A 72089-nucleotide genomic window follows, 5' to 3' on the forward strand; every position below is an offset into this window, starting at 1 on the left:
GTGCTTAACAGTGAGCTAGAATCTGAACAATGCAAACCCACATTTCCTCTATGTAAGTGAAATAATGGAGCAATTGGCTGCATGTGTTCCATAATGTGGAGCTTAAAAGGAGAAAAAGTGAGAGAAAAATCAAGATATTTGATCATTTAATTGCATTTTGAAGAAATTTTAGTGAAGTGCTGGTAGTATTTCAAGTTACGTGCTCACCTGTGGGCAGCTTTTCTAAAACCAAGTTGCACTGTTTATAATTCATTCCCAGTTTGTAAGTGGCAATAGAGCTCTTACTTATCACATCATTCCCAAAATATTACGCACTTCAATGAAGAAGTCAGCTTTAATGAATGTGGAATTGTTTACACTGTACAAATGTATCCTGAAAGTGTCAGAAAATCAGAATAACTATCATATTCCACAGGAGACTTCTGGTAGTGTTTGTAATTGGTTTCTTGAGAAGATTTTGAGAAGACTTCTTGAGAAGTTACAGAGCAATCTGCAACTATATCAGAGCTCTCTCTCTCCCTCTCTCTTTCTCCCTTTTTTATTCATAAAATTGAGAACAGAGTCTGACTTGACTCTGACAACTGGACAACAGTTTCATAATAATTATTCTAGATTAAGGATGTTTCAAGTTTTTTTTAAACATTTCCTCCACTGAAGCTTGATTAATTCTAACTCTCATTCACTCAAACAAATGCTTGCTGACTCTAAAAACTTCAGGTTTTTATTGCATTTTGCAGCCATAAAGCTCTCAGATGGTAAACCCTTTAGAGCACTGCACTATGAGGCAAATTATTCTCACTTAAAATTGCACTGTTACTGATTTGCTCATCTGAAATATACTTCTCAGTAAGTTTTAGGAAGCTAAAGCTTTGTTAGAGGCCTGGGAAGTGGTCTGGTAAGTAACTGTTGGATGCACTTTGCTTGAGTTTTGCTGATGGATGGGTGACTGTTTCCAGGAGCTGGTTCTGCAGCACTTGCCAGTGCTGTCTACAGGCGGTGACTGTGCAGAGAAGCACTGGCTGGCAATGCTTGCTTGAGTATTACTTCGGTAAGATGAGTTCATCTTCAGTTAAACGAACACCTGGCAAACAAGTCTTTGTGGCGTAAGTCCTGCTCTCCTTATTGTTTGTTTTACACTGAGTGTTAGAGTGATTCTGAGTGACTCAGCCACTTGATAGCCTGCGTGTCCTTTACTGTCTCCTTACCAGCAGTGAGATGACAAAATGACACCTCTGAAACAGTTTTTCACTCATTTGGCATAACAGCTCTACTACCTGCTGTCTAAGTTTTGTTGAGAACGGAGCTATTAATAAATATATATTCTCCACTCTTGCCTTGCTTGTATGATCTCCTCATCCAGACATCATGCTATAGAATTGACAAGGAAAGCGGGATATGACGTGAAGAGATTTTTCAGGGAAAATTTTCCTTTGTCAACTATCACTTTCCCAATTGGAAAGTGTCTTCTTCTGGGGAAAAGTGAAAACATAAATAAGGGAAATTTGAGTCCATTTCATATGTGGCACTATATTCTTAGTCCTGGAAAATAACATTTTAATGAGACATGGAGACCTGGACCTGCTGGAGTGTATTCAGAGAAGAGTCATAAAAATGATCCAAGGGATGGAACATCTCCATATGAGGACAGGTTGAGATAACTGGGGATGTTCAGCTTGGTTAGAGAAGACTCTGGGGAGTCCTGAGAGTGGCCTTTCAGTATCTAAAGGGGAGCTACAGGAAAGAAGGGGACAGTCCCTTGAGCAGTCAAGGTGCTATGGTGATAGGACAAGGGGAAATGGTTTCATACGAAAAGAGGGGAGATTAAGATTGGGTAGAAGAGAAGCTTTTTATAATAATGATGTTGAGGCATGAACAGGTTGCCTGCAGAGGCGGTGGATGCCCCATCCCTGAAGACATTCAAGGCCAGGCTAGGCCAGGCTCTGAGCAACCCGGTGTAGCTGTGTGCCCCTGTTCGTTGCAGGGCAGTTGGACTGGATGACCTTTGAAGGTCCCTTCCAATTCAAACGGTTCAATGATCCTGTGATTCTAATGGTAATTCCAAAACTTAGAAGTTAGCATGAGGAAAAATGGGTTTCCTGACAAGCTGTGTGTCCCTCAGCTCTTGCCAGTTGAGAACTCAAGTGGTGTAACTGCACAAGCTGGAGCATGCGACAAAAGCCGACAAAGTACCGCTCAGAACTTACTTTGAACAAAATGCAGAAGAAAAGTGTGCTGGTAACTGCTCTTCTCTCCTGCTATTTCTTGGGATCCGATTAAACACTGCTCCAACAGGATTCCAAGGCCCAAGCTGCCAGCAGCCCTGAGAAGCAGCCCTGCGCGCTGCCCTTCACGCACCGAGCCCCCCGTCCCGCCGGCACCGCGAGAACGGGACAGGTGCGGGCCTCGCGTCGCCCCCGCCCGGCGTCGGGGTCCTGCATCGCCTGCCTGCCCCGGGCACGGAACGGATCCGGCCCGCCTCGCTACCCGCGGCCGCGGGGGTTCCGCCACGCCGCGCCGCGCTCCTTTGCCGCCGCCGCCGCTCCTTGGCGCCGCCGCGCAGCCCGGGCGCGCCGCATCCCGCCGGCGGGCAGCGCCGGGCCGGGCCGGGCCGGGCCAGCAGTGGATTCCCGCCTCGCCGGCCGCGCCCGCGGACACTTAAAGAGCGCCGGCGGCCGGCGGAGAGTGCGAGGAGGCCGGGTGGCATCGCTGCCCCGGGGCCGTCTGCCTACAAGGGCCGTGTCTGGAGCCGGCCTTTCTCACACCTGCCCGCCGTCTGGGCTGTGCCACTGCGGGAGCCCTGCGGTCAGGTCGCTCAAACGGAGGGCTCAGCAGGTCCGCAGGGATGGACTGGGAAGGAGGAAAATCTGCCGGGGGGTGGGTGAGGGCAGAGGAGTACCGGCTATGGATAACGGCGCCTGGGGTCCCAGCGCCCTGTGAGGATGCGGGGCTGCCGCTGCCCGAGGACTGCACCTGTCTGCATCCAGGAGGGATGGGATGGAGGGGGAGGAGCTGCTGCCCCTTTGGGAACCGCGCATCCACTGAGTGCCGTGCCTCTTTTCTTTCAAGGAAGAGTTATGAGTGTGCTTGGAAAAGCCCTTGAGTGGAGCAGGGAGCAACACCTACAGAAAACGGCTGAGGTAAGGGCAGAACAGATGTTTGCTCTTGGCTGCTTGTGCTGAAGTGCTCCCTTTCTGTATTTCTGGGGGAGAGAAAGGAGGAGGCTCTAGCATGTGATTTTGAGAAACAGCTTTTTACTTTCTTGTTAATACTTACACCTTCTTAACTGCAGGATCTGAAATGCTAAATAACACAAACTATGGTAAAGCTGTTGAGGGGAGGATTCAGAACCATCACCAAAGTGCAGGATGCAAGGCACAGGCACCTTGTGTGTGAAGGCACCAATAACAAAACCTGGTGAGACTACGTGATGGAGTGGGTGGCACTGTAACAAACAATGACCACACTGAAAGTGCTGAAGTGGGAGATGAGCAGTGTGCCCATAGATATGGGCATGGTACAGAAGTGTTGCCATCAGCATGCTGAGGATATCACTCCAAAATTGATACTGTATTTAGGTGACACCAGGGGAAAAGCTGTGTTGTGGAAGCAAGCAGAGATGGGGCTCCAAGAGAAGGGGCTGGAGGCAGCTGGTGGCTGAGATGGAGCGGAACGCTGCAGCCTGGCAGTGCGTGTTAGCTGGCTGTTGTCCCAAGGTGCCAACAGCTGCTCACGGCGCTCCAGACTGCCTCGCTCAAGAGCATCATGGAACGGCAGAGATGGCTCATCCTGTGGAACCAGCACAAGTCTGTTAAACCAGTGCTGTTCTGCAGCTGCTGACAGCAGCACTCAGGCAAGTGAATGTTCTGGTGTATTGTACTGAGAATTCAGGGCCGGTGCAATTTAATTTGAGTGATCTAGGAGCTGTTTTTAAAGAAGCAAGGGAAAAGCTTCACATTTGTTATTCACTCAACTTGATATAAAACATCTATCTAACTCAGCAGCTGTCTTCAGCATTGTTTCAAAGGGCTTTCCATCAACACGAGTGCTGGGGGTAAAGTGTTACCTCCACCCATCCTGTATCTCTGAACTTGACTCTTGGGGTCTTCAGGCTTTTCTCATAGCTGTAAATGGAGGCACAGTGTGCCTCAACACCTGAAGTTAATTTGTAGTATGAAGTAATTAGTGATAATTGTTATTTCAGGATAAGAAAATATACTATAGTGAATTAGACTCCAGGCTCATTTAGTGTCAAGCCTGGGATCCTGCAATTACTGATGTAGTTGCCCATGGACAAAAAGGACAGAAACAAGTGTGTGTAATACGAAGTGGAGATAACATACTGGTGCATGTGAGAATCTGTTAACAACAATTTTCTGTTCCTTTTTTTTACAGTCTGGGATCTGATTGTTGTCACACTCCACATGGGCTTTGTGTTACTACTGTAATTCAAGTCTTACCGAATCAGAAACTTATCTGTGCCATGAATGCATTTACTGCTTGAATATATATATATATATATATATATATATATATATATATATATATATATACATATATATATATATATATGTATGCATGTTAACTTTAGAGCATGAATCTCAAAAGAGGAAACAGTGCTGAATTTAGGTAAGCAATAAGATATGTCTTTTAGGCACATGCATTTCATGACAAACCTCACTCTGCATGGACCCTGTGGTGGGAAGGCAGTGTGCAGTTAGCGGCTGCTGTGCTGAATGGGGCAGCCACTAGCGCACTGCCACCTGCTGCAGGGACAGACTGCTGCTGTGTGGAGGAGGACACTTTGGTCGGAATTAGAGATCAGATTTCCAGCAGTGTGCGGTGGGGTGGCAGTGTATGTTAGCTGGTTGAAACTCTTAACATCAGCTAACATGCAGTCGCTATCCTGCTCCACATACCTTTAGCATCAAACTGGAGAGCTGCTATTTTTATGTGTAGAATCTTTTGCATCATCTTGATTGATTCTGTTTTGTTTTGTTTTGTTTTTAATTTTATATGTATTTTTGGCTCACTTTTGGAATAATATTCCCGTTATCCAAAGAACTGAGAGAACTTTTGACTGATTCAGTCTCTGATTTTCATCTGCACATAGATACCAAGGCAGCAGGAGTTTAGAAATACTTGAAAGAGATAGGCAGTTTGTTCAGTACCTATTAGTTCAGTTAGTTATTAGTTCAGTAGTAATTTCAAACAACTTTAAACTCTCTGGAAGTTTTCTTAAAGCTGAATAATCACAACTAAAAACTACATGATTTAAATTTTTTTTTCTTAAATTCTGTTTAGTGATATTTGGCAAATGCAATCAATGTTATTTTAGTTTTATTTTTAATGAATAATTAGAAATTTTCATTAACTACCTGAAGGCTATATCTGAAAAAGTAGTTATCTTTCCATTCTATAGAAAAAAAGAGAAGTCCATTTTAGAGTTTTTCTTCTCCACTTGCTTCACAAAATAACTTAATTTGTGACCATAGATGTCCTAAAAATCTGCATGTAGTCTCATCAGGAAGCACTATTTGAATAGGACATAGTATTATTTCTCAGGAGGATGTGGGCTGGGAGCAAATTGATTCATTGAATCAATTGAATCCTTTTGATTCATGTTACACTGCAAACTTCTATCACACACACTGCCACAGGCAACAAAATACTAAGTTTATCCTCATCTTGGCATTTTGCAAGAGGCAAAAAAAATCTGTTTATTATTGGAGCACACAAATGAAGCAAGTAATATGCCTTGCAAATCTTCTAAATGAAGATCTGTGAAAAGAAATAGGAGCAGTGTTTGTGAAGCTCTGCAGTTAGTGTCCACCTAGCGCTGTGTGTGGTGATTAGGCAGTGTATTGTTAGTTAGCTGCACTTCATACACCAGCAACTAACTACACTGCCACATTAGCACATCACTGGGTCACTATTGAGACAGGAATGTAAAGACTGTTATTACAAATACCTCATCAGTTCCTTAGCTGGTGTGGAGCCCTATGCCAGCTGAAAGTAGGTGTGGTAGGTTATGCAAACTGACGGAATTGATAAAAATATGTTTAACTGTGTTTTACACAATTATGTGGCTAATTAAACTAGCTATGCTGCTTACTTAAGTCAATAACTTAAGTAAAAACTTCAGGTTTGGGTCCCACGTGAATGTTTTCTTATGTCTGTTAGTCTTCGGAACATTCATCAAAACAAGGACAGTAGAACCACAGATGCGGTTTTGGCACTCTGCTTTTTCTTTACTGCTGTAGGTCCTACTTCAGGTGAAGAGGTGTGTGATTCCAGCTGAGGCGAAGCTCACTTAAATGGGAACTGCCAGAAACACAGTGGTTATGATTCACTGAAATTTACTTCCTTCGATGAAAAAAATGATTGAAAATGAGCAAAAGTGAGTAGGGAAAGAAATATCTGATGAACTGTAGTTAGTGTTGATGTTAGTGAATTCCACACTGAGTTGGTGACACTTAGGTGTAAATAAAATAATCTTAAAATCATCTAGTGCACTGAAGTAGGTGACATACAGTAGTATGGCCTCACTTCCTGGAATCTGTGGCTCTGAAAGCAATCCTGCTTGCTCTGAGGGAACATTGTTTGGCCTGAGGACTAGGACAAAAAGAGACAAAGAATAAGCAAAGAAGAATCATAAAATCATAGAGTGGTTTGGGTTGGAAGGGACCTTTAAGATCATCTCGTTCCAACCCCCTGCTATAGGCAGGGACACCTTGCTCTAGACCAGGTTGCTCACAGCCCCATCCAGCCCGGCCTAGTATGCTTCTGGGAGTCCCCTATTTCTCCTTCTTCACTATGTAAAGAATCAGGCTCACACTCAAAGGATATTCATTGCAGAGGTACATTTAAAAGTTTTCAACTACAGATGGCAGTTTATTCTATATGTGTATTTTGTCAATAAATGAATGGGAGGAGCTTAATTTCTAAGGTTTTTTTTTCTTTATTTCTTTCCCCATCAATCCAAGCATCACAAAAACAGCACTAACACATTTAGGAGTAAAATGTCCATGCCATCTGTTAATCTTGATCCAGAGGCAAAACGTAGGAACCGGGTAAAAAACAGGAGCAAAAATCACATAACTAGAGAGTTGAGATGATAAAAGGCCAAAACCAGGACGGAAATCCAGATGGCAGTAGGAACAAGAGACAGATCCAAAGCAGGGAAATAAAATAGTTCTGGTTTGATGAGGAACCTGACTGCATAAGAAAAACTGTATATTGCTTTGTAAATTGGAAGGTCATGTTGATAGGAATACTGATCATGCATAGAGGCTATTCAGACTGGCAGGAACAATATCCAGCTAAACATGCTGCCCAGGGCCAGAGTTCAAAATTTGTCTGCGCAATTCTTTGCACACTTGTCATTTTTTTGGCTTTACCATGACAGAGACAGGTAAGGTGATATCATGGGCTATAGTCTGTTCCCTATAGGAAGTGCAATGCCTTTGTCTTTGATTGGAGGAGCAAGCATGAGAAAAGGAGCTGGTCTTACTGACTAAAAAAAATTTTGTTTGGGAAGTCATGCTACAATTTCCAATATTACGTGAATTAATAGGGAATTGTCCAAACAGTGACAGAGCTGGATTTAAAATATATCCACCCCAGTGTAAATTTTATTGGAAATATGAGCTGTCAGCTAAATGATAAACAGTGGAAGTAAAGAGTATATGTCAGATCTAAGGAGTGAGGGAGGCATAGAATAGGATATTGTAGATGGAATTTAATAAACCTTAACATTTATGGACTGGGCTCTGTTAATCTTCTAAGGGCAGTTTTAGCTGAAGTTGGTGGGATTATTTGAGAATCCAACAGACAGTTTTTTATCTGTTAATAGTACTTGTAATATAGTATATAGTTTTATAAGCAATATCTTATATAAACCATAAGTGGATATTTACACAAATATGCTTTCAGTTAATTGTGCTGAATTTTGAACATTATCTATAAATTTGTGCTTGCATAACAGTGTTCTTACTTGCTTCCTATTTATTTGCCTTTTCAAATCTGTGTAAATCTTACAGATAAGGATGCTTTATTTTTACCAAGAATGGTTTTAAGAATGTATTATAGTACTGTTTGAACTGGAAGGGACCTTTAAAGGTCATTTATTCCCACTCCCCTGCAATGAATAGGGACTTCTGCAGCTTAGTCAGGCTGATCAGAGCCTGGTCCAGTCTGACCTTGAATGTCTCCAAGGATGGGATTTCCATCACCTCTCTGGGCATCCTATTCTAGTATCTCACCAACCTTGTAAAAAAAATTCTTCTTCTTCTTAGTTCTGAGATGCTGGTTTCTCTCATTTCTGTTCTCTCAGCTCTCCTTTAAGACTTAGACAGCTGGAACAGGGTCTTTATTCCTCTTTACAGTCTCCATCAATTAATTTACTTCAATTCATTCTTTCAATCAAAACATTTGGCAATTTGAACTAGAACATTGGAACAGAACTGGAAATGGTTTTGTAGTTACATGCTGGAGTGGGGAAACTGCAAGAAGAGAAGGCATGAATCTTTGTCTCCCTTTTCAGCTTCTGTTTGGAGGCTTATTCTGGTAGGTGGCTGGGGAGCATTGTATTGGACAGCCTCAGAAAGCTGTGCTAGCTGCTGTCTTTTAGAATACTGTGCTGTTGATTTGTGGTGCTCTTTGAATCCTACTGTAAGCACTCATATGTATATATGCACAAAGGCCCTACCTGCATCCAAGTCAGAAAACTGGAAATCTAGCAAATGAGCTAGTAGCCAAGACCTTATACTGCAGTGCAAATGTATGGAGAAGGCTAAAGAAGACAAAAGTATTGCTGAAAAGGTGAAATGAATCAAAATACACACAAAGCAGGCAAAGAAATATTTTTGCATCTTTTTCTTCTAATAATATTATTTTCTATGTACAGTTTTTTACAATTAAATTGACAGCTTCACAATTCAGACATTTTCATCTGTCAATATTATAAAGCTGGTATGGTCAGCTGCATTTGTCTCTATAAACCCTAATATGATGGCTCTCAGTCCCACATCTTTCAGTCAAACGGTTATGTATAAATGGAATATCAAAACTTATTTTCACTGGCACATGGAAAATGATTTTTTTGGTACAAATACTGACTAATTCTTCTTTTTAGCTAACCTCTTCTTTTTAGCTATTTGCCTACTGATAACAATTATAATTAGCTCTTATTAGCAATTTAAAGAACTGTATGAAAACTGAAGGGCCATTCCTGCAGTGTTCTGATTGCCTTGCCATTTTCAGTAATCTCAGTGGTTCGTAAGGCTGTTGCAGAAGTCATCCCAACATTAATTGACATAGTGTAGCTGAAAATACTAATATCAAAAAGAAAAAAATATCCCCTGATTGTTTTTCTTCTAGCAGCATTTCCCAGGAATGTAGTAAGGCTGTTCATCTGTGCCACTGAATGGATTCACAGAGTGAACGGTTTTTCAGAGGTCTTCTCTTTTTTTCATTATGATCTGTCTAATTAACGATGCTATTGCTGGCTTGATACTTTCTACCGACTCTTCAGGTCTCCAGAATTTTACAACTTTACCCTCAGGGCTGACAAGATATTTCCAGAAATTCCAGCGAGGTTCTTTCTTTGAAGAATCTGTAAGAATGGCATAAGATAATTTTAGTGATGCCCTTTCTCTTGTAATTGTTTCATTATCCTGCAGTGATTCTACATATATTCATTTTGAACTATATTAGTAATGTTATGACTGTAAGAGGACTCAGTGATAATCAGTGGGTATGATGGTGTAAGAGATTATTCTTTTATGCGATTCTTGCTTCTTTCCTATCTTTTCTATTGCCTTTCTTTCCTTCCCCGTCTCCCTGATTAGGATTTATAATAAACTGGTTGGACCAACATTTGAACCATTGTTTCTCATGCCAGGTATACAGATACTAAAAGAACCTCATCTCCCTCCTATAAATTGGAGCGAGACAGATGCAAATTCTGACCCAGCTAGTAGCCATATCTTTGAAGACTTGTTTTATCAAGAATCAGTCTTTAGGTGACATAATCCCAACTCTAAATACTCTTTCAGTGATTATTAATGTACAAGAATATCTTGAGTACAAATGCACAGGGGATGGAATGATGATGCTACAAATGTTTCACTGGTCCAGCAAAATGTCTTGCTGATGCTATGAAAGTAACAAGAAGTAGTTGTGTGAAGGCTCTGACACCATGTTCTACTGCCAGTGAATTCTTTTTTGCATTGAGCTGTTAGTGCTGGAAAAATGCTAGCTGGAAGTCACAGTCAGAAGATGTAGCATGAAGATGTTCAGCCTTCTGAATGTCAAGACAAGCAAATGAAGGACAGTTTCCTCTTTAACTGAAGATGCACAGTAATTTAATATGAACAAGTGTGATTCACAAAGGAAAAAGTTGTTATTTCAAAATGTGTGAGCATCAAAGTATCTTTCTCCCTGTATGTTAGAGTACTGAATGTGTGAATATAGCAGACCTGGTTCTGTATTATTATCTGACACTGGGAGTTATTATCTGGGTCCAGTGCCATCCAGCTCTAGCACCTACTTGCCCTTGTCTTCTCTGTAATCAGAAGAGAGGCATCTCCAGAGTGCATTCAGTAATTCCACTAAATCAAGGGGCAATTCATAACAGTAAGGGTTTGCCTGATATATTTAGTGACTTGCCTAAGAGGAGATAGGAAGAAATGCAATTCAGATGACAACAGCAACTTCTTAAGAGTCTCCTAAAAGAGGAGGAGCATGACAGTAGTTTTCAGGAATGTATACAGAGAGTACGAGAAAAAGAAATGGGCTTAAGTGGTTTAAGACATTTCATTTAAATGTTGATACAGTTTTCTGACAAGAGGAACTGTGAAGAACTGGAATAGAGAGAGAGTTACCTGCATCTCTCATAGGACTACTGTGATTATCTGGAGAAGCACCTGTATCTTGGTAGCTACAGATATTGGCTTGGTATTAGCTTATGTAGCTGTGATCCCGTTTGTGGGCAGGAAGATGCAGTACATATTTGGGCCTCCTCCTTCCTCATTTTCTAGATAAAGAGATGTTAGAGAGAACAGCTATGTTCTAAATATCCTTCTTTTCATAATATCCGTTTTTAGTATTGGTCAAAGATGTGGCCAAAATTCAGGAGAAACAGAGGCTTTGTGAGGTTTTTGGACAACTGAGCAAAATTTCATGTTGCTTGTGAGAGTGTGAGAACCTAAGTCAGCAAGTGCTTTCTGCAACAGTACTGCATAGTGTTTGTGAAAGTGGGATTTACAGGTTGGGTCCTGAAGCTCACAAGACAAATTAATGCATTAGTGGTTATATATCCTACAGTGTGTAGGTTACAGTACTTACAAGCAAGACATATGAGTCTATGCTAAAGGAGGATTTTCTCATCTGCATGTTTTTATGTTAAATTTTCCAGTAATATTAAGGCATCCTTAGTTATATTTTTCTCTGTAAAAAAATAAAATGCTTTCTAACAAAAGTCATGTAATCTGACATAGGATTTTGTAGATGGTTCAGACCTTTGAACCATCTACACCCATCACTGTATGTTTCTATCGAGGTTGGTCACAGTAAGATATTTTATTATCAATGAGGAGAAATGGATGCATTCAGGCTACAGCTCTTTTCACTCTTCTTTATTTATTTATTTTTTAAATATCCTCATTAAAATGAGATAAGTTGTGCGCGCAAAGAATGCCTTTTTTTCTCCATAGACTATGAAGACAAGTAATGTATGCTCAGACTGGGCCTGTTAAACTCCGACTGGAGTTGAAGAAGAATACCAGTAGAAGGTAGCTCAGTGCAGGAAATAAAATAGTTACCTATTAAAAATTTAAAGGCAGGCTCTGCTTCTGATCCCAGGATCTTGATTTTGTGGAAAACAGGGAAGGTTACTCCGTAGTTCCCTTTGGCAAAAGCCTCTATTTCCTGGCTTGAGCCAGGCTCTGATTCTCCGAACTGATTGCAGGGGAAGGCCAGCACAGTGAAGTGGGAGGGACCAAACTCCCTGTGTAGATCTTGCAGAGCGATGTAATTTTTGTCTGTGTGTTGGCAGTAACTCGCCACGTTTACAACCAAAGTTGCCTTTGGAGAAATAAAGTGAGAACACTGAGAAAGAAACTGGAGATGGCATAGAGATTTCATTAAGTCTTAACATGAGATATCCCCCTACTGTTGCAGTGTTGTTCCTGCCTGGGAGCTAGACATAATTTATCTGATCATTATTTCTTTAAGATGATAAAATAATAGCAGCTGAAGCGTTTACTTTGAGATATCCTGCTTTAAACATTCAGTAAATGCATAAACTTAAAGCTTACAGTTTTAAGTAAAAAAACCTGTGTATTTAGAACAGACATTAAAGCCATATTCTCAGATATACATTTAATATTCGACAGAACATGCTGCCATTCTTAACTAAAATCAAATGCACAAATTCAATTGCAAGACTATATTAATTTATAATGAATAAAACATTTTTTTTTTCTTTTATTAGTTCTAATAGTTAATTCTGGAAGCAAGCCTAAAAAAAATAAATTTCTCTCTAGCTTATTGCTTATGTAACAGGAATTTAGCACAAAACTCTGCTGTAAGTTCCCACAACAGACTGTCTTGTTCACCTAGAAATGGATGTCTGCTTTCCAATGAAGAATCAAAGAAAATACATAAAGAAGTTGTAACTTACTTTCCCTCTGTACTTCTCCAAGGAAACGATTCTTCCCCGCGAATCCTTGATTTCAAAAGAATAAAAATCTTTAGTTTTAGGTTTAAAAAATTTGAGTTGCAGTAGGCAGAGGACTGCCGTGCAAAAAACCATTGACAAAAAAACAACAAAGACTCTAGCTTTAGGCACTGAATATTTCAGAGGATAGGCGGTTGTGAGAGGCTCCATTTTCGAAAAGATCGGAGCCAACGCAGGCCTGGAATGTGAAGGAGGAGCTGAAACATGAAACTCGCAACTCAGACTAGAAAGGACAAGCTGCTCATTTTGACACAGTTTCAGAAGCAGCCGTTTCACTTCAGGATGCTGCTGCTCGCCTTTAGAGTGCTTGGTAAAGTATGAAAATGCCCCCTGCTAGGAAAAAATAAATAAATAAAAAGCATGTTGCCATCACCTAAGGATGCTGATTGCTCTGTTTGGCCAGCTTTTTGTGGAACACTGTATCAGCTTGCACACTGCCTTGAGGAATTGCCCCGGATCCTTGTTTTGTGTCTGTAATGCAGCTCTGGCACCCCTTAAGCCCCTCAGGTGTCCCTGGCACAGCTGCTCAGTGAGACAGGCCTGAGTTTGAGCAGTGTGCCAGCTGTGTACGCAAGGCAGGTAGAACTGCAGATAAAACTTTGGGTTTGAGTGTGTCTGTTGCTTTTCAGTGGCTTTGATACCACCTCAACTTCACTTGATTTGTACAATATCATAATGGTATGTTGAATAATTTCTATCATGTTCCCTAAATAGATAAGCTGCATGTTTCTTGAACAGGAGTCTACAGAGAGTTTCATACTGTTGTGTTGGGAGATAATGTTACTATAATTCAGTACCTATATGGATGTTTCTTGTGTCCTGGGGATATGTGAGCCTTGGAGTCAGCCTGGCCATGAGCCTTCAGTGCATGGTGTTTTAACATAAGTGACAATGCCAGCTTTAAAAGCAAATTTGAATGTGCTTGATTTCAGAAATGGAAAATGCAACAGGCAGGATGCTGGTGCTTATGTCTTGAAAGCTTGTAATTTTCACTGAACATTATATCAAAAATATATGCTGAAATATCTAACAATGATTAAGAATCCTATTATAGTTGCTGTTCTTCCTTACTGTTCTTGATACTTTCACTCTTTGCTCTAAAATGTTGCTTTAAAACTGTCTGAAAAGCAGAATCTTGTGTTCAGTGTTATCTATGCTCTCACAATTTAAATTTTGGTACATTTTTTAAAATTTGAGTTTCTCTGATGCACTTGTTTAGGAGTTGTCTTTTTGAATGGATTTAAAAGTAAGAAATGTTAATCTGTTATTTGATCTTGTTTTAGTATTCGTAAATATGTTAAGTGCGGTGTTGAAAATAATAACTTGAGCAAGGCATCCTGGTGGTGAGAAAATTCTGAAGTCATAAATGAAATAAGTCTTTCTTTGGGCAAAGATAGAAAGCCAGCCTGGTTCCAAACAGCCAACATGTAGTTTTGTCTGAGTGTTTTTATCACAGGAGTGACCAGCCAAGGACCTCAAACTAAATGTCTGAAAGGTCTGGTCTTTCATAGGCCACTATTGTATCCTAGAATGTGAGTGACACAAATTTGGCTTTCTTCTCTTATGCGTGATCATGGCAAAAAGTGCATGTTCATTTTTTATCTGTACACCAATAAGAACTAGTGACACCATATCCTCATCATGCCCTTGTCTTACTGCTCTTCAGGCTTCCCAGTTTTACCTGAAATTTTGCCTTCCTTAGTTTAGGTATTTGTCACTTGCCTTGACCTGATATTGTTAATTCATTCAGGAGTGTTTACCTGACTAGCAGAATTTTTCATTTCATATCTATATACGTATTTTCTTTTTTCTTCCCTTCCCCCCCCCCCCCCTCCCCTCACTTTCTATGTGCTGCTTCCCTTCTCTCTGACACTTAAATCCCTAAAGTTGTTAACTTCTCTTCTTATTTGAATATTTCTTTATGGAACGGTAAATATCCTGTTGATCAAACTACATGGTAGTAGTAGCCCTCCTAGCTTTGAGCAACTCCTGTGCAGTGAGGGTAGCTGCTTCTTCTGTGTGAGCTGGGAATGGTAAACCCCATTGATCACTGTGTCAGGAGTCATCTTCCTTAATTCTTCACGAGCTGACCCTGTTTACATGCAAGTAATTGAGTTTATGGGCTGTCCAGGCAGCTGGTGGAGTCACCGTCCCTAGAGATGTTCAAGAATCGCATAGATGTGGGAGACATGGTCTGTGGACATGATGGGGATGGGTTGATGATTGGAATTGATGATCTTAGAGGTCTTTTTCAGCCTTAATGATTCCATGATTCTATGACTCTTGTGAAAAGTTTGTCTCCTGAACTCTGATTACTTTATACTTGATATTTCTCTTAACCTAGGGATCAGTAGGACATTTTAATTTAGTGACCGTGAATCTCTATCTAGCTCCAGTTTTGGTGGGGCTCCTGCGGCTAGCTGTGGGCAGTGAACGCCCTGTTCGTCACAGTGCATTCCAGCCCTGCAGCCACAGGAGCTGTGTGGAGCAGGATACCAGCTGCCCCAGTCCATGTGCAGAGCTCTGGAGGCTGTCCTCACCCTGCAGTTTTAGCCAGGCAGGAGTCTACACTCAAGTGTTGTTGTGGGTGTCCTCAGGCCAAGGTCCATTTCCATGGCTTGCTTGTTCTGAGAGAACTCATGAAGACTTGAGATAGTGTGAAAGGACAGAACAACATTCTGTGATGACGGGTTTTGGTGCTTTGCCTCCCTTTGCTCGTGCAGGCCCTGGATTCAGACGGGACCACGTACTCCGGGTTTGAGAGCTCCATCAAGAGGAAGCTGACGGCCAGGGTTCCGGTGGCGAGCAGCCCTGTTGTCACAAGGTGGCAGCAGCGACATGCGGGAGGCCTCACAGCAGAGCCGCGCCGGGCCCGCAGCGCAGGCCTTTGTGCCCTCCGCGGCGCCCGGCTCGTCAGCACGCGCGGGAGGACTGCAGGTGGGGCAGGAGACAGGGCGGCATCGTGAAGGGACTGCTGAAATCAGCAGGAGCAGGCAGTTAGCGCAAGGTGTGCCACTGTGCTCCCCATGTCCTAGTGGACAAGGGCTCCGGCTGCTGCAGTGGCAGTCTGTGCAGGCAATGAGATCAGAGGCAGCTTTCCTCTAGCGGAATTACACTGCTGACATGACAAGAGAGCCAGGCCCAAGTTTCCGGCTACTACTGCACAGGCAGATAGGACAGCAGGCCATACATCTGGTTGACATCAAATGTGCCAGTTAAAAGACAAGCCTAAACCTCTTTTTTAAGCAAGTAATTTCTGTTGCAGGCGAACTTTTTTTGCATCTGCAATAGAATCTCTTTTGTTGTTGCGCTTTTGCTTATGGAGTAGCTAACAATAACTGACAGGACAGAAAGAATTCTTGCAGAAGACCTCTCCCTTCTGCATCTCCTTTCCACTGCACATGGATACCACTGACCTGGCCATAACTGCAGAACTTTGACCAGTCTGCGTGCCTGGACATGTTGTAGTGCACACTTACAGACAGCACACTGATCGAGAAACTTGCCCTATGTTATTCTCCCCTCTGATGCCTCAGGCTTTAGGTATTGATAAAAGTCCTGTCTGCCAAGGAGCACTCGCCCGCAGTTCAACTTAGGGAGAGGCTTGTCTGAATGCCGTTCAGAACACTGCTTAAACTGTCAGGACTTTGACATGGTCTGAAGAACTGACTCTGGAGGAGGTTATTTTTCTCCATCCACAACAGAGGGAGGCTGAGGAAACAGTAAGAGTTTAACCTTTAGACAAGCTCACTCCTACTTCAGTAGTGGTAAGGAAAGGTGGAGAATGGTTTACACACTGCATATACAAGAAGAGCTTCCTGGAATAATGAGGGAAATAAACAAGGCACATTCCTTGATTAACAATGGAAATATTTAGACAGCAAATAAAAGGTATTCTTTAGCATTCCTGATGTGTTCCCATGAGGCTATGACTATGACTGTTGGAGACAAACTGAAATTCTGTCTTCTGCAGAGCAGAATACTCTTCAGCAGTGTGGACAGAAGGCATGCCCAGCTGTTGGAAAATTAGGCTCTTAAGCAAACTCAGTTATACATTATCTCAGTTTCTAGAACAGAAAGTCCTGGATGTTGTTGCCACCAGCACTGGTGAAAACCAGTATGACTTGGATTTTATGTGAGGTAGGATCCTCTGTAGCCAGTGAATTGATATGAGCTACAGAAATAAATATAGACTGTTTATAAAGTGAGTGGGCAGTATGACATTTTTCAGACATCTACTTTAAGATGAGATGAATAGCATAAGTGTCTGTTTCATTTCTCTAACAACAAAGGGAAAACAGAGAGACCAGTTCAAATGTCAGTGTTTGTATTGTCCCATTTAGTATGTCAGATAAGCTTTTAATAAGTAATGTGCTGAAAAGTACTTGACTTGAAATAATTCTCTGTAAATTAAAAAAAATACCTTTAGTTTTTATTATATATATAATGTATATATATATAAATTATATATTTATACTTTTAAAATTGTTTGTTTGTTTTCAGTGATGGATAAGATGCTTAAGAAACCCTCCATCATGAAAAGTGCTGTGACTTTGTCTAGCAGGCACACTGCAGCAGGCTTGGAAAGGAGAAAAGACAGGAAAACTGAACTACAAAAAAAGCAGGTGAGTAAATGCTTATAGAATATTTGCTGATGTGTTTTATTACCTCATCTTTTGTGCAGATGCTACCGTATTTACATTGAGAACAATAACAAGAAGAGATCAGTTTAGGAAATGTCCACTAGAAAAATGTCAGGAACAATTGCTATATCATTAACTTTATTTAGTGTATTTCTCTTTCTGAGTAAAACTAAATTGAAGGGCGATGAATGACTCAGTTTTTCATGTGATTCAAAACCACAGTGAAGATCATTTTTTCAGTTGCACAGGATGTAGTACATTTTGTCACGTAGACAGAATGGGCTACTGTAAAAATTTTGCCAAAAAGTAGCTGTGAATAAAGTTTTTCGTCATGACTAGAAGCTAAAAGGTAAGTAGTTATGTTTAACAGTTATTGGTAGAGGACAAAAGAATGCATGGAATTTACTATGTGAAATAAAGGCTTCAGATCTCCTCCCACTCTGGTGCTGTTTTTTATTGCTGAACACTTTACCCTTCATTTTTACTAGTGGCCACTGACACAAAATTTCGTTTCTCTTTAGGCTTTGTTTATTGCCTTTTAGTCATCTTAAATAAACCCACTGTTTTTTGTTAACTTACTGAAAACTGACTTCTCATATGAATCATGGTGATACTAATATGTGTTAATAAAAGTTATTACCATTACCATTACATATACTGAAAGCAAGGTCAATATTTTCATGCTACCTGACTGTGACTATTGTATATATTAAGTTATAAACTTGTAGTCACTGACCTGCATTCCCTTTCCTGGATTACACCAATTACAAGGTCATAGATACCTGTTTTCAAGTGGTGACTTTTTTGAGAGTAACTCCTGAGTGAGGAAACTTGATAGCTGCACACCTAATGTTGTTGCTTGTACTGGTTTACAATTCTTAATATTGTTGAGAAATTCCCATGAGAGTGTCAAAATAAACTTCAAAGAAAAAGAGGTAATTTCAAGATAGCTGGACTAGAAGTCTGGTTGGTTGTTTCTTTTAATACTTGTACTTTTGAAGACCGCTGAATGTTGCAAAACAAGCTATGCGTTTGCAACATCTTGAGAAAACCAGTTTTCATGACAATCACTTTCCTTTCTAAGTAAGCAAATTATTCTGGAAAAATCACATGTCAAGAAAAGTCCTTTCCAGCCTTTTCACCCACCGTGATCTTACTGGAGAGTGTGCATTTTAAGATTGTTGAAAAGGGGTCTAGTAATCTTAGTTGTATATACCCCACAGAGAAATTAAAGAAAACCTTTTTGTGAGATAAGTATGAAGTAGCATTGGTAAAATGTACTTTTTTTGTTTCAGTTTTTATGTGATATTAAAGGTGATTGCAGTGACTTTACTAATGTCAGTGTTAGTCCTTCATATCTCATTCTCTTATTCAGAGTTCTACACCAAGGACCATAACAACTTCCTGTAAGTTTGTTGTGCGGGTCTTTGAAATAACATTGTGGGATAAAATCTTCTCACATTCCAGTGAATGTATGTGGTCTTCTTGTGAGACAAAAGATTGCTTCCTTGTACATACAGTAGGTTTTCCATAGAAATATCTGCACTTATTTTAGAGGCACAGATGCAAGCAATCAGATTAGCTTTCTGCCAAATTGACTGTATAGATCATTCAGAAAGTTCCTCTCAAAGCTGACGGCTTGCTATACAACAGCTCTGATACTTGAAAAAGAAGAACTTTTTTCTGGTTGTTTTTGCAAGACATTTCTTATCATGATTACAACGGGGTTTTGAGGAAGAACAAAAGTGAATGTGTTTCACAGAATCACAGAATTGTAGGGGTTGGAAGGGACCTCCAGAGATCATCGAGTCCAACCCCCCTGCCAAAGCAGGTTCCCTACAGCAGGTCGCACAGGTAGGCATCCAGGCAGGTCTTGAACATCTCCAGAGAAGGAGACTCCACCACCTCCCTGGGCAGCCTGTTCCAGTGCTCCGTCATCTCACTGTAAAGAAGTTCTTGCGCACATTTGTGCAGAACTTCCTATGCTGCAGTTTCTGTCCATTTCCCCTTGTCCTGTCTCCACTCACCACTGAAGAGTCCAGCCTCGCCATTCTGCCCCCCACACCTTAGATATTTATAGACCTGGATCAGGTCCCCTCTCAGTCTTCTCTTCTCAAGGCTAAACAGACCCAGTTCACTCAGCCTTTCCTCATAGGAGAGATGCTCCAGGCCCTTCACCATCTTTGTGGCCCTCCGCTGGATTCTTTCCAAGAGATCCCTGTCTTTTTTGTACTGAGGAGCCCAGAACTGGACGCAGTACTCCAGATGAGGCCTTACCAGGGCAGAGTAGAGGGGGAGGATCACCTCCCTCGACCTGCTGGCCACGCTCTTTTTAATGCACCCCAGGATGCCATTGGCCTTCTTGGCCACAAGGGCACACTGCTGGCTCATGGCCAACCTGTCGTCCGCAAATGACGAAAAGTTTGGAAAGATAGATTTCAGAAAAAATTTAAAAAAGAACATACTAAATGGCTGGTGAAAACATCAGTGACATTTCCACCTGACTGTAAATAAGGAGTTAAGGACCAAACAGACAACAAGCTTGAGAGCATTCATCTCAATGAAAAAAACCAACAACATTATGAAGAAGTGCGCATTATTAAGGATTAGTGTAGGGATACATATAGTCTTACCTGATGATCTCAGCCTTACCTGGATTTGTCTGAAGACTTAACATAATTTTTTTGAAGAAGGAAAAAATTCCAATAACAATTTAGGTTTCCCTGTACTTTTCTATTGCATCATCTGTTTCTTTGACCCCTATATTAGGTTTATATAACAAAAAATTCTTAGTTCTCTGAGACACTTTGCTTACATTTTTAGCACCTGTGGATTCAAAATGTGGTACTGGTTTAACAAATAGGATCATGTAGTCCAGACATTTGGACTCTAGCCAGGGTGAGGACTACAGTAGGTTTCATGCTGAATCAATTACTCTGCAGTATATGCACCACAGAACCGATCAGACCTAAGGCATTAGATATATTGTCTGCATGCAAAGAAACTTGGTGTTGCGTGCTAACAAAATTAGCCTGAATGCCAATTCAAAGGAGGGCAAGAAGACACTAAAACTCAGTGAGTGACACATAGAGGCCTAAAATATCTTCCAATAGTAAGATGACCTTGTTCAAACAGCTTTGTTAAAATGTTTATGATCATTAGCAGTGAATTGGTATTTTATGGAAGGGAAGATCATTACTGTAGATGGAACATACGATTTGGACATTGATATTCTGTATATTTTGCTGAATTCCTACCCAGGAGTCCAGGTGTTTTAAAACTTCTGTGTGAAGAAAGTTCAATACTTCAAAGGTAGTTACGCTAACCATGGTACTTAAATATGTCGATATTAGTATTATATGTAGATATTACTTAATATGTCGATATAATATGTCGATGTAGATATGGTCGTAAGGAGGATCCGGGGAACTACAGGCCTGTCAGCCTGACCTCGGTGCCAGGGAAGGTTATGGAGCAGATCGTCTTGAGGGAGATCATGCGGCATGTGCAGGGTGACCGGGGGATCAGGCCTAGCCAGCATGGGTTCATGAAGGGCAGGTCCTGTTTGACCAACCTGATCTCCTTCTATGATCTAGTGACCCATCTGGTGGATGAAGGAAAGGCTGTTGATGTGGTCTACCTAGACTTCAGCAAAGCCTTTGACACTGTCTCCCACAGCATTCTCCTGCAGAAGCTGGCAGTCAGAGGCTTGGATGGGTACACTCTTGGCTGGGTAAGGAGCTGGCTGGAGGGCCGGGCGCAGAGAGTGGTGGTGAATGGAGTCAAATCCAGCTGGCGACCGGTCGTGAGTGGTGTTCCGCAGGGGTCGGTGCTGGGGCCTGTCCTCTTCAATATCTTTATAGATGACCTCGATGAGGGCATCGAGTGCACCCTCAGTAAATTCGCAGATGTCGTGGTTCTATGTTTCTTGTTTGTTTGTTTGTTTGTTTTTACTTTGGGTTTCAGTATTCTACATCAAAACATCATGTAGTGTACGGGGTATTAAAGTGTTAATGCCCAATCCCAGGTACCTATCCCTGTACATTACAGAAGTCACGGGATCTGGCCCTTCCGGGTGGGGGGGGGCACTCTCTTGCTGCCTTGCAGTGGGTGCTGGAGGGTGCTTTCCTAGCCGTTCCAAGCTTTTCAGGTTTGACTCGGTTCCGGGAACTCTCTCTCTCTCTCTCTCTCTCTCATCTTGTCTGATTTATTAATCTCAATTTCAATTAAATTGTATATATTGTGTTATCTTGTATTCCAATATTATAGTAAAATAAGTTTTCCTCCATAGATTGTTGCCGCTGCTCTTTTCCTCCCTTCCTTCCTTCCCATTTTTGTGGGACTGGGGTGGGGGGGGGGAGGGCAGAGGCCTGTCGCCCCTGTCACGGACATAGATTGATCTGGTCAACTCCGTGACAGATTTTTGGCGCCCAACGTGGGGCACGAGCTGCTTTTTAGCTGTTAGAACGGATCTTTTTTTCTCTCTGCTCTTAGAGAGCTTCGTTAGGGAGCATTATCAGTAGTTCAAGTTTCTGTGCTGGAAAACCTGACCTTGAAAGATTAGGCGTACTGCCAGTGTTCTGGGATATTTGTAAACTTTGAGCACTACTTAGTCTGGGTAGTGCCTTTTTTTTTTCCTGCTCTTGTTAGCTTCAATTCATTAACCCCTTTTTTAGCAGGCACCTCTGATGAACCCACTCGTTATCGTGGGGGCGCTGTGTAAAGGATTTAAAGCAATGGTGTTACTCACAACCTACTGGCCAATAATCCATCTTGCACTTACGTGTGTTGGAATTGCATCCGTATATAGGTACCTAATGGCACTGATGGAGACACCTATGTTTTACCTACTTGCAATGTGGTATGATTTGAATTTTGACATTTACATCCCGGAAGGAATGGCTAATTTCACAAACAACTACATCCCAGAAGGAATGGCTAATTTCACAAACAGCTACATCCCAAATGGAATAGCTAATTTTACAAACAACACGATGTTCAGACCAGTCTCCGGGTTTTCTTTTTGGTTTGTCAAACGTTTTTTGAATCCTGAATTAATAGTCATGGTGGTGTGCGTGTCATCAATTCTCCTGAATGTATTCCAATTCATTTGTAATAAGTCTTCTCCAAAACTAGAGAATGATGACTGGCAGGGGATATGGAGAGGTTTAGGAAAGGTCTTAGAAGCATGGGGACCCGCAGTGTCATGGGATTTTACTCTTGAACACCTGTGGGATCCTGAGAAACTAAGCCAGTATTTGAATCAGGGACTATGCGGCTTACATAAATCTAAGGAGGTACAACTTATTTGGGGTTTGGCTTGTGCTTACCGTGCCCTATATAATACCATTTTGGAGAGAGAGAGTTTCCGAGCTGAGGTTCAAGCCAAAGGGGAAAATCCCCAAGTCAAATCTAATCAATCACAGGAGACACCAGTAACAATACCGGTTGCTCCTGTGGAGGGCAAGAAATGGAAACGAGTGTCTTCGCGTCTTGAACGAAAAAGAGAAGAAGAGGAGGAGGAGGAGGAAGATCCAGGTGAGGGGCCCTCCTCAGAACCACCACCATCGCGAAAGGCAAAAGGGAAAACTAAGAGACGTGCAGAAGAGAGTGATGAAGAGGAAGTCTCTATTACTACTCGCCGGCCTCTAAAGATGACTGAAATCCAAGGTTCAAGAAAGGAGTTTACACGGCGCCCGAATGAAACTCTTGTTTCCTGGTTGGTTCGCTGTTGGGACAGTGGGGCCCATAGCTTGTCTCTGGATGGTAACGAAGCTCGCCAACTAGGTGCCATTGCCAGAGATCCAGCTATTGATAGAGGAATTAGTCGATGTTCGGATGAGGCTACCTCCCTCTGGGAACGAGTGTTAACAGCCGTGAAGGAAAAGTATCCCTTCAAAAATGGCTTGAAGATTGCGATGAAAAAATGGGATACAGTTGAAAAGGGTATCCAGTATTTGAGGGAAATAGGCGTGGTGGAAATGTTGTATGACCCTGACTTCGTTCCTAACCACCCACACCAAAACCGCGACCCTGAAAAAGTGAGGACAACGCCTGAGATATGGCAGAAAATCGTGACAACAGCACCGGACAAATATGCCTCTACACTAATGTCAGCGTGTGACAGATTCAACGAACAACAGAGAACGCCCTTAGTTTATGAATTAATTGTTACGCTCCAAAATTACGAACAATTGCTGTCCCCAATTCATACTGCCGTTGCTGCTATATCAAGAATGATGACGGAGCAAGTGTCTCAACTGATTAACCGTGACAAACCTGTAGCAGTATCAGAGACGCTTGATGAAGATCAGGATAATCAAAAGAGTCTAGCAAAGGATATGAAGGAGATGAAGGAGATGATGAAATTTATGCGAGCCCACCTAATTAAAGACGATGAACCTTCCTTCTCACGTGCACCATCAAAGATCTCAGCTGTTAGAAGCAAACGCTCTCCGGCTCAAGTAAGGGGTAACACACCGCGAATTGCCTTATGGTATTACCTACGTGACCATGGAGAAGACATGGGGAAGTGGCACGGCCAACCTACTCCTGTACTACGAGCCCGGGTGAAAGAATTACAAAGCAGATCAACCACCAGTGCAGTTGCTCCAGTTACCACAGGTAATGAATAGAGGGGCCCTGCCCTCAGTCAGGGGGGGGAAAGGGATAATAGAGTATATTGGACTGTGTGGATTCGATGGCCTGGCACATCAGAACCACTGAAATATAAGGCACTGGTGGACACTGGTGCACAGTGCACTCTGATGCCCTCGAGTCACCAAGGGACAGAATCAATCCATATTTCTGGAGTGACCGGTGGCTCTCAAGAATTGACTGTGTTGGAGGCTGAGATAAGCCTCACTGGTAAGGACTGGCAAAAACATCCTATTGTGACGGGCCCAGGGGCTCCATGTATACTAGGTATTGATTATCTCAGAAGGGGGCATTTCAAGGATCCTAAGGGGTATCGATGGGCCTTTGGAATAGCTGCTGTGGACACAGACAACATTAAGCAGCTGTCTGTTTTGCCTGGCCTGTCAGAAGATCCATCTGTTGTGGGGCTGCTGCAAGTAAAAGAGCAACACGTACCGATTGCTACAAAGGTGGTGCACAGGCGTCAGTACCGCACCAACAGGGATTCTTTGCTCCCCATTCATAAGTTAATTCGTCAGCTAGAGAGCCAGGGAGTGATCAGCAAAACTCACTCGCCTTTTAACAGCCCCATATGGCCAGTGCGTAAAGCCAGTGGAGAATGGAGGCTGACGGTGGACTACCGTGGCCTGAATGAAGTCACACCCCCACTGAGTGCTGCTGTGCCGGACATGTTAGAACTCCAGTATGAACTGGAGTCAAAAGCGGCCAAATGGTATGCCACCATTGACATTGCTAATGCCTTCTTTTCCATTCCTTTGGCCAAAGAATGTAAGGCACAATTTGCTTTCACATGGAGGGGCATTCAGTATACCTGGAACCGTTTGCCCCAGGGGTGGAAACACAGCCCAACCATTTGCCATGGGTTGATCCAAACTGTACTGGAACAGGGCAGTGCTCCTGAGCACCTGCAGTACATTGATGACATCATTGTGTGGGGCGATACAGCAGAAGAAGTCTTCACAAAAGGAGAGCGAATGATCCAAATTCTTCTGAGTGCCGGTTTTGCTATTAAGCGAAGCAAAGTGAAAGGACCTGCCCAGGAGATTCAGTTCCTAGGTATAAAGTGGCAAGATGGCCGTCATCACATCCCGACAGATGTGATCGACAAAATCACTGCTATGTCTCCACCCACTAGCAAAAGAGAGACACAATCTTTTCTGGGTGCAGTGGGCTTTTGGAGAATGCACGTTCCAAACTACAGCCTCATTGTAAGCCCCCTTTATCATGTGACGCGAATGAGAAATGAGTTTACATGGGGCCCTGAGCAGCAGCAGGCTTTTGAACAGATTAAACAGGAGATAGCCCGTGCCGTGGCCCTAGGGCCAGTACGGACAGGACAGGGTATAAAGAACATCCTCTATACCGCTGCTGGAGAGAACGGTCCCACTTGGAGTTTGTGGCAAAGAGCCTCAGGAGAGACCCGAGGCCGACCCCTGGGATTCTGGAGTCGGGCATACAGAGGGTCTGAAGAGCATTACACTCCAACTGAAAAGGAGATCTTAGCTGCATATGAGGGGGTTCGGGCTGCTTCCGAAGTAGTCGGTACTGAAACACAGCTTCTTCTGGCACCTCGACTGCCAGTGCTGAACTGGATGTTTAAAGGAAAGGTTCCCTCCACCCATCATGCTACTGATGCCACTTGGAGTAAGTGGATTGCGTTGATTACACAGCGAGCGCGGATGGGGAACCTCAGCCGTCCAGGAATCCTAGAGGTCATCATGGACTGGCCTGAAGGTAAAAAGTTTGGAACACCACCAGGAGAAGAAGTATCACGTGCTAAAGAAGCCCCACCATACAATGAACTACCAGAGAATGAAAAGAAATATGCCCTGTTCACAGACGGATCGTGTCGTATTGTGGGAAAGCATCGCAGATGGAAATCTGCTGTGTGGAGCCCCACACGACAAGTTGCAGAGGCCACTGAAGGAAAAGGAGAATCAAGCCAATTTGCAGAGGTAAAGGCCGTCCAACTGGCCTTAGATGTCGCTGAACGGGAGAGGTGGCCAATGCTCTATCTTTACACTGACTCATGGATGGTAGCAAATGCCTTATGGGGGTGGTTACAGCAGTGGGAGCAAAATAACTGGCAAAGAAGGGGTAAACCTATTTGGGCTGCTGAACTGTGGAAAGACATTGCTGCCCGAACAAAGACTATAGTCATAAAGGTGCGTCATGTAGATGCTCATGTGCCCAAGAGTCGGGCTACTGAAGAACAGCAAAATAACCATCAGGTAGACCGAGCTGCCAGAATTGAGGTGGCTCAAATAGACCTGGACTGGCAGAACAAAGGTGAATTATTTCTAGCTCGGTGGGCCCATGAGACCTCAGGTCATCAAGGGAGAGATGCAACATACAAATGGGCTAGAGACCGAGGGGTGGACTTAACTATGGATGCCATTGCACAGGTTATTCATAACTGTGAAACATGTGCCATTATCAAACAAGCCAAGAGGATGAAACCTCTCTGGGAGGAAGGGCGATGGCAAAAGTACAAATATGGGGAGGCATGGCAGGTTGATTATATCACCTTGCCACGATCTCGCAATGGCAAGCATTATGTGCTTACTATGGTGGAGGCAACCACTGGGTGGCTTGAAACATATGCAGTACCCCATGCTACTGCCCGAAACACCATACTGGGTCTCGAGAAACAAGTCCTGTGGCGACATGGCACCCCAGAAAGGATTGAGTCAGATAATGGGACTCATTTCAAAAATTCTCTTGTAAATACTTGGGCCAAAGATCATGGCATTGAGTGGATTTACCATATTCCCTATCATGCACCAGCCTCTGGTAAAATAGAACGATACAATGGATTGTTAAAAACGATGCTAAAAGCACTGGGTGGCGGAACATTTAAGCACTGGGAGAAGCATTTGGCAGAAGCCACCTGGTTGGTCAATACCAGAGGATCTATTAATCGTGATGGTCCTAACCAATCCAGTTCCCTACATACCGTAGAGGGAGATAAAGTCCCCGTTGTACATGTAAAGAACATGTTAGGAAAGGCAGTTTGGATTCTTCCAGCTTCTGGAAAGGGCAAACCTCTCCGTGGTACAGTTTTTGCCCAGGGACCAGGATGCACTTGGTGGGTAATGCAAAAGAATGGGGATGTCCAGTGTGTACCACAGGGAAACTTGATGCCGGGGGAGTGCAGTTACTAACTCTATGTATATATATATGTATATATATATATAGCCATGTGTGTGTAATGCATTGTAATCATTTTTGTTGTTGTTGTTGTTTGTTTGTATATATGTATATATATATATTAAGCATGATGTAACGATGTAGAATAAGGGGTGGAATGTCGTGGTTCTATGTTTCTTGTTTGTTTGTTTGTTTGTTTTTACTTTGGGTTTCAGTATTCTACATCAAAACATCATGTAGTGTACGGGGTATTAAAGTGTTAATGCCCAATCCCAGGTACCTATCCCTGTACATTACAGAAGTCACGGGATCTGGCCCTTCCGGGTGGGGGGGGGCACTCTCTTGCTGCCTTGCAGTGGGTGCTGGAGGGTGCTTTCCTAGCCGTTCCAAGCTTTTCAGGTTTGACTCGGTTCCGGGAACTCTCTCTCTCTCTCTCTCTCTCTCATCTTGTCTGATTTATTAATCTCAATTTCAATTAAATTGTATATATTGTGTTATCTTGTATTCCAATATTATAGTAAAATAAGTTTTCCTCCATAGATTGTTGCCGCTGCTCTTTTCCTCCCTTCCTTCCTTCCCATTTTTGTGGGACTGGGGTGGGGGGGGGGGAGGGCAGAGGCCTGTCGCCCCTGTCACGGACATAGATTGATCTGGTCAACTCCGTGACAGCAGATGACACCAAATTGGCTGGAAGCGTGGATCTGCCTGGGGGTAGCGACGCCCTACAGAGGGATCTGGACAGGCTGGAGAGCTGGGCTGGAGCCAATGGGATGAGTTTCAACAAGGCCAAATGCCGGGTCCTGCACTTCGGCCACAACAACCCCAGGCGACACTACAGGCTTGGGGCGGTGTGGCTGGAGGACTGCGTAGAGGAAATGGACCTGGGGGTATTGATTGATGCTCGGCTGAACATGAGCCGACAGTGTGCCCAGGTGGCCAAGAAGGCCAATGGCATCCTGGCTTGCATCAGAAACAGTGTTGCAAGCAGGAGCAGAGAGGTGATTGTTCCCCTATATTCAGCACTCGTCAGGCCGCACCTCGAGTGCTGTGTCCAGTTTTGGGCCCCTCACTGCAAGAAAGATATTGAGGCCCTAGAACGTGTTCAAAGAAGGGCAACGAAGCTGGTGAGGGGTCTGGAACACAGGCCATATGAGGAGAGGCTGAAGGAGCTGGGAATGTTCAGCCTGGAGAAGAGGAGGCTCAGGGGAGACCTTATTGCTCTCTATAACTTCCTGAAGGGAGGTTGTAGTGAGCTGGGGGTCGGCCTCTTCTCTCGTGTCATTAGTGATAGGACCAGGGGGAATGGTTTCAAGCTACGCCAGGGGAAATTCGGGCTGGACATGAGGAAGTATTACTTTTCAGAAAGGGTGGTCAGGCACTGGAATGGACTGCCCAGGGAGGTGGTGGAATCACCGACCCTGGGGGTGTTCAAGGAAAGACTGGATGTTGCGTTGAGGGACATGGTTTAGTAGGAGCTATTGGGAATAGGTGAACGGTTGGACTGGGTGATCTTTTAGGTCTTTTCCAACCTTAGTGATTCTATGATTCTATGATTCTATGATTCTATTCTATGTTCTTGACAGATTTCTTCATTCATATTCTCACTTCTATGCATAGACAGAAATGTACTACTCAGCTTCTAATGGTCCAAGAAACTGGATATAGCATGGCAGAAGGTGACATGAAGGTCTGTGAAAAAGCCAGTTGCATCTGGAAAGGTATGTTCCACTGTAGCAAATACCCCATGTACAATGAATGATAAGATAGAACAGGCTGTGTCTACACTGAGAAAATCACCAGTTCCCACAAATGTTACAGAATAGTGCAAGGTGGCTGAGATGTGTATACTGCTTGGATCCACTTGCCCTGCAGTTCCCATAGCCTCTGATGATATGTATCTCCACCTCTTCCATTGTGGTTAAATGCTTTATCTATCACCTGGCTTGCCTTTTGGCCCCATCAGACACATCGGTGGCCCTAAAAACAATTTCCCTTTGGCTTTCCAGTTTCAGATGTGTGAAATAATATAGGTTTTTGCTGCAGACTGGGCCCAGGGTATCTATTAAATGGTGTGTTGGGTACATGAGAGAGCAAGACATGCAAACCTGATGGGATCTTGCCACACCTGCCTGTAAGGAAAGGTAGCTGGTACAAACTATCCCTTGCTCTAGTCACGATTTCATCTAACTGTGAGCTGATTGATCTCCTCCAAAAATATGAGAATGAGTGAGCATATAGAGACTGTGAACGAGTGAACTATAAGCCAACTGGGATGCGAGGAGCTGATCTGTAAAATAACACAGATATTACAGTTTTTTTTTAATATGAGGTTGTTCATTAGGCATCAGGCCAATATTTTGTTATGTTCTGTCTTAGGTCATTTTTTTCTGTGGTCTGGCTGTTTCTGTATGTGCTGAATTCTTAACCAGTCAGGACCTGATTCATGCTCATGTAAGGACAGTGAGAAACAACCTCTATATGAGCCTGAAGTTCAGCTCCTGTGGAAGAAGTTGTGGAGTATGTGATAGACTGGTATATATTTGTTACTGTACAAATAAAGCTTAATTCAGAGCCTTCAGAAGCATCAGTATAGGGATTAGTCATAGTATTTTTTTCCTGATGGCAAATGAATACATGTACCAGGTATACCGGGTTTTATTCCACCCACCTACTTGTTGACTGAGTGGTCTTGTGTTACAATACTACTTACCACTTCTTGAGTCTTATTTTGAGAACTGACACAGGCACGTGAAAACCAAAATTCTTTCAAAAGCCAGTGATAATCTTCCAGTACCCAGGTAAAATAACACCAAATGAGATAATGAAGCTTAATTTCCACTGATAAAAAAATTCTATAAAGCACATTCATGTGTCCACAAAGTATGTGAATAGAGCTGCAAGTGTGATTTCTATGAATTTGAAGTGAATTATGCATGAGAAGAGAAAAATTAAGTAAGTTATACAGATAATTTCATCCTTTCTGAGTGCTTAACCCCAGCTATCAGTATTAGAGATTATTTTCACAGTATCTCAAAAGTGTTGTCGTTCTCCGGCTGTTGTAACTAAGTGCTTCAGTTTTCTTAAACCGTCGTACTTGGCTGGGTTTGGAAGTGGTTGACAATATCAAAAACAAGACAAAACAAAACAAAAATGTAGATGTTTAAAATACATATTTTTCTGTACACCCTAATCACAGTTCAGTGATATTAAACCTTTTTTAGGGTTAGAATGGATTGTTACATGTTGTATTGGGCAGGTAAGGTCTTACAACCAACCATTCCTGCAAGTCTTGATTTTTTAAATTCCACAAACTTTTAGAAGAAAATCGCTGTGGCCCTTCTCTTGCTCATCTTCTGCTTTTATTTCTGTAGAGGATTTGACTGATTTGCTCTGTATTATATGCACACCACTGATATTTCTGGTGCACTTGACCCCAAAGCACCTGGGGCAACACTGGGACAGTAGAGAGGCACCTCTCATAAGAAGACACTACCACTGTGGTAAAGCCCTCGGGCAGCACTTCTGGCTCATTCATGGAAGCTCCTTCCTATACGCAGGGGCACTACATCCCTGATGGATGTGCTGTAGATCTGAGCTGCATCCCAGTGAGATGCACCACATCACTGCTGGTCCCAGGTGCTCAGTGGGCAAGAGGCAGCATCTCAGAAGCTAAGCAGGGTCATACTTAGTACATTGATGGAAGACTGAAGGCCTTGGCCTTGCTTTTATTGGTTGGTCTTGATGGTCTTAGAGACCTTTTCCAATCTTGATGATTTTATTATTCTATGATTCTATGACAGGTACCACAGCTGAAAGGAGAAACAATTGTTTTTTGACAGAAATTCATTTTTGGCTGGGGGATAAGACTGAGATTGAAATAAGTATGAGATAAAGTTCTCCACAATTTGTAATTGATAAGACTTCTGTATAAGATTATAATGTGTGTGTTTATATTACAGAGTGCAAAAATTTTGTCAGTGTTGATTTTTACTAACAGAAAGTGGTTGTTGAATTGGATAATGTCTTCTGCCTGTGAAGTTTTGGCGTTCATTCTAGAACGTGCTCTTCTCTAGGGAATATTTCAAAAATGAAGTCAAAACATGAAGAGAAATATAGAAATATTAGTTTCCAGATCTCCACGCTGCATGTTACAGCTAGATAAAAATGTAGCTTTAAATGATTAATGGTGATAATGATCTTTTTTTTACTATGATGCTTAGCAGTTGTTGCAGAATCACGTAGACAATGACCACAAAGGCTGACTGTTCTGCTTGCTCATACTTGACACTTACTGCTTTGGTTTCTGAAGTTCATGTGGTCACAAGCTTAGAATGCTGTCATCAAAGTGGGTTTAAAAACCTTTTCCTGTGCTAGGTGTTGATAGAGGAGACTATTGAAGAGAAATTAACACCAGAAAGCAAAAAGGTTAATTGCTGCATGAGGGTTTTGAGGTGGGAGAGCCCATATGAACTGCTACTGGCAACTTCTCGCAAAAGCTAACCACACAAAGACGTGAAATGTATTTTGTAATGAACTGTGATGCAATTTAAACAAAATACAGCAAACTCTATTCTCCACTGTAGCTGAGTGCATCCATGGAGATTTGATAGAGCTATTAAAAGGACGATTTCACTTACTTTTCTGTGGGGTATTTTGGCCTAACCAGGAGGAGTTAGACCCATCTAGACATCTGTGGTTCACAGACAAAGACTAACATAGTGACTGTGAAAGGCTTTGGTGTTTTGCATGACTGAACTGTGTGTGATGAATCTTCAAATGCAGGATGCCAAGAAGAGATGCAGAATGAGTTCAGAGCTGTTACCATCATGAAGCCATCAGTGACATTGGAGCCAGAACTGAGGCTTCATATTACTGGTTTGCATGATGATTACTGTAAGTTATTTTCTTATGACTGAGGCTTCTGCAGAGATTGAGAACACTTGTATATACTTCAAGAAAGATGGCAAGGGTGTTTTCCCTTCAGATCAAATGGGAATTCTCCAATACTTATGCATGATGTCATTTTTTCTTAGACATTTGCAGCTTGAAAATGAAAACTGCCTGTCGCAGAATGCAGAGATCACTGATCAAACCCTAGAATCATTATCACCTAGGTCTCTTTTTTCAGCAATAGGTCTCAATTCACATTTAAAATCAGACCAGTGAACATACCTCCTTGCTAAGGACATTTCAGCTCTTAGCAGTCTGTCGACACAGCAACTTTATGTAACAGACTTTGAAATCTCTAGTTATGGGAGTAACCAGTGATTTGTTTATGGTTTAGATGATAGATATCTTCTGAACTAAATTCTCACCTACATTTTTCGTGGTAAAATTAAACATGCACAGAAAAATGCATGGTTTTCTGTTCTACATTGGCAAATATATTAAAGCACTTCTGAAACCATAACAATTCTATAGTTGAAAGTGTTAGAAATTGTTCCTGTGTTTCGATTGTTGTTTGTGTTTTGTTTCCTTTTACCTTTTTTTTTTTTCCCTAAGGTATTCTTGCAAGCATTCTTCAGATGTAAATCTATGAGCAAGCCAAAAGTTTGTTTGCATCCAGATTGAGTCTGGATTTCTATATGAGTGATTTTTCATGATTATGCACAAGGTGTATCCACAAAACAATAGCAATAGTAGAATTCTTTGGAAGTTATTTTTAGTGCATATTTCTGACTGTAGGAATCAGGACTCTAATCAAACAGCTGACTGAAAGATTAAGCTGTTTTTCAGAGTGATTTTAGTTACTGAAGCACAGCATCAGACCTTGGCCTATGCTAACTATTTTCTTCAGGGATCATTTAAAATGACTTTTCAGCTGTCATAAATGCAGCAGCTGATGATTCGCATTGACATCAGAGTGTGTACTGTTATTCTGTGTCAGAATTAGATGTTGCATAACAACTCTTTCTGGCCTGCACTTTCTACCTGACACAGCAGGCTGTTCTGAGGCTAACTGGTGTAATGATTTCCTTTGCCAGGGTCTGTAGTGCACCTAACATAAGTGGAAACAGTATTTCTTGCATTTGCTTACTGAGCAAACTTTGTGGGAGAGGTGCAGAATTTCCCTGATTCCTTTCTGCATTTTTCTTCTGTTACATGGAGAGTAAATGTTAGTACTAGCTCAAGGAAGAACTGTAGTATATAGACTTTCTCCTATGTCTTTATCAATAACATGAATTATTTTGGAACAAGAATGTTTTTGCAATTCTAGCTGGTACTGGAGAACACTTATTTCTGGTGGCAGAAATTTGAGTGATGCAGCCATCCAAAATGATGGATGATAGGTGTAAAAACATTTAGTGAGGAATCTGTAAGTCATATTCTTCTGTATAAATATACAGATTTGTGGTAGTTAACCTAATGAAGATCTTTTCTTGTTAGAAATACTCACCTTCATTTAGTTCTCATTTATGTCCTAGTTGAATATGAGCTGGTAATGGCTTCATTGAAGCAATGCCATGAGTTTTTCCTGTAGCTATTAAAAGAAAGCCTCTGCCCCAGCCATAACCCCTCCAACCCCAGCTTATTACCTCTAACCTTCTTGCAGTAATTTTTAGAAGCTTTTTTCTAGATCTAAACATACTGGACTGGAACCTTGAAAATCTCATTGCTGTTGCTCTGGGATCTGCTGCATATGTTTGGAATGGAAGAACTCTTCAAGGCATTGAAAGCATTGGTTTAAATTCCAGTTCCAAATACATTTCATCTCTAGCTTGGATAAAAGAGGGAACTTGCCTTGCTGTTGGCACTAGTGATGGAGAAGTGCAAGTACTTAATATTTTATTTTTTGTCTTTCTCAGTTTTTTAGCTGAAGTGTCCATTAGACAATCTTCTTTGCTTAATGAAACAAAACAAGAAAGTTGGCTAAAATACAGAAAAACTCTTCTGTAGATGGTGTATAACAATTACATCATCCCTCATGCTACAGCATAACTGCACAGAGGGACTCAGATTTTCTTTTCATCAGTAATTGGAACTCTGTAATTATTTTTCTCAGCAAAGGCCAGTCTTGTATCTCTCTTGCTAAGATCACTCTAGTAGAGACAGATGCTTTTAGAACTTCAGCAAAAATTGTACTCATAGATTCACATCCCTGAATTTCACTTCAGATTATACACATAAGACTCTGTCTGCTGTTGTAGAACAGTCCTGTTTTGAAAGGTCTTTGTTGGATGTTGGCTGTGATACTGAATAATGTGGGGATCTGTTCTGATTCAGCACGCCAGTGCTTTCATACACAGGCTTCCAAATACTGGCGTATAAATAGCTTTAAATTTAGAAATGCACATTCTCTTAAAATAAAATAAAGTGAAATATTGTGTGAAAAAAATAGTGTGAAATGAATGAGCTTGAAATTGTCTGTATGTCATATCAGAACTGAATAGTGTTTACCTGCAAACAAATGAAGAAAACAAAGACATTTCTCTCTTTCCCTCTCTGTCTCTTTTTCTGTTAAATTTGCATTTGTTCTGTGTGTTTGTTTTGTATTGGCAGCTGTGGGACATTGAAAGGAAAAGGAGGTTGAGAAATATGTTTGGCCACCTGTCTGTAGTTGGAGCTCTGAGCTGGAATCATTATATTCTGAGCAGGTGAGTGCTATAGTCTATTCACAGAAAGAATCCTGATGTTTTCATCTAGATAGGCATCCCAATTATTTGATTCGTTTTTGTTGATTTTGGTTGAAAATGCTTTATTCTTCACCAGCCACCACAGAAACAATATGTAAGTATTCTTTATGTCAGGAAAGCAACCAAATGGAATTTAACCTGCCTCTTTAGTCTCTGTTTTTACTGTTCTTAAGAAATCTGCCACCGCTTCTAGAATTTCTGTAAGATGTGGAGCACATGGTTGTGTTTTTTTTCGGAATATTTGAGCATTAATTGATATTATCTGCAGTGGGTCCAGATTTCAAAAAAGATACCTTACTCAGTGCAAGGAAGAGGACATGTAGCTTAGGCTGCCCTTCCACTGACTTTTCAGATGCATGGCAAAGCACGGTTGTTAGAGTTACACTCTTCTCTAGCTGTGTATCTGTGAGGAAAGGCCAGTTCAGTGCTAGCCAGAACCTGAACCCTATTTTGAGGAAGGATCAAAATTGTTGCCTTTTGCCCTGCCAAGTTGAATATTTTATATTTGGGCATCATTTCAATATGCAGACTCATGAGAAGGATAAAGCATCCAATTTTGTGTTTTATTCATTTTTTCTCTCAGTTTCCAGTTCAGATCTTTGTCTTAGGCTTGAAGAATGTGAGGGAAAACTTGATTATAAAGGATGTTTCTCCTATTTTAAAATAATGTGATAGTCTTCTGTTTTACTTAAACAGAAATTATACCCAGCATTCACTGATTATATTGTTAATCTCAAAATGAAAGTTGTTACCTCCTGATGAGATCACCAGAGGTAGTTTTGTTTCACAAGATGTTGTGGCTTTTGATTCTGTTGGATCTGCTAGGCAGAGTAAGATGCAACATTACCAACTGATCAACAGTTAATAAAATGCTTTGGCTTTTGCAGAATGTCTGTGAATTACATTACAAATACACATCTTCAGCGTCTGCTTGGCATAACCTTATCACAGTCAGTATTCGTTTCAGTTTGCATTTCAGCTTAGCCAAAGAAGTGAAAGCAATAAAAACTTACATTACAAATCTTTCTGAATAGAAATCGATTCTAAAATTCAACATGAAACTGTGAACTACACTTCTTGTTGATAGATTAAGTTCAGATGACATTTATTTCTCTTTCTAGGTTTGATATTAGCCAATTAATTACTACACAGTTAAACTACCTGTATAATCAGAAAAAAATAGAGTTAATATCCATTGCTACTAAAATAAAATCAGCATTTTTACAGGAAACTTCACTATAAGTTGGTACTTTGATACTTTGGAATAGCATACTAATTCCTGTAGTTAAAAATAGACTGATGACAAAACCTCAAGGATATCCAAATACATTTCAGTACAGCAGATTAATTTGTCCTAATTAATTGGTTCTATTTGTATTTAGCAAAATAGATGCAATATTTTGTGTCAAAAGAAAATAATATTGACTTCACAGAATCACAGAATTGTAGGGGTTGGAAGGGACCTCCAGAGATCATCGAGTCCAACCCCCCTGCCAAAGCAGGTTCCCTACAGCAGGTCGCACAGGTAGGCATCCAGGCAGGTCTTGAACATCTCCAGAGAAGGAGACTCCACCACCTCCCTGGGCAGCCTGTTCCAGTGCTCCGTCACCTCACTGTAAAGAAGTTCTTGCGCACATTTGTGCAGAACTTCCTATGCTGCAGTTTCTGTCCGTTTCCCCTTGTCCTGTCTCCAGAACAGAAAACAGTCCGACCTCGCCATTCTGCCCCCCACACCTCAGATATTTATAGACCTGGATCAGTCCCCTCTCAGTCTTCTCTTCTCAAGGCTGAACAGACCCAGTTCACTCAGCCTTTCCTCATAGGAGAGATGCTCCAGGCCCTTCACCATCTTTGTGGCCCTCCGCTGGACTCTTTCCAAGAGATCCCTGTCTTTTTTGTACTGGGGAGCCCAGAACTGGACGCAGTACTCCAGATGAGGCCTTACCAGGGCAGAGTAGAGGGGGAGGATCACCTCCCTCAACCTGCTGGCCATACTCTTCTTAATTTAGCAAAAAAACCCATTGCTTTTCAAAGAATATTCTCTGGAGCCAAGGTCTTTCGCACTTATTCGGTCATTGAAAATCTCTTCATGTGTAACACTGGCAATTCAGTCCATTTCTGTTGGTTAGATTTTCTGCTTATTATTTTGGAGGAGGTCTGCATCGTTTTTCAGAAAGCAAAGCCTCTGCATATAATGACATAATGACGTGTATCTTCCTAGTTATTTTCCATAAAGACATGCTTAATATTCACTGGTGAAGTGCTTGGTTGGAATTTTACTAATTTTTTGTGGCCTTCAAGAGTTTGAGAAGTCCATAATTCAAGCACATTGAATGACATTTCTTGCAATCAGTCACTTAATGTATGTGTTTATAGATTTTCCAAATTAGTCAACTTGTATCTGAAGATTCTTTAAGAGTCTGTGTGTCTCCAATCAACATAGCCTTAAATAAATCTGTTGCAGAATGTGAGATACTTGTTTCTCAGTTATTCAGATACCATAATACAAGCTGGGGGATGTGAAGATGAAGCACAGCCCTGCCAAAAAGGGCTTAGGAGTACTAGTGGATGGCAAGCTGGAGATGAGCCAGCAATGTGCCCTTGCAGCTCAGAAAGCCAACCTTATTCTGGGCTGCATTGATAGAAGGGTGGCCAGCAGGGCAAGGGGGGTGAACTTTGCCATCTGCTCTGCAGGAGAGAGACCACATGTGGAGTACTGCATCCAGATGCAGATGATGACACATCTCCCCTGTGAGTACAGGCTGAGATATCTGGGGTTGTTTAACCTGGAGAAGAGAAACCCTGAGGAGACCTGATTGATAGTGCCTTTCAGTATCTAAACGAAGTTGTAAGAAAGACACTTCAAAATTATCTGTTTTTAATGGACAAGAGAAAATGGTATCAAACTGAAAAAGGGAAGATTTAGATTGGATATAAGAGAGATTATTAAATTTTTTACAATAAAGATGGTGAGGCACTGGAACAGTGTTCAAAGAGATGGTGGATGCCTCATCCTTGGAGACATTCAAGGTCAGTCTGGACCAGTCTCTGAGCAACCTCATCTAGTTGTAGGTATCCCTGTTCACTGCAGGGGAGATGGACTAGATGACCTTTAAAGATCCCTTCCAACTCTAAGGATTCTATGATTTTATGATTCTGTGAAAATATGTATAGAGGTTGACTATCTCAGTGCCATAAGAATAGATGGAACAGTCGATTTCCAGTGCGTGTCATGGTGTCCAGGAGATCAGGCACAGCTAGCACAGGTTTATGAAAGGCATGCCATGCTTGACCAACCTCATCTCCTTCTACGACTGGGTGACCAGACTGGTAGACGAGGGGCAGACTGTTGTCTACCTAGACTTCAGCACAGCCTTTGACATGGTCTCTCACAGGATTCTCCTGGGGAAACTGGCTGCCCGTGGCCTGCACAGGTATAGCCTTCTTTGGGTGAGAAAGTGGCCAGAGGGCCATGCCCAGAGGGTAGTTAGTGGTGAATGGAGTGTAGTCCAGCTGGCGACCTGTTACAAGTGGTGTCCCCCAAGGGTCGGTACTGGGGCCCATCTTGTTTAATATCTTTATTGATGACCTAGAAGAGGAGATTGAGTGTACCCTCAGTAAGTTTGCAGATGACACCAAGCTGGGAGGTGGTGTGGATCTGCGTGAGAGTAGGGAGGCCCTTCAGAGGGATCTGGATAAGCTGGATCGCTGGGCTGAGGTGAATGGGATGAGGTTCAACAAGGCACTTTGGGCCACAACAACCCCATGCAGCAGTATAGGCTTGGGGATGAGTGGCTGGATGAGTGTGAAGAGGAAAGGGACCTGGGGGTGTTGGTTGATGCTCGGCTGAACATGAGCCGACAGTGTGCCCAGGTGGCCAAGAAGGTCAGCGGCATCCTGGCCTGCATTAGAAATGATGTGGCCAGCAGGAGCAGGGAGGTGATCATCCCCTGTATTCAGCACTGGTGAGGCCGCACTTCGAGTACTGTGTTCAGTTTTGGGCCCCTCACTGCATGAAACACATTGAGTCCCTGGAGCATGTGCAGAGAAGGGCAACAAAAGTGGTGAGGGGTCTGGAGCGCAAGTCTTATGAGGAGGCTCAGAGGTGACCTTATTGCTCTCTACTTCCTGAAGGGAGGTTGTGATGAGGAGGGTTTTGGCCTCTTCTCCCAGACAACAAGCAGGACCCAAGGAAATGGCCGCAAGTTGTACCAGAGGAGGTTTAGATTAGACATAAGGAAGAACTTTTTCTCTCAGAGGGTGGTCAGGCACTGGAATGGCTGCCCAGGGAGGTGTTGGAGTCGCCATCCCTGGCCGTGTTCAAGAGGCGTCTGGATGAGGAGCTGTGAGATATGATTTAGTGGCTTGTGATAGCAATGGTGATGGGAGGATGGTTGGACTAAGTGATCGTTCAGGTTGTTTCCATCCTTGTAATTCTATGATTCTGTGGTTCTAAGATTCTATGAAAACCAGGGAAAAGAAAATATGCTGTAATCTATTTTCAGTATATTCAACTCAGTTATACTATTGCTGAGTAACGCCTATGTCAGAACAGTAATAGAGGCCATGCTTCCAAAATGGGCCCTTCTTAGTAAACTGACGTAACTGGCCAAGGTAACTAAGGGAGAGCAGAGTCTGAGGGAGTGGTCCCTCAGGACAGGTAAAACTATGCATGCATTTCCTAACAGTGGTACAACAGTGTCAAAATGAAAGGGTAAATAAGCTGTGAGAAGTAGAGTTGATTAGTGCAGATTTTCTTTCAATGTGGAAGTGGGAGGGAGAAAGAGAAGGTGAGGGAGAGAATTTAAGAGCAGAGTGCTAATGACTACTACTGGTAAACCCTTAACGAGGCCAATAAAGTTTTACCCTTTCTCTTTGTTGGAGTAATATCTGGCCTTGGTAAAATTCATTTTGCAAAACTTTTCTTGAAGTACAGGTTAGAGTCTACATTAACTGGTTAACTGCTAAACAAGGTACAGATTGGTGGTGTACTGTATGTCTTACTGTAGTATGTCTTCAGGAAAATGAAAACTGTGATGGAGAGCAGGTAATTTGCCTGGCTTGTACTGAGCAGCTGCTTTGCTACTTTCTATTTTCAGTCACCCCTCTATTGTTGCTCTGCAGGCGTGCTTCACTCCGATGTGGTTTGCTGCTGAAACTACTGAAGCAACTTCAGGATGACAGTGTAGCATCTTGTCTTTAATATTGAACACATGCTGTCTTTTCTCAATTACAGTGGTTCAAGACTGGGATCTATTCATCACCATGATGTTCGAGTGGCTCAGCATCACGTTGGTACTCTTTGCCAAAACAAACAAAGCATTTGCAGCCTCAAATGGTCATTAACCAATCAGTTGCTCGCAAGTGGGTCTAGTGATGGTACACTGAATATCTGGCACAGTGATCCTGGTGTGAAAGTGCAGACACAGCCACTGAAAACCATTCCTCATTCTTCAGCAGTTAAGGTATATGGAGGAGGAAGAAAAATTCTGTATTTATTCTCATGAAGTTATGTTGTTGATGCAAACTGTTGTGGAATTTTTCAGATTGTCTCAGTTTATTTAGATTTCTATTAGCTTCTTCTCTCCTGATTGTTATGCAGATAATTTTAATACCAGTTCTCTTGATGCAGATAAATACAGTAATGCTTTGATTGATCATGAAATTCTACTGGATTAGTAGGCCTTTGCAAATATTATATCAATCAAAAAATCTACAACCTCCTCCTCCTCTCTTTCTCAATCCGGCAAAGTAAAATTCTGTGACACAATGCTTAAAAATTGTCAGACAGGATCTTTCTGATGTCGGAATTCTGGAAAGTTGTCTCTGGAATTCCCTCTGCTGAAATGATTTTAAATGTGAAGTTTCTTCTGCTCTCCTGCCCGTTTCAGGTTATGATTGCTGATAGCAAAGGATCTGAAGAGAGAAACTGGAAATGAAACAACTTTGATTCTTTATTAAGTCCTAGTCTGGGAAGGAGAGGTCAGATATCAGCAAGAATGAGGAATCCAGCATTTATAAGCTGCTTATCCTCCCAGAAAGGTTTGAGACTAGCCTGAAGCATTGATGATAAAGGATCAGAGAAGATTATTGAAACGGGTGCAAATGAGTTCTCTGTAACTTTTCTTCAGATAGAGTCAGGGCCCTGGGCATATTGAAGAAATAACTCAAAGAACCTATCTTTATTTAAAGTCCCATAGATGGCATTGCTTAAGCTTCTACAACGGCTTGAGTTAGACAGAAGTCAAACTGCATTGTGTTGGATTCTTCTAGTACTGAGGTGTGAATCTGAACTGTGAAGAGCGAGCAGAGAAGCTGGAATGTTATGAGCTTAAGTAAGGCAGTGTAGGTAGGCTAATGTAAAGAAGTGACAAAGAGAGCAGTAATTGGAGTTTTGAGATCCTATGCATCTGTATAGCAGGAAGAGCATGATGTAGTAAGGAATAAAAAGCAAAAGATATATTCTGGGTGCTTGTTGCAGATCATTTTTCCAACTGGGCTTTTAAATAAAATCTATTCTGTTTTCCAGCTAACCTCCCAGTCTGTTCTGGTGTCTGATTTCTTTTTTTTTTTTTCTTTTTTTTTTTTTTTTAAGGCTATGAACTGGTGTCCTTGGCAGTCCAATGTCCTTGCTACAGGGGGTGGAATGAAAGATGGAATTTTGCGTGTCTGGGACATAAACAGTGAGAAACTCCTCCAGAGTGCAGCTACAGATTCTCAGGTGAAGGTGAAATATCTGCATACTCTGGCTCTGCTCTGTATAGCTGTATATCACAGCTGTATAGCTGTGCTTCTTTGGCAAACTCCCACTGACTTTGAGGGTGGTTCTGCGGGCAAGAGAGCAGCAGGATTTTCTGTGTGTCTGCAGTTTGCTACATTTGGCCCTGAAGTGTGGGGCTGGAATCAGAAGTAGTTTGTTTTTCATTTACAATTTCTCTTCACACAGAAAGGCTTGAAAAGAAGGTAGTCTCACAGCCAGACACTTTTCATCATCTTTTTATTTGTGGTGATAGTGGGTTTGGCCAGAATTCTCATGAAGAGAGAGCGCTAATGGGGAAGATGGCTACCCAGATTGCTGGGTTGGGGAGAGGTCTAAGAGTCAGAGGGCAAGCATCAGTCTCTTGGGTTAGAATACTAGGAGACGGAGAAACAAATTCTCAGCTGGAATAAAGCAGTATAGCTGATGATTTTCCTGGAGCTGTGACAACTTGGAGATATGCTTAGAGGACCTTGGTTTCATACTGATAGGCTATTAATGCATTTAGTCTATAGAGCAGCTGTACCTTGAAGTGTTGCAAGAAATGAAATCATCCTTCTAAATAAGTAAATATTCTGCTGAGGCTATTTCTCAGTAACTTCTTCAAATGCTTTAGGTAACATTTCACATCTCCTGAATGATCTATGTTGACTCATTCTGAAAACTAAAAGAATTTTAAATTGCAATAGATTTGTTCATTGCTCTGGTTACCCAAAACCAGTGAACTGATGACTGGACAAGGCCTTCCTGGAAATCAGATGAAAATATGGAAGCATCCAGCACTTATCAATTCATCAGAACTCTATGGCAAGTATTTCAGTTCACTGTTTTAGATATTTCAATTACCCATTTTTCTCTCTGAGAAAAGTTTTTTTTTTTTTTTTTTTTTTTGTAAATATGTACATTATACATTTAAGTAAAATAAAGCTTAAAGAGCACTCACCTACACTTCTTTATCTACGTGCAGGTATTCATTCATTAAGTCTTGATGCATGAGATCGTAAAGATTGACTTAGTAAGATAATGATGTAAATTTTTTCTGTAAAATTCTGTACAGTTTTAGTGATGATCTCCTATCATTTCTAAAGCTGTCCTACTCGCAGACTGTGGATTTAGACTTCTCCCTAAGGATTACTAAACCTGGACTGAGTGTGCTGGTGTCAGCTTGCTTCAAATACATTGTAGGCTGGTGGCCTTTTAAATGACACAAACTAGATATGATTCTTCAGTTTTGCAACTCATTGAGCCAAGATATTGTACTAGCTTCCAAATTAAGTTTGAATGTGATAAATCTCCGTGTGTTATCAAGAGCTGTCTGAGTGTTAATGAATGCTTTTGACTGTGAAGCAGTGCAGTGCCTTGTGTTGTCCTTGTACCATGCTGATAGCTAGGGGAAGTGTAGTCTCCTTACAGTTCTGTTTCACTCCATAAAGCTGTAGTGTTCCGGCTGTTGTTTGCTATTAAGCCTTCTTGTTGCTTGTGTTTGCTGTCATTTTGATGCATTGATTTTCACTTGTTTCAGTGTTAAATTAACCAGTAAACAAATAAATGTAACTGAATTTTGTTGTTGAATCCTTTATGTAATGCTGAATATCTTGAAAACACTCAGTAAGAATGAAGTTCATCAGGCATTGTTAAGTACTTCAGTAATTGAGATTGCCTATTACTGAGCATAATTACAACAGAATTCTGACTGATACTAATCCTTTTACACCAGAGTCCATTTTTGGTTCACGTCTAATAGAACTATAGAACAGTTTACTAGAAGATTCATTTTGGGTGTAAATGTAATCCCCTTAGAACTTAAAAAAGTTTTTATCAAAGAAAATACATAATAAAACAAAATATGCAATTTCTTTGAAAAAATACCCTGGTGTGATCTTCAAACAATGATGTAAAACTCCACCCTTCTCCACTCGGAAAGTATGGAAATTTATAATTTTGACTTTTCTGATTTCTTCTGATCCCCCAACTCTTCAAATGAAACTAGTAATAAGTTTTTCAATCAGTGTTGTGGTCCAAAGACCACATCTACAATTCCTTCTTCAGAGCTGTTAGAGACACTGAATGGAACAAGAGTGTAAGAAATTTGCTGTCTTTGTAAATTCATGGTTTTTGATACTGACAAAGATCATGTAGTCTTTAATAGGTTGAGAAGGATCAAAGCCTCAAAATAATACCTGCTGAAATAATTAAATAATGGTATCAAAATTCTAGTCACAAAGTTTAGGTGGGGGATATTTTTTAGCATCAGGACACCAGAATCTTGCTTTTGGTCTGCAGTTTTATGCATCTTCATGGAGTACTACTGTATAAATCCTACAGTTTCAGAAGGCCTTACAGTTCTCCACATGCTTATCTTCTTAATGCTGTTTTGAGCTAGAAAGAGAAATGCCACCTCCGTTGTGTTGATGGATAATTCAGGTGCAGAGGCTGAGAACACAGATCACCTATATTCATTCAAAATGATCACCCAAGATTTTCTTCATAACTTTTCACTTCTTTTCAGGATGAGACTAGTCTGTTTTTAGACGAGGAGCGCTACATCTCAAAATCCTCGTTTTTTTTCTCTTAGGTGTCTGTGTCAGCTTTATGATTGTCAGTGACTCACCCCCAAATAAGCTAATGACCAGCAAATTGCAGTAAAAACGCGTCTAGTTACCTGTGCCCCCATGTGCCTAAAATCCCCATGGATTTTCTTAAGAGTAACATTGTGCAGGACCACATGGTAGATCTGTGTAAAAGTTGTGGAGCAAATCTCGTCTCAGTTTAGTATCAAACAATTTCTTTAGTTCCGTCAGTTGATTCTACTGTGAGAGACACTTATATAACTGAGTTAATGAGTTGTGTACATTATTTATGCTGTTAGACTAGGGTAGCTTCTGGCCTTCAGTTACAGCTGCCAAAATTTTCTCAAACTGCAGACAAAACCAAATGTAAAATGCCAATAAATTGTTCATTGGGATCACTGTTAAAAGATCTTCCCAACAGTAATAATGCAGCAGCTGGAACCACTGTCTTGTAATTGTTGGATCAGCTACTAAGTGTCGCGAGGCATAAGCAGCCAGATGGGAAAGCTCAGCAGTCAGACTCATTACCAAACACAGACTTAATTATAAATGCAGAGAAGAAACAAAAGTGCAGGTTTCATGTTCTCCTTTGACAGAAATATCTTTTCAGTGTGGCTCAGTCCTGGAAGTTAAAGCCTGGTCCCTAAAGGAAGATACTGCCTTCAGCTCTTAATGTGAAAATACTCTATACAAAAGGCTATCTTTGCACATCTTGCAGGGTATCAACCCGGTGCAGTAAAGGCAGAACACCTAAAGGTAGAAAAAGCGATCGACAATCTCTGTGTAAAATCGTGATGTATCTTGGCATTTTTTTTGACATATTTTATTTTCCAGGTCATAAAAGGAGAGTCCTGCATATAGCCTTAAGCCCAGATCAGAGGAGGCTCCTTTCGGTCGCTGCTGATGGGATAGCTTGTCTGTGGAAATGCCATGAGTATGAAGAGAACAATGAAAAAAAAGAAAGTTTTTTTTTCTAATGATTATTAGAGCTCATTCTTTTGACTTATTTTCCTTGAAAGCAAATGATTTTATGTATTTCACTCATTCAGTAATTCAAAATATGTGTATTCCTTCCAACTGAAACATGGCAAAAGATAGTGTCATTCTTTCAAGAGTAAAGCAATTTTCTCCATTTAGTCCATTATATGAAATGTTAGTAGCTTGTCTTACTTAGCCTAGAGGGAAAAAATTCTAACTCTTTCAAACAAATCATTTTTGTTTTCATTAAACTAGCAAGCATGGATGGAATCCAGCCCATGCCAACATAAGGTCTTAGGTCCTGTTTTTAGCTATGATTCTTGTAATTTTACATGGTCTGCGTCTGTATTGGAATCCAAATGCCAGGCTGTTTAAATTGCATTGAATCTGTCAAGGGCTGGGGTCAGTAGGTACCAGTCAAGGGACTGGATTGTTCCGTATATCACAAAGCTCATAGTACAGAATCCGACAAAACATTTCTGGAGATCATAGCAAACATATGATGCTAAATAAAAATAAATGATTTCTTGACAATTCTTCAGCATTTCTGTCATAGCAATGATAATTAACTTTATTAGCTAAATAAGCTGTATCAAGTTCAGAATTTTTTCCTTATATGCACTCACTGTGTTTGTCAAATGTTTGGAAATACAAATAACTGCATAATAATTCTATTAATATCCAGAGTTTTGTAATCAACTTGTCAATAAACCAGACAGGCATAGTCAGAGAAGCGCAGCAGTTAGTTTTTTATCCCTTAAGGGTAGCAATTCAGTTCTGGGTGTCCACAGATCTGGCAGCTGTCACCGTTGTATGAATTTTACCTAATGCCACACCTCTTGCACTTTAATTGGAGTTTTCTGTAAAATACCTATGTACTGTCAACAGCTAAGAAAGAATGTCAGATTTGATCTTCAGATGCTACTCAAATACAATTCCAAACCACATTTTAGCCATAAGTGTCTCTGGAACTTTGATTTCATTATTGGGAATGAAGAAAGGCAAGGATTCACTCTTGCATTTGTCTTAAAAGCCTTGTGAGTTCAGAAGCTCATTAGGGTTTTTTCCCAGTTGAAATGTATTTAGTGTCTTTCCTGTAGCTGAACAGTGAGAAAATGGGATATAAGGGGGGTAGATCAATGTCAGTGGAAAAATAAGCTGTTGGTCAAATGTTTGAAAAGAGAAGCAACATTAACTGGCGCACAGGCATCTCAGGAAATGAATGTGAAACTCTCTTGTCTTTAGTTCTCATCATTTTAAAAGCCTTATCTGATATTTGTAAGTCACATGATCACTAATTTTAGGTCTGGCAGGTTGAGACCACTCATCTTTTTTACCTGGCAAGTTACTAATTTACAATAAATCTGCCACCAAGTTAACCCTTCTGTGGTCACCTTGTGTCATCTTCGGAAAAGGTTAGAAAATGAGAACAGCAATCATCAATTTTGAAATTACTATGAAGAAGCTGATGCCTAAGAATGGGAGATAACTTACACTGAGCCTGTCTCCTAACATATCTTGTAATATTCAACCAATTATTTAACTTAAATTAATTAAAATAGACCAACTTAAATATTCAAAATAGTGTTTTATACAATTTTAAAGGTTGATTTTGTTTTGTTTTTTTTTTTTTTTAGTGATAAAAAAGCATTTTCTCTCTTTTCACTGGGAGAAAAGCTGTGGAATTCTGTAGAGTTCTTTACTCATGTATTTCAGGAATTGCCCCAGAAATTCTTTTTGTTCTTGGATGGTACATAAATGTTGGTTTGCCAAATAAAAGAAAAGAGGGTGGAGGACTGTGGTGGAGAAGGAACTAATCAACACTGCAGTTAGGTGTATTTTGTTGGATGTTTATCTGTTGAAATAAAAAACAAAAAACAAAAACCACTTATTTTTAAACTGAGAATTGTTTAGTACTTAATTATCCAAGTTCATTATTGAGTTGTGAAGCTGTGTTGGCCCCAGAAGTATTTCAACACAATATCTGACAGAGAGAGAAGTTGCTTATTTCTGCAGGACTAGCCAATAGCCCATGAAATTCTGTGTGCACTGTAGCCCTGTTTTATGACCACATCTGAGAAAACATTTAAACATATATTTAAATTCCAGTCTGTGTTCAATCTGTAGTCAAATTAAACATATACTTACACGCCTTTTCTAGTCAGTTTCTTCTGTATGACCAGCATCTATCTTTCCTATCAGGAATTTGAGGACTTGAGAGGCATGCTTCTGCTTCACTGAGCTTTATAGGTACTGTTACTGAATATTTGCAGACATAGAGAGTACAACTGCTGAAAATCAATTAATGTTCATGTGTAGTTGCCTCATTCTGCCTGTGCTAAGGTCTTAATATATGAGGGACTGGGCAAAATGTGAGGTCTTGACATCCTCCTTGTATAACATGGTGTATTTTTCTCTCATTCTGTGCAACATGCCTAGTCTATGGTTCACAGAATCACAGAATTTCTGAGGTAGGCAAAGGCCTCTGGGTGTATGTGCTCCAATTCTACATAAGCAAGGCTGCCAGAGCAGGGTCCATAGAACAGTGTCCAAGCAGCTTTTGAAGATGTCCAAGGAGGAGACCTCACAATCTCTCTGGGTAGCCTGTACCAGTTCTCCATGACCTGCATTATTTATCTGCATTAAGCAGATAAATAATGATATTCAGAAGGAACTTCTGGTGTTTCAGTTTGTGCCCATTGCCTCTTGTCCAGGCACTGGCATGCTGAAAGGAGCCCAATTTCATCCTCTTTGTACCCTCTTTTCAGGTATTTATAGACATTGGTGACATCCCCTGAGCCTTCTATTCTCTGGAAAGAGCAGTCCCAGTTCTCTCACTTCATAGGAAAATTGCTGCACACCCTTCTCGTCTTGATGGCCCTCCATTGGACTACCGTAGTGTAGGACAGCACTGGACACAGCATTCCAGAGGTGATCTCACCAATGTTGAGTTAATGGGAAGGATCCCCTCTCTTTTCCTGTTGGTGATGCTTTGCCTGATGCTGACTCCGTTTCAGACCCAGACTAGTTTCGGACAATGATCAGAATCAGAACAAAAATCATTTTTAGAAGAGGAAAAAAATTCACTGACAATATAATGAAGTGGTTATCTGAATATGATGCAGTGAAATAGACTATAGAAACTTCTATTTGGAAATGCCTTTGTTCTGCACATAAATGGACTCCTAAGGCTACTTGATGCTACTCAGATAAATATTACATTACTTTACTTAATATGCTGTATTTGCTTTACTTATATGCTGTATAAACATAAACCTGTTCACTTCCTGGTTCACAGTGAGTAGACATTGCATCCTAGATGTCAAAATGTAATTGACTGATGTTCACACTTAATCTAGCTGATACATGTGATCTTAATTGCTACTGAGATTCTCTGTTACCTAAACTTACATGGACTCCCTCCAGTAGTGCTGGAGTTGTATTCAGCTTCGCTGGTTGTGACTTCCAGAATTGGACAGAGGGAGCAATGAGATGAAAATGTGATAGCAGAATGGAAGTTGGACAAGGAGTAAAGTAATAAAGTAAGCCTAATCAGTGGGGAGAGTGAAGTAGCCCTGGATGATTGATTGTTTTGAAGATCAGCTGCAGATTTTTCACAAGACTTATAAAGACTTAGTATTTTCTGGAGGATTTTAGAATCAATTCTTCCCAAACTAAGGATTTGGTAGTTTGCATGACAAGGGAATAGAATAGAATACTCATTTTCTAGGCGTTTAAAACAGAAATAAAATCACCACTTTGGGTGTTAGTAGGTCAGTGAGCCAGCTGTCCTGTTAGTTTCGCTGATGCAGTCTTTACTGGCCAAGAATCCTCCTCTCTGCTTTGCTTTGCTTCTGTGCTTGTGCTCTTTTGCTTGTGCTTGTGCACTTGTTTGTGTGTTCAGTCCGTAACTTAAACATATGCAATTACTCTTTAGAAATAACAATCAGGAATGTTAAAAGTTCTGACTGTGTAACATCTGTAATGGACAGAAAATATTAAAAATGTTGTTCAGCATCAGAACTTTCAATAAGGATCCAGTAGACTGGGCCCTCCTCAGTAACTGGATACCAGATGAAAACAGTTGTATTTTGATCCATATTTTCCCATAATATGTTTATAAATTATGTTCAATTGTTCATTATGGAAAAATACTTTTTAATTAAAATTATGTTAGATTTATGCACCTTGTGAATGTTGACCATTTTCTCTTACTTGATACCTATTTCCAGTTTAGAAACCCCAAAGAAACAAAATAAAACTGCCCCCTCCTTGAGGCATTCACTGCATTGAAAATACCCATATGTCAACATAGAGGTGGGGAGAGACATTTTTCACAATGGATCTGTTTGCTGTTTGACAAGTAGTTGTTGAAGCACTTAAAAATTCCACTGCTCAGTGGCAGAGTTGGAACCATGGAGGTGTCTCAGCTGGAGTATCGATATGAAAAAGTGCTATTTGTAATGCAAAAACAAACAAAAAAACTATGGAATCATAGGACTGACCTTAATGATTCTATGAGTCTCGAATAATGTATTTCTTTCTCCTTTTTTTTCTTTTTCCTTGTAATACAGACAGCACTCAATTCATGTTGGTACTTCAGCTGAGACACTTTCTGTCACTTCTCAGCTTTTCAGCTGTTTTCAGCTGTTTTCCCCTCCCCTCCCCTCCCCTCCCGTTTAAATCTTGCATATCCCAAACATTATTGGCATGGAATATTTATACTGCAACAGACACAGTGTACCACATAAACTGACAACTTTGAGAAATAGATTTTATTGCCATTTCTCTTATTTAATGCAGATTACATGCAGAGTTGACATGCAGAAGCTTCAAATAAATGAAAGGTAGAAATTACACTTTGATTTGACAGTTGGTCAGAAGTACTCATCTATGTAAAGCTCAGTTTGAATGCACAACGCAAGGAAGCGGAAAGCTTGAGTCACAAATGGACTCCATAGCTTTGTAAACTACAAAAGCTGTTCTAGCAGAGTGCATATTTCAAAGCTAGATTTTGTTGCACAATCACAAAGTGGGAAACAGTTTGGTCAAAACTCGGTCTGTAAGTCTCCGCCTATGGTTTTCCTTATCCACTTAAGGTACTGGTTTGTGATGAGAGTGTAGACACCAGGACCATTAGGAGAACCACATGGTGACTTCCCAAAAGATGTGACACCTTTCATCACATTATTGCATATTAAGGGTCCACCTGAATCCCCCTGGAACAGGAAGAGAAAAATTGTCATTCATATTTACAAAAGCTACAAAATCTGTCCCTTACTTGAAACTTACTCCAGTTGCATGGTAGAAATAAATATGTAGACTATGCCTTTTTTTTCCCTTTACCTTCCCACCACCCCCTCCTCCAGAAGTTAAGTTTATCATTAACAAAAAATAATAATAAAAAAAAGACTTCAGTGTGACCATTTGCTTAGATCTGTGCTAAGGTATGTCCAGTATTTTTGAAAGTGAAAATCCAGATGTGTTTTATTTTAAGGATTAGAAAAAGAAGCCCTAGTAAACTCACTCTTTCGTGGTATTATTCCTTTTGGAACTGTAGGTAGGGATATACCATGTTTCTAAAAACTACTACTTTATGTTGTATTTTTAATGTAGTCAAAGCAGATAATGCCAATAAATATACTTACTTCACATGAGTCTGCTTTTTCTCTCTTGGATCCTCCTGCACATATCATGTTATTTGTTATACGAGGATTGTAATTGTAATGTTTCTTGTCATTGCAGATTGTTCTACTGATGACAGTGACGTTAGCTTCTTTCAGGGTATCAGACAGGTATTTTTTCATGTAATTCTCAGTTTGTCCCCATCCTGCTACTCTACAAGTTGTTCCTGGTTTGAGATCTTTACCAGAGGTAGGCAGGGGAATGACTTTCACAGCGTTATTAATTTTTGCTCTTTTCGTAAGCTGTAGAAGATAAGGAAGATAATTTTTATGACAGAGTCTGACAGAGATCTCTGCATGTTAATCACTGGATCTTTTCCACCTGTGGAAATGAGGGATTACTGCAAACCTTTTTTGAGATTTCTGTTTGTGATGGAATTTATGTAATCAGTGTGATAATGTAGGAATAAGGAAAATGAATATCCACTTTCCAATGAAAATCCATTCAACTGCTGAAATATTTGCTCCAAAAAGACCCTGTTTTTCTTCTGCTGCACCCACAAGCATTGGGAGATATTTATACATAGGGAATCTAAGCTTTTTTTCCTAGGACGAAAAAGCAGCAGTAACAGACGCTGGCAAAAATGAGAACCAGAGAAGTTATAAATTCTTAATGGAACTATCTTTCAGTTAGAATATTATGGTTTTTATCCCAGTTATTTTTACATCTGAAATATGTAAAAATAATTCATATTCATATGTATATGAATATTTAGTATTTCGTTGAAAAGCCAGAAAAGCTTGGCCAAACTACAGTTTTTCTACTGCTAGTACTAGCATATATTACAGGAATTGTTGAGTCTTGGTCTGCAGTGTATCCCCAATCTCTCAATTGGCTGGATTTGCAGACCAGTCTGCATCACCCAAGAAACAATGTTCTCAGAAACTCCCATCTCTCTTCCTCACAAGAATGAAAACTCTAGTGCATCACAGGAGATGTGTATTCCTTCAGTAGTGTGTAAATAAATCTATACCTTCAGCAGCATAATGTCATGTTCTTTTGTTTCGTGAGAGTAGCCTGGGTAGCGAATTTCTTTTGCAATCTTAATAACCTGTTTTTCTTTTTCCCTTTTTGTCCGTGAATGGGCTCCAAGAATAACTCTGCCTCCTTCCCTGAGAAGAAAGATAACATGGTTAGTGGGATTCACCTGCTGCAAGTCCATAATTCCTTGCTGTGGTGGTGCTCTAAGTCTCTTTTTGCAGGCCTGTAAAGCAACAGTAATTTAGAAGAATTTAGAAGATTAGTCTGTTTCCACAAGTAGTTTAGAAAAATTGTGTCAGTGAATCACAATTGATGCTATTCTAGTTGCACCAGCGACCAACAGGGTTTGGGTCCTTGACTCAGAAGCTGCCCCTGCTGTTTCTCTTGGGAGCTTGATGTTTGCTGCAGCTGGATGGTGAAGCTTGTCAGAGTAGCTGTGCTGGCTGGTCCTCAGTTGCCTCTTACTGTAGCAATCAAAACCCTGAGGAAGTGATTCTGCTGTTCCTTCAGCTATGAAGAGCTGTGTGAGTGCTGCCTGAGCAATTTTAAATTAATTATGTAATGTATTTTTTTTTTAATGAGATCTCATCCAGGATCACTCTTCACTATAAGTTGATTCCACAGCTTTTGGACCTTGTGCTTTCTTTGTCATAGATTCCAGTTATCTCTCTGCTTGGCTGGTAGCAGGATAAATGGTTACAAGTCCAGTGATTCACTGGCCCTGAGCAGGCTGTTGACAGAGCCTGTGTGAGGTCTGGCTCAGCAGCAGCTCCAGTCCCCCTAGCAAAGGCAGTGGGTGGGTCGTGAGATGTAAACCTCACATCTCGCCTGGCAGGGGGAGCGTGCAAGGCCAAACAGCCATCCATGTCTTGAGTCAGACAGGAAGAAGCTAACAGAATTTGTAAAGCGGGTCTCTAAATGTCTCCTGTCATCTGCAGGATTTTTTGCTCCTTTGTAATTATGTGCTGCCTCTTTCTGTAATGAACTCTGTCTTTTATAGAATAAAATTACAAGAACTTGTTTCTGTTTTATAAGCAGCTATCTGGACTGGCCAGTCCTCTGGCCAATTGCACTGTTTGAGAGAACAGGCATAGATCTTTCCCCAAATTCACAATTTCAGCATTGTTATTCTGTGCTTTCCTATGACAAGTGTATTGTAAAATATCAGAAACACTGAACATCAGTGTACTTTCTTGTATTATTTTTTACTCACCAAAACATGGTTGTCACTGTAAGTTTAAAAACTTGATCGTGGTAATGCTAAATGCACTAGACTAGCAGAGACATGGACTTTTCTTCTTGAAGAGGGAAACTGGGTACTCACTAACCTGCAAATTAGAGAAGCAACTTACAGAGCGCAATGAGCAGCTGTTAACACCCAGTTTGGCTTGATCAAAGCTCCTCCACAAAATTCTTCTCCTTTGAGCATGGCCATAAATGGTCTCGAGTGTGGTGTTACTTCATGTCCTCCGATGATATCCACGCACAAATCTACAAATAAAAGTAGGCCATAATACACACAGCTAAGCTGCAAAGCACTGTGAACTCTTAGAAAAGTGCATTCAACATAATTATGAAATATACAGACATGCAGGAATGTACATGTTGCTATGCAGGTCTTCAGGATAGGCTTTAAAAAGTGCTCAGCAGCACTACTTATGTGTCTTTCAGTGGCATTAAAATAAGGTTAGTGGCATGAATGTTGAGGAAAAAAAGAACAACCTAAGTGTCATTGATCTTGCACAGGTTTATTGTCCTGAAGTTCTCTGATATGTTTAAATTTTCAGCTTTCATTGTAAGAAACCTAGCCTTGCCACTAGATACATGTTGTGCAGTGTCTGTCTTGGGCAAACCCTTGGCAACTGGGCTATAAAGGGTAAGTTACATTACATGAATATGCTTTTCAAGAGAACAGAAAATCAAGAGAACAGAAAATCAAGAAATCATCTATGTATATGCCTGTAGAGTGACTGATCGAAAATGGCTATATTAATTTCTCTGAACTCTTCCAAACGGTTTGTCCTCTGTGCAGTTTTAATTACGATTATCCATTCAGAAATTATTTGGTTTGTATGGGAAGATCAAAGACAATAAGAAAGATAGAAAGACATCATAATTTTAACTCCAATAGTAATTGCAGCTACTTTATGCTAATATATTCTACTTAAATGGAACTCTGTATGTCAATGTTTACCTTCAAAAGGATCAAACTGTGCACTTACCTCCAGGGATTATCAGGAGAACGATGGCAGCAGAGGTGGACAGAGTGAGAAAAACACCCATGGTGTCTGCCTGGAGTCCTCCCCTGTTCACTCTGTGATATATACCTAAACAAAAAGGATGTGGGTTTTATTTTTCCTCTTAAGGACATTTGACATCTGTAACTGTGAAAAAAACATTAAGACCTTCCTGAATATATAGCTCACAGCAGAAGTGTGAATGAGAAATCATGTCATCTGTTGTGGTGTGAAGACAGTATCTCCCTCTTCATGTTGTCTCTGCAGCATTAGCAGAGAGCTAGTATCAGTGCTGAAGTGAAATCTTGCAGGTCACCACCTGTCTGCTTACACAGTGGAACTCATAAGTGTAAGTTTGATTCTGTAGCTCACTTGAAGATCTTTAGTTCCATTTTAGACGCCTCAGGGCAATGTGCTTAAGCTTGAATACCCAGAGGATAAAGACCTTGCGTAACAAAAGGGAGACCATACCATGCTGTCCCATCTCACATGCCTTAGTGTCTGCAGTTTAATCATAAATGCTAATTGCTGAAGTCTACCTGGTCAACATATTCAAAGGATCTTACAGAGATATTCAGCAGATCAGTTGCTAGGAATCTGTTTACTTGAACTTAATTACTCTGGAAGCTCTGCTAGCTTCATTAGTTGGACACTGGCTGAAATAGGAGAAAATGTGCCTTTCTCACAGGTAGGTGTCTGAGTGAGACACTTGCTCATGCCTTTTTTGTGGATCTGATTCCAATCTCTGAAATGAGGAGAGAGGAATCCCAGCCCATTTCCCATTAGAAAGTTATCTATACTATTCAGGAATGCCTCATGGCCAAGGAATCTGATATTTTCTTCTTTCAGCATCTGATCTTTTATTGCGAGCTTTAGACTGGGTGAGCTTCTGTGCAGTGTGGTTTAGTGGTCTACAGCAGTGTTTAATGCCATTTAAAGTGTTTTAAGCAGTCTTATGTCTAACTGAACCTTTAGCTGCTGGCACATAAGGCCATGCTACTCCTATAGATGTCATGTCATTTCTCCAAGCCCTGTGTAGGTGACAAGAAAACACATGACTCAAATCACAGAATCAGAATCACAAGGGTGGAAACAACCTGAACGATCACTTAGTCCAACCATCCTCCCATCACCATTGCTATCACAAGCCACTAAATCATATCTCACAGCTCCTCATCCAGACGCCTCTTGAACACGGCCAGGGATGGCGACTCCAACACCTCCCTGGGCAGCCATTCCAGTGCCTGACCACCCTCTGAGAGAAAAAGTTCTTCCTTATGTCTAATCTAAACCTCCTCTGGTACAACTTGCGGCCATTTCCTTGGGTCCTGCTTGTTGTCTGGGAGAAGAGGCCAAAACCCTCCTCATCACAACCTCCCTTCAGGAAGTAGAGAGCAATAAGGTCACCTCTGAGCCTCCTCATAAGACTTGCGCTCCAGACCCCTCACCACTTTTGTTGCCCTTCTCTGCACATGCTCCAGGGACTCAATGTGTTTCATGCAGTGAGGGGCCCAAAACTGAACACAGTACTCGAAGTGCGGCCTCACCAGTGCTGAATACAGGGGATGATCACCTCCCTGCTCCTGCTGGCCACATCATTTCTAATGCAGGCCAGGATGCCGCTGACCTTCTTGGCCACCTGGGCACACTGTCGGCTCATGTTCAGCCGAGCATCAACCAACACCCCCAGGTCCCTTTCCTCTTCACACTCATCCAGCCACTCATCCCCAAGCCTATACTGCTGCATGGGGTTGTTGTGGCCCAAAGTGCCTTGTTGAACCTCATCCCATTCACCTCAGCCCAGCGATCCAGCTTATCCAGATCCCTCTGAAGGGCCTCCCTACTCTCACGCAGATCCACACCACCTCCCAGCTTGGTGTCATCTGCAAACTTACTGAGGGTACACTCAATCTCCTCTTCTAGGTCATCAATAAAGATATTAAACAAGATGGGCCCCAGTACCGACCCTTGGGGGACACCACTTGTAACAGGTCGCCAGCTGGACTACACTCCATTCACCACTAACTACCCTCTGGGCATGGCCCTCTGGCCACTTTCTCACCCAAAGAAGGCTATACCTGTGCAGGCCACGGGCAGCCAGTTTCCCCAGGAGAATCCTGTGAGGGACCACGTCAAAGGCTGTGCTGAAGTCTAGGTAGACAACAGTCTGCCCCTCGTCTACCAGTCTGGTCACCCAGTCGTAGAAGGAGATGAGGTTGGTCAAGCACGGCATGCCTTTCATGAACCCATGCTGTCTGATTTCACAGAATGCCTAGTTTCATGCACCCAAACTGAGTTCTGTAAACTAAATAAATGTTATTGGAGGCTTGTAAAGGCACAGTTCCTCAAATCCTTCCTTTCCAAATATATAGCCACTTATAGAATATCTTCCTTCCATCAGTATTAAACTGGAATTTCAGATATTCTGTTAACTGACTGTATTCATCAAAGATCCACTGCTACACAGCCTGATAGGTTTCTGGGTGACTTTAGGCTTATTAGTCTGCAGGAAGCTTTTGCGTGCTGGCTGTGTCACATCTTCAAGCTCAGTTGGCTCAGCTTGATGTGTTTTTTACCCATATATGACCAAACAGCTGACAAATATTTACCATTGTCCTCCCATCTGTGCAGAGGGTAGTTGTTGGTGATTTCTCTGAAGAAGGTAGAAGTGGAGCCTTTTTTAGAGATTGCAGAGCTCTTTGAGATTGCACATTGGAGTCATGATTACCTATGTGACATGGCAATAGATCCATGATTGCAAACCATACCAAGCTTTTAGTTTCCTTTCAGTTTTCTCCTAACTACCTGCACATGTATCCCCAATAACTATCAGCACTGTTAACATCCTTTTTTCAGTACTGTCCTGCACACAATATTATCAAGTGACACAGATACTCTTGTTTCACTTATCATTTGTAAATAGATGTCAAGGGCTGACAGCGTTTTAATAGGAAGTCTTACCATGTGTTCTACAAGTGAGATCTGCTTGAACTCATACAACTACAGTGATTCAACCTTATATATTCCTATATGAGGTGTGATGTCTAGAAAAGAAGAGGCTTGGAAAGTATCATCTTATGTTTACCTGATCTATTTTCAAGAAAAACTATTTGGGAAACATAGAATACCGAATGTTCCCAGATATTTCCAGGCTACTCTATGCCTACTATCCGAAAACAAATCTTCTGTAATCAGTTAATATTTCTTTCAATCTATAAACAAACTCTTAGATATTTCTGAAGTTATTTTTCTGTAACTTCTTAGCTATTTGCACAACAGTGCCTTAAAAAAAATTCTACGTCTCTAATCCTGAGAGACGCCGTTTATATTGATGGTTAGAGTTAAGAATATGCTATCTAGACTTCTGTTTGATAACAACTGACTGCTTTCTTCACAAGCTCTTACTCCCAGGTTTGACTGTATAGTTATTAAAGGTCAGATTGACACGCAGATCTTCACTTTAGTAGTTTCATACTCAAATACTACTCTTCTGGTTTTAACTCATTAAATGAGGCTGAAAAATTGAAAGTTGGCTGGGCTTCTTTGGCTTTGGCAGTAAGTTAGTTTATGGTCAAGTTTAGATTATATTGGTATTCTGTGTATAAAGGAGGAAACCTCAGAACAAAAGTGCCTTCTCCATAGAGTTCATCATCAATTTTTTTATTAGCTCCTCTGCAGCATAAGCAGCTGGGTATCAAGAGGTCTGACAAATGTAACGAAAAAGTGTTCTGCTCTTTCCTCCACCTTGCCCACAATATACAGTCACTCCCTCAACAGAAACTGCAGTACAAGATAAAGCCTTTGACTCTGAGGAAGTTTCCCATGGGCATTAAGCATGGGTCAATGGGTTGCTCTATTCTGAATGTGTCAAACACTTCTCTGACTCTTATCTCATACTGAATTTCCCCAGTAACTATGCTCAGTTTTCATTCATGCTGCTTTTTGTGCTGCTTTGGATGAACATAAGTACAATTTTAGACCATTGCAGGATGCCAATTTAGACCTCAGCTCTACACTTTACAGAACTCCAGTTGCCTGAGCTGAGGAGGCATGGAAGGGAAGGGAGGACAGGAGAGCAGTGTGGAGCAGGCAGCCACCAGGAGCACAGTGTCTTCTCTGACTCTCCCTGTGCTGCTCCAGACCCAGCCAACCCCAGTGTATCACTGTGCTTTGCTTTTTTTTTTGCTTTTTTTTTTGCTATCAATGTGCTTACATTTGCTTTGTAGTGTCTAGCCATACATTATTTACCGATCTTAATACTCATTGTGCTACCCATTTTCAATTTTATTCAGCCTGACGTTATTTCTTGCCCTTAATTCCCTTTTCTGCTCTAAATGCCTATTTCACTTTCCCCTCTGCTTCCATTGTCTTTTCTGCCTCAGCTGTGTGCAAAAATGAAGGCTTATTTTTGTCTATTTGCTGTGCAATATCGCAGAATAATTTAGCAGCATGGTTGAACTAGTTAATTTAGGGAGACCTCAACCAATGTAACATTTACAAAATTGTATGTACATGGCAGAATACATCAGGTATTATGCTGCAGAAATATACGAGTCTTCTGCTTGATCACAGTATGAAGATATCAGTCACTTAGTGTCAGGACAAAGCCATAAAAACTTGTAAGTCATCATGTCTTAAGGATCCCGCAGGCAAAAGAAATTATTTGCAGAGGTAACCTCCAGTGTGTGAATAATCTCAAGATTATCTTGAGAATGGGGAGTGATTCTGGGGTACCTAGAGCTGACCCTTTTGTAAGATAAAGTAATTTTTTTTCACTTAAATGAACTTGGGAAGAGTTTTTTGAAAAAAAAAACCAAAAACGTGTTACATAGCTTTGCATTGTGTAATGCTTTCAAATTTTATAGAAAGATTCTGTGCTATAAGTGTCTCAATTGTAATCTCATTCAACGATCTGCAGAGCTGCTATTTTCTCTTAAGTAAGAGCTAAATAAGTTGGGTTGGTTACATTTGGGGCTTGGATGGGTACACTCTTGGCTGGGTAAGGAGCTGGCTGGAGGGCCGGGCGCAGAGAGTGGTGGTGAATGGAGTCAAATCCAGCTGGCGACCGGTCGTGAGTGGTGTTCCGCAGGGGTCGGTGCTGGGGCCTGTCCTCTTCAATATCTTTATAGATGACCTCGATGAGGGCATCGAGTGCACCCTCAGTAAATTCGCAGATGACACCAAATTGGCTGGAAGCGTGGATCTGCCTGGGGGTAGCGACGCCCTACAGAGGGATCTGGACAGGCTGGAGAGCTGGGCTGGAGCCAATGGGATGAGTTTCAACAAGGCCAAATGCCGGGTCCTGCACTTCGGCCACAACAACCCCAGGCGACACTACAGGCTTGGGGCGGTGTGGCTGGAGGACTGCGTAGAGGAAATGGACCTGGGGGTATTGATTGATGCTCGGCTGAACATGAGCCGACAGTGTGCCCAGGTGGCCAAGAAGGCCAATGGCATCCTGGCTTGCATCAGAAACAGTGTTGCAAGCAGGAGCAGAGAGGTGATTGTTCCCCTATATTCAGCACTCGTCAGGCCGCACCTCGAGTGCTGTGTCCAGTTTTGGGCCCCTCACTGCAAGAAAGATATTGAGGCCCTAGAACGTGTTCAAAGAAGGGCAACGAAGCTGGTGAGGGGTCTGGAACACAGGCCATATGAGGAGAGGCTGAAGGAGCTGGGAATGTTCAGCCTGGAGAAGAGGAGGCTCAGGGGAGACCTTATTGCTCTCTATAACTTCCTGAAGGGAGGTTGTAGTGAGCTGGGGGTCGGCCTCTTCTCTCGTGTCATTAGTGATAGGACCAGGGGGAATGGTTTCAAGCTACGCCAGGGGAAATTCGGGCTGGACATGAGGAAGTATTACTTTTCAGAAAGGGTGGTCAGGCACTGGAATGGACTGCCCAGGGAGGTGGTGGAATCACCGACCCTGGGGGTGTTCAAGGAAAGACTGGATGTTGCGTTGAGGGACATGGTTTAGTAGGAGCTATTGGGAATAGGTGAACGGTTGGACTGGGTGATCTTTTAGGTCTTTTCCAACCTTAGTGATTCTATGATTCTATGATTCTATGATTTCTGATTCTTTCTAATGGTGCTTAAGCCGATAGCAGTTTTTTTAATGTGGTGATGTGCTGTTTCTTGTAGTGGTTTACCAACAAGATATGCAAAGTGTGGGTACAGGCACAGGGGTGAGCAGTAGAAAAGTCTATCTCACCACTGTGTCTTTTAATCTTTTATTTGGTGACTACTGACAAAGAATCTTATTTGCATTTGAGTCCCGCTCACTGTAGGAGTTTGTACATCTGAACCCTGCTCCCACAAAAATAACTGCTAAGAAAAAAACTGTATTGCCCTTAGTATGTATAGTTGGTATTAGGTATTAGGTGTTCCTAGGCTACCAGCTCCAGATTTCTGCCAGTTCTCAGTGAAGCCTTTTCAAGTGACTCTTCTATTTCTTGTCTCATTCATTCATTTGCGCTTCTTTAAAGAGTTGTTGAATTCTCTGATGTAGTAGGTTGTATTATGCATTTATCACATGTAGCTTTCTTAGCACTTGTTTTCTAGCATAAGACCAGTGTGCAGGTCTGCTGAAGTTCCTGTGAGATGTGAACTGATGAATGCCATGGACTCAGGGACAGGCAGGTTTTAAAGAAGAAAGAACCTAAAGAAGCAGAGCAGAGCTGCAGTTAATATAATACTATGGAGGAAGGGAAACTTCAAGAGGAGGAGTTTCTCATCAAACCTCTTAACCACTATATCCTGTAGGAAACATTTAAATAGAAAGGTGTTCTCTTATTTTGCATCAGTAAGTAACAGAAGCTATGACCAGCCACCTCTTAGCTCTTTTTCTCTCTGTAATTGCTGTTATCCTACCCCTGAGATGTAAGAAGCGCTCTAAGAGTAAAAACATCCTAATTCATATTTCCTCTGGCTAACAGGTGGGGAACATAGCTTCTGTTCTATTGCCTTTCAGATGGCTGCAGTGACATTACTGGAGGACACTGCGTGCGTGCCCATTCCCGACCCTTCATGGCTGCCATCCAGATAAAGAATACAACTGTGTGTGGAGGAGTTCTTGTGAGAAAGAAGTGGGTTTTGACAGCAGCACATTGTGAGTAAGTACCTTATACTGTGGTGTTCATAGCTCTTCACTGAGGTGCGTCATGATATTCAAGCCTATAAGTAAAGAAAGGTAGATACTCATTTTTTTAAGGGTTGGTAAAAGCTGGAGTTCTTTCACCAAGCATACTTAGGAACTTTTATTCTGCTTTGAGTTGGTTGGTTGCTTTGATCTGCTTAGTGTTCTGTTATCTGCATTGGTCAGATCCTGACAGTGCTGGAAGATACTGACTGTGCTGTTAAAAGAACAAACTCATTATCTATGCATTTGAAACAACAGTGTCTTAGAGAAGGGGACATACTGCACAGTGCTTAAACAAAGCTGTGTGCATGGAACTAGGTTTCAGAACACCATGAGCTGAAGCTGAATTAGATGGAAACCCCATTCCCTTTCAGTTTAAGTGTCCTTTCTTAGGCCCATAAAAACTCAGATGCTTGCAAAAAATGCCGGGGCAGCAACTATGACAAGGAGCTACATCCTTTTGGTGATCCAAATGTGGATTCGAGCACCTCTTCCCAAGCTGGATATGCTGAGGCTGGCACACATGTTGGAGGGCTGGCTCAGAGTGAGGGACATCTAGTGTTCGCGTTAGGAAGTAAAAGTCTCCTGTTTTGGCTAAAACATGTTATCTAAATAATATTTTGCTCCCCTGATATTTTTTTTTCTGTATTTTTAAGTAATGGAAAGCAAGACAATCATAACAAACTTGTGGACGTCTGACCTCCTCAAGCACAGCATGGGCAGCTTGGCCATCATTAATCTGAAATAGGGGACAGGGGTTCCTTAGAAAATAAACTTCCACAGTTCTTCACTTGAGTCATGTTTGGTTGCTTTTTTTAAAAAACAAACAAACAAACAAACAAACAAACAAAAAAAAGGGTAGAAATATTCAAGCATAGCATGTGCTGTTTTACACATTTACAAAACAAAATCCTGACCTCCCTCTTTGGAGTTAAGTTACATTCTTGTGGGAGTCTTTGACCCTTCAGGGTTCAAGATATCCAGTCAGTTACAGTTGTAAAAATTTAAATTTGGAGCTACTCATAGGAAAGGGCGCTGGCTGTCTCTGGTCTTGCTGAGTGGATGGGTCTAGTCACTGATTTGGTTTTGTAACAAAGACATTTTTTGAACCAACTTAGAGTTGGCTGAGTCTGTATAATTGTGGGGAATTGAAACATCTGTTTGGTCTCTTCCTGAGGTGCACAATGGTGCCAGGCTGGATGGGACCCAGGGCAACCTGAGCTGATGCTTGATCTGCATGTTGGCAAACCTGCCAATGACAAGATTGAAATGACAAGATTGAAACTAGATGTTCTTTGAGGTTTATTCCAACCCAAGCCGTTCTATGACTAATCTGTGATTTGTCTATATATGCAGCAGCAGATTGCTTGGCCTCTCTGCACTGTTGCAGTACTTCCACTACTGGAGCAAGATACATTTCAGTGGAATGTACTTGAAAGAGTCCTAGGAAAGGAGCTTTGGGATTGTAAAGTAATTTCCACTGTGTAAGTAGTGAAAAAATTTTTTTTTTTCTTTCAGGCTCCGGTATGGTCTCTGCAGCTATTTCCACAAAGAACAATTCATATGCAAATAAATGAATATTTCAACAAGGCATGCAACTGGAAAGAAGAAAATAACTCTTCTTGGATTGATAAAGTCTCAATTCTATCTCAAATTAGTTTTCCTGTGTGTAGTGAGTTGCTGAAGATGAAGAACAGAAAACCAGCAGTGTGTCTTCTGACAGCGTCCTCTTGCTGGGTTGCACTAGATTGAGAAGAGCGAAACCAAGAAAGACATATTTGAATAAATGTTTCTGATGATATTCAGAGAGCTTGGGGGAGAGGGAGATCTGAGTTGCTTAACTTCTAATATCTATTGGCAAGAACTGGACATGAAACTCTCTCTGGGTTTTCACTGATGTCATTAAGATAGCCTTTATCCTATAACCAGGCATGTTTCTGTCCTTTGCAGGATTAGATCATGTGACCACAGGTATCCATGAAAATGTATTTGAAAGGCATCAGTACCACTAATCCTTGTACATGTGGTCCTCCCTAAAAAATAAGTAGGCTTTTTTGTAACAATTCTAAGCTGTGGGGTCTCCTTAAAGTCAGTTATCTTACAGTTATTTTAGCAAATAACATTTACAGTTAAGAAATGTTAGTACAAGGAATGAATAAATGTTTGTAGAGGAAAACACAAGCTCATGTTAAGGTGTCACAATGAACTATATCCTTCCTATTTTTAATCAAGTTGTAAAATTAAATTGTTAATTTTGTGTTGCACAAGTTCTGTTTATCCTGAGAAATGTCGCTCTTGTCCTAGTAATGACTTATTCCTGCTCTTCCTTAAATTATAGGAAGCAAAGATCGGATATTAGGGTTGTTCTTGGAGCCCATCAGGCATTCAAAGCTGAAAAAGAACAACAGAGATTTAAGATCGTGCACTTCTTTTCTCATCCCCTGTTTAACAGATCTTCAAAGGAAAATGATATAATGCTCCTCAAGGTACTGTTAATCACAACTGTATTATTACAAAAGAAATATTGTTAATGGTTGTTTTGGCTGTTCTGTGATATTGAAATGTACATTGTTTTGTTTGCTTAACAACATCACTGAAAACTCTGCTTTGGTTGTACAGATCTAGATGCAGTTACAAGATCTCTGAATCTTGTAACTCTGACATTTCAAGCCCATTCTGTTGTAAAGACACATTTAACCACTCACTGCTGCAACCCTTCTGAAAGCACAGCACAGATTACAAAATGGGCATGAAACCCATTCTTAATTATTAAGGGTGACCACATGAGGCAGAATTATGAGTAAAGACCTAGAATAGTTCAGCTCTAGGCACACAGAGCTCATAATGAAGAATCTCATAATGAAGAGGGCTCGTGATACTGTGGAATGGAAAGATATCCTAGATTGTACAACCATCATCCTGTGTGCCCTTATGAGGCAGAGATGTACAAATTTCCTGCATACCAGCTCTTGGCTCAGCCTGGTCACATGGGGTGGGCATGGGTGTTTTGAATAGAAGGAGGCTTGTGTCTGTGCAGAAAATCTGCAGGTGTTCTGGAGAACTGGCAATGGAGGACTGCCGCCCTGTACAACAGTCTCAGTGCCAACCTAAAGCCCTCAGGAAAGATGAGAGTTGTACATCATTTTGTCTGTATCTTTAGAAACTTCATGACTTTTGTACAACGCCTAAGAAATCGTGGATGGATTTTTATTCATTTATTCAAACTGTGCTTTACTGTTATGTCTCTGTTTATAAGCCATAGCGGGTTATTTGATGAGAATGGACACTATACTAAAATGGATCACTACAAAGTGTTATTTCTAGAGCTAACAGCTACAGCTGTGTTCCAAAATGACAGATACCTTAAAATCCTTTGTCTGACTGTGACTCAGCAACAGGAATAATGTTAGAAGCAGGGTTCACCTCCTGTTGCTACAGTTCTGTTCTGATGGAGTGCTTAGTGACTTGGGGTAAACCTTCTTTGCTCAGAAGTTCTCAACAGCAACAGAGTTAATAATCCGTAGGGATTTTTAATTAAACACATAATTCATTACAGTACCTTTTAAAAAAAGTATAAAGCTAGAATCTTGTATCTGACAGCCATTCAGTAAAACATGTAAGCATTTGTGAAGTTAATTTGCAGTGCAGTGACCATGTGTAAAATAGAAAGAATGCTCAGTTCAGTAACTGCAAGTCCTTACAGTGCATTGAGTATGTGTGTTATTGTTTGCTATATTTTCATTTACAGTCCAAAAAATGACCTCTGCCAAAGGATGAATCTGTCAGATAAAGGCCAATAAAATATAGCATATAGTTTGGATCATTTAAGCCCTTGCTCTCTCAGATTTAAATCTGGCAGTCTGAAGAGTTCAAAACCTATTTTTCCCTCAGCTGAGACCTCTGCTGTCATGTCTAGTTGTTTACAATTTTTCTTTACATCTGTGGTGCTGAGCATATTGACTCCCAAGTGCTTTGGGACTTTTCTGTTTGTCACTTAAGTCTGATTTCAACACAGTAGTTTAGTGCAAGCTGGGTTATTGAATGGATATACATCCAACAACCTGACTCCTGCACAGGTTTTTAATTTTCTACAGTAATTGGTGGAAAATCTGGACTTGAATTCATAGTGCTGTCATAGATCTGGAACAATCAGAAAAGTACTTCTGGATTTACAGAAGTGTGATTAAGTTCAGAATCAGTTCCTAAATACTGAAAAGCGTTTTATTAGAAAGAAAAGTAGTGGTAAAAAGAGATCATGTAGCTAACTGAATTGAAGATTATACTTCCCATCCTTTCTGCATGAGAAAGATGTTTATTTATTTATTTTTTTTCAGCTGGATCGTATGGCAAATCTGAATAAATATGTGAAATGTTTGTCGCTTCCTGACACTGGTGCAGATATCAAACCTGGCTCAAAGTGCACAGTGGCCGGATGGGGAGAAACGTCTCCAGGAAAGCTGCCAAAATGTCTTCGGGAAGCAACTGTTAAAATTGTTGATAGAAAAGACTGTGAGAGAAAATATAATAAAAAGCAAAAAGTCTTGAATATAACCAGGAACATGTTGTGTGCTGGAGAGAAAATGATGTTTTCAAAGAGAGATGCTTGCAAGGTAAGAAGCAATTAAAAAGAGAAAGGGATGTGCTTTTAATTACCATACTCCTTTCACTAAGAACAACAGTGCTGGGGAATTACCTCAGTTCACTGCAGATGCGTTTCTTCAGATAAGCTGCTCTCCTCAGGTGTTGTTTATAACTAACGGACAGAAAGAAGAACTTTCAGAGTCTGAATTATCTGATCTTTTCCAGATGCCCATATCTAACAATACAAAATTAAACATGCTTACACAAGGTGCACATGGCACTGCATGTTTTTCTGGAGAGAGAAAACCACGCTGATCTTTCTTTCTGTTTTGTTTTAGGGAGACTCAGGTGGGCCACTCATCTGTGGCAGAAAATACAGCGGGATTGTTTCCTTTGGAGAAAAATGTGGAATGGGAGACAAGCCTGGAGTTTACACGCGACTGACTGAAAAATACATTGACTGGATTAAAAAAACCATTTCTCTTAATGGAGAGGCATGAGACAGGCAAGACAGCCCCAGTAAATAGAGAGCTGTGCTTCAGAACAGGGTGCTGCCTTGGCGTGCCAACTTTACGAAGTGCTTCCTGGCATTACACCTTTACAAATCACAGCTTTCTGAGTTTAAAAGGCAGCAGTATTCCCCTTTGTACAGATAATATTTGTTCATCTTCAGTAGGAAATTGCCTCTCAGATAACTCAGTTTGTGATTTCACCCTGACTTTTAGTGTGACTGGAAAGTGATAAGTCACCTTTTTCATTGTGGCTGTGACAGGACAAAATTTTTGAATGTGTTTTCACAGAAAAATTCTGTTTTTGACTGATAGTGAATATGACATCTGTTGAATGAGAAAAATTAGTAAAAAAGTTCTATGTTCAATTTTAAATGTTCAAGTACTTCATTTTTACATTTTAAAAAACCAAATACTTTAACTATTACGGAAAATTTCTTTAACTAGATTCATTCTCGGAACGAAAATAAAAAGCCAGCAAACATTTTTCCAATTTATCTTCCATAGATAGCATGAAAAAAGAGTAACTATTCATTATAATGGGAGTAATTATACTTCTCTAATACTGTGTCTGTCTAACAGCTAAACAGAGATTTTAGATTCTGTGGTGGATTTCAACAGACTTCTAATAACAGACTTACCTTCTGTGTTTCTGAATAAGCCTGTGGTTGGCTTGCTGTATTCCCATTCTCTTCTGAGCATTCTTGAGTTTCTTTCTTTTCAATTATACTTGGAAGTGACAATTTACAGAGTTTCTGCAGTTCTTTTGTTATCATATTAATCTGCATCTATACTGCAGATTTTGGGGTCATTCGTATATTCATATTCACATATGAATAAATAACTCCAGCACATCAGCATACTGGCCTTGGTTATTGATCAGCAGCTGCATCACTGAACTGAGCAAAGGAAAGGTATCTTGTGGATAGTATGTAGGTAAAGGAACAAACAGGCCTTGCAAATGTGTACTGGTGATCTGTCCCAGTGTAGTGAAACTTGCCTATATGGTTTATGGAAGCTTCATCCTATTCTCACTGAAGGTCATGGCAAGATGTTAAAAGATGCTGGTGAGAACTGGCTCAGGCCAGGAACACAGAAATTGGGAAAAACTGGAACAAATGGGCAAATGATATAAGAGAGCAAAGAATAATATGCTGTTGTTCATACTTTTCATCTGGGAGGTCTCAAAGGACGCTACAGATAGTAACTAGTATCTTTTACATTTTTAAGTTAAATGACAGCAAGGATATCTTACTTCCTATCCTTACAAGAGACTCTTCAAAGCCCCATACTGCAGTAATATTGGCATTTCATCTCCCAGAGACAAAGATTTTCCACACACTAACTGTATCTTAGTTTCTGGTGAGCAGTAATGCCAGAATGCTTGAGGTTGGAAGGCATCTCTGTAGGCTGTCTGATCCAAGCCAGCTGCCCAGGGTCACATCATATGCTCACAGAACTGATGCAGCGTGGAAGCCACAGTCCAGCAGTTAATTCTGATTGAGCTGTTGTGTATGCAATCTTCTGCAGTGCCTTCACTTCACTTAGAGCATCTCTTCCTCTTTATGGTCGTGTAGAAGGTTGAAGGGCATTATTGCCAGGCCTCCAGCTGCTAGATCTAACTGCCCCAAGAGCCTGCCCTGTCATGGGGCCCAAAGCCACAGCATGGGAGTCATGTAGCCAGGCTCACGCACGTGCCTATGTCCTGGCCTGGATTCAACCCATCCCAGGAGATATCGGTGATATATATATAGCATGACCAAAGAACTCCTTGCTGTCTTCAGCCAGCACCAACATGGTCCTCATTGCAAGCCACAGCCAGCTCAACCACTCCATCCTACCATTAAGCATTTAGATATACTGACTATACATGGTATTGTGAACAAAAAATACGCAGCTTTGCTTTCCATTTTGATAAGGGAATTTGAGAACAGGTTTCTCAATTGCTGAAAAAAATCTGTATTTGGTATAGTTCCAACTTTATTTTCAGTGGACATAAGTAAATTTTTGAAGTGGAATGTATGGAGGTACACCCAGATATCCAACCAAAAAATCATGATCTTTGATTGTATCTCTTTAGCAGACATTCATAAAACTTGTCTTATCAGAGAAAAACATCCCTCGCTTCACAATCATGCCTTATTCATGTCATGACTTTTTGGCAGTACGTACATTTGTGAACTAATGTTTACATTAACTATCCTACATATTTTATATTTGATCCAAGACAATCCTTTTTCACTCAGTGTGACCTAAGCAAATTGAAAGGTTGGACACCCACACCCTGGCTGGTACTTACATGAATTCTCTGTGTGTCGCTATATGAGGATTAGAGTCTAGGAGTACATATACACACATGTACACTTGGTCTCACATGTGGCCACACATGTAATATCAGACCTTGTCCTGCTTTCAGAAAAGTGGTTGCTTTTCTAAGATGATAAATGGCCGGCATGCTTTTGGCTCCATGCACGTGGGTGGAGATCAGTGCCTTGTCTTTCTGTGCAACAGCACAAAGACAAATGTTCACCTCTAGTAGTACTAGCATTCCATACCACAAAACAGCTTATTCACGAACATCCAACATGTGGGTTCTGAAAACTGAATGTAACCATGCAAAAGTGTTGTGGGCAGTCAATCCACCCCACAGAAAAGCAAGGGGATAAACATCTGTCTTGCAAAAATGACTCAGATTCTCACATTTGAGTGCTTGCCCACCAGCCCCTCTGGGTCACACACTGTGTACGCCAGGAGTTAGTTTTGAACTGGGGATGCAAAATGCTCTGCAATTCTGCATTTTATTAGCAACGGTGAAAGCACACAGTGGAAGCACACACAGTTCTGCAACAAAGAATAGGTGCATATCACACATCTAGGAAAGATGGAGTAATTTTAACTATACAGGTTGACCACAAGTGTCACTGCTGAAACCACTGCTGGCTGGTTCTCAGAAATGCTCTGAAAACAAGAAAGCCACAGAAAGTAGTTCCAAATACATCACAGTTCTGTAACAACAGATATGCATGAATCCTGACAAAAGTAATCTCACGTTCTTAAGAAACTAGGAAGAGCTAGTCTTTAGCAGATAGTGGTGCCGTATACTGTACATTTACTGTTCCCAGCACAATATTTGCAGTTTCATTTTTCTTCAAAAGGAGAACTCTCTTCTTGTCTCTTTTACCCTTTCACACCCCAACACTAACCTCTAAGTTTTTGTGGGGTGTTCCTTTTCAGTTTCTTTTCACATTACTCTCCAGTTTCCAAATACCGGTTCCTTGTACAAGATGAATTCCTTCATAATGTTTTTTTTTTTTTTTTTTGGTGGTTTATTTATTTTATTTTATTTTATTCTATTTTATTTTATTTTATTTTATTTTATTTTATTTTATTTTATTTTATTTTATTTTATTTTATTTTATTCTATTTTTTATCTTCATTGGAAATTCTGAGTAGATTAATGGAGTCTTGTGCCAGAAATCCTTCTGCCCTAGGCTGCAGCTAGACTCCATCTACATTTGTACTTTGCAGCTTGTCTAAGTTTACTTAGCTTTTGCCAAGGTTGCTTTTGTTTTTATATTTGCAACTCTCTCTGTTTTTGTTGAGGTCTTTTAGTTAAGGGTGTTTCATAAGGAGCTGAGCAGCCTGATGCATTGCTCATAGCCTGTTACACAGGCACAAGAAGCATCTGTGAAGGCTGACCAGGTCATGCTTTGACATGAAGCATGGCACAGACATATGATGTCTGGCAGTGCAATGGAGCAAACAATGCTGGCATATGGCTAACAGCTCTCTATCCAATAGAGGGAGCTGACAACTCACGTTCACATGTTGCATAGGGATGTAGATGCTGGTTATATTCAGTCCTCAATTCTGCTGCCTCACCTTTGTACAGAGCAGCAATGACTGATGTTTTGTACTTGTTTTGTTTGTATGTATAGTGCACTTTATGTCTAATGTGGGAATTTTTTTTTTTTTCAAACAAAGTTCTAATTGTCAGTACAGAAGGTGGCAGTGTCTATTGTCAACAAATGTTGCTTCCTGAAAACATACATGTTTGGAGCACAGTTTGCCTTCTCAGCTCTTTTTCAACATCTTTTGTTTTATCTTCTACAGAAACACCTGCCTGCAGCAAGCTGTGTAAGTAACTTTCCTTCTGGGCAACTCAGTCTGGCATCAGGAAGAAACATTTAGAGAACAAGATTGAAATAAACAAAGCCCTTAGATTTTCAAGATAACTGTATTGGATATTTACCAAAAAGAATTAAAAAAGACTCTTTCAAAGTCGAAATATGGCAGTTTACATAGGCTGGCAAATTATAGCAAGGGATGCTAATATGACTGTGGAATCTTTTAACACTATGTTGTAGGTTCCAAAATTCATTCTCATGTCATTAACAATTTGGTAGCTGATTCAGATACTTCCTGTGGTCATTTGAAAAAGTTCTTTTTTGATTATTTACTAATAATATGTACGTAGGTTGTTCTGAAAGTAATGCCTTCCATTTACTTCCATGGATACAGTAGATTAAAGGAACACAACAACACTACTTCGTAGAGTAATTTCTCAATACAAAATACTATTTTCCAGCATTGTTATGAGCATTAGCTATGCATTTTCACTTGTGGAGCCTGCAGGCCACACTAGTAAAAATCTACATGGCCATTTGGAATATGGCTTGTCTTTCACACTGCTTTAACCACTGCTGCAACAGTGCCTCACTGTGCTTATGTCCAATGTTTGGTCTGAATAAATGTTCAGCAAGTGTTGATGAATGTCAATGGGTGCCATTTTTTAAGCATGGAGGAATTCAGTGATACACCTTTGCTTCATAAGCACTCCTGTGTCAGACGACGTTTTGTCAGACTGCCTGTCAGCTGCCATCTGTCATGCAGCAACATGTAATTTGTCGAAAAGTTCAGCCTCTACTGCAAAACCACCATCTGCCTCTGATGTCATGGGCCAACATAACAAAATAGGAGGCATTACTTTCAGAGCAGCCCTTGTAATGAGCACTGTATAGAAAAATGCAAGAAGGTTAAATTTATGTGGAATTCAATTCAATATGGCCCAGGTTATTCCAAACTGTTGAAATCAGCTGTGAAACATGCATTGCAAGTCTGCCACCAATTTAAAAAATATACTTGAATTTAAAATCCCTAGTGAGATCCAAATCATTGTTATGAAAAAGAAAAAACTACATGAGAAATACGAGCAATAACAGCCCCATTTTAATAAAAAATGGAACAGGAACTAATAGATCTTAACAACCTCCAAATGAACAAATTAGACTCAGTGCGTAAATTGTTGAGTTTCACAAGTCTCATTTGTACCTACATTTGGTTGTAAAAAGTAAGTATTAAAACACTCTTACAAAGCTTTATCTCAGTAAAATATCAAGCCTCTTCACAGCCACATAAAAAAAGAGATAAACAATAATTAAAACTGAGAAGAAAGAAAATGAAAAAAAAAATGTTGCTTTAATCACTCCTGTCATTAAAAAAAAAAACAACAAAAAAACAAAACACATCACGAGCACTTAGTTAACTATTTTCATTTAAATGAATAAATGACAAACGATTGTTTCATTGGTTATCCTGAAATCACGTAGGGGAGAAGATGTAATTTTTAGGTTTCTTGGACCACCCACATCTCAAACTGTCATTGCCAACATTTTATCTTTATACCAGATAAAAGCGAATGATTAAAAGGAAGGATGACTAGCTTGCGTACAAAACAAGTAACGCCTTCAAATGACAATGAAATTGCCATCATGCTGACGGTGATGTGACTTTCAACAGTTAAACTCTAGGGAATGTGCACCTGGTACGAAAAATC

At 40.9% G+C, this 72089-nt stretch overlaps 4 protein-coding genes across 5 annotated transcripts; 2 read left to right on the top strand and 2 right to left on the bottom strand.

The window, feature by feature from the left end:
• Nucleotides 1-9449: 9449 nt before the first annotated feature.
• On the bottom strand, nucleotides 9450-12889 carry GPX8 (glutathione peroxidase 8 (putative); the record flags this gene model as incomplete). 2 transcript variants are annotated; one of them, XM_079548754.1, is made up of 3 exons in its annotated part: nucleotides 9450-9613; nucleotides 11823-12084; nucleotides 12836-12889. In XM_079548754.1, 3 exons carry the CDS (start codon nucleotides 12887-12889, stop codon nucleotides 9450-9452), a joined length of 480 nt encoding a protein of 159 aa, XP_079404880.1. The 2 variants fall into 2 exon arrangements, with proteins under 2 accessions (XP_079404880.1, XP_079404879.1); XM_079548753.1 differs by having other exon boundaries at nucleotides 12683-12889.
• A 2009-nt stretch (nucleotides 12890-14898) lies between these two features.
• On the top strand, nucleotides 14899-45127 carry CDC20B (cell division cycle 20B; the record flags this gene model as incomplete). Its single annotated transcript, XM_079548291.1, has 10 exons — nucleotides 14899-14931; nucleotides 15084-15179; nucleotides 15463-15676; nucleotides 31972-32082; nucleotides 33767-33963; nucleotides 34690-34784; nucleotides 40060-40288; nucleotides 41419-41544; nucleotides 42270-42387; nucleotides 44985-45127. 10 exons carry the CDS (start codon nucleotides 14899-14901, stop codon nucleotides 45125-45127), a joined length of 1362 nt encoding a protein of 453 aa, XP_079404417.1.
• Nucleotides 45128-50176: 5049 nt separating this feature from the next.
• On the bottom strand, nucleotides 50177-54077 carry GZMA (granzyme A; the record flags this gene model as incomplete). The annotated part of the gene is made up of 5 exons (XM_079548891.1): nucleotides 50177-50347; nucleotides 50777-51055; nucleotides 51787-51925; nucleotides 53147-53285; nucleotides 54017-54077. 5 exons carry the CDS (start codon nucleotides 54075-54077, stop codon nucleotides 50177-50179), a joined length of 789 nt encoding a protein of 262 aa, XP_079405017.1.
• A 6766-nt stretch (nucleotides 54078-60843) lies between these two features.
• LOC306957176 (granzyme K-like) lies at nucleotides 60844-66244 on the top strand (the record flags this gene model as incomplete). Its single annotated transcript, XM_079548563.1, has 5 exons — nucleotides 60844-60904; nucleotides 60996-61137; nucleotides 63502-63649; nucleotides 65498-65773; nucleotides 66083-66244. The coding sequence occupies 5 exons, from the start codon at nucleotides 60844-60846 to the stop codon at nucleotides 66242-66244; spliced, it is 789 nt and encodes a 262-aa protein (XP_079404689.1).
• Between the last annotated feature and the right edge of the window lie 5845 nt (nucleotides 66245-72089).

The sequence above is a fragment of the Tetrao urogallus genome (genome assembly GCF_951394365.1).
Source record: "Tetrao urogallus genome assembly, chromosome: Z".
NCBI classification, from domain to species: Eukaryota; Metazoa; Chordata; class Aves; order Galliformes; family Phasianidae; genus Tetrao; species Tetrao urogallus.